At 52.5% G+C, this 70611-nt stretch overlaps 1 protein-coding gene and 2 long non-coding RNA genes across 4 annotated transcripts; 1 reads left to right on the top strand and 2 right to left on the bottom strand.

Annotated features, from left to right (window-relative positions):
* Window positions 1-16425: 16425 nt before the first annotated feature.
* LOC102023101 lies at window positions 16426-25896 on the bottom strand. The gene is made up of 11 exons (XM_013514706.1): window positions 25837-25896; window positions 25040-25249; window positions 24718-24942; window positions 24231-24664; window positions 23313-23464; window positions 23084-23155; window positions 20779-22987; window positions 20094-20529; window positions 18252-18355; window positions 17990-18130; window positions 16426-17418 (listed from the first exon to the last, which is right to left on the bottom strand). Exons 1-7 carry the CDS (start codon window positions 25894-25896, stop codon window positions 22188-22190), a joined length of 1953 nt encoding a protein of 650 aa, XP_013370160.1. The 3' UTR covers window positions 16426-17418; window positions 17990-18130; window positions 18252-18355; window positions 20094-20529; window positions 20779-22187.
* A 6435-nt stretch (window positions 25897-32331) lies between these two features.
* On the bottom strand, window positions 32332-35820 carry LOC106148719. 2 transcript variants are annotated; one of them, XR_001234375.1, is made up of 3 exons: window positions 35748-35820; window positions 34388-34484; window positions 32332-33829 (listed from the first exon to the last, which is right to left on the bottom strand). It is a non-coding gene; the product is annotated as an uncharacterized LOC106148719 (long non-coding RNA). The 2 variants fall into 2 exon arrangements; XR_001234378.1 differs by lacking the exon at window positions 32332-33829 and adding an exon at window positions 33940-34001.
* Window positions 35821-41584: 5764 nt separating this feature from the next.
* LOC106148718 lies at window positions 41585-55927 on the top strand. The gene is made up of 3 exons (XR_001234374.1): window positions 41585-41869; window positions 45663-45817; window positions 55766-55927. It is a non-coding gene; the product is annotated as an uncharacterized LOC106148718 (long non-coding RNA).
* The last annotated feature ends 14684 nt before the right edge of the window (window positions 55928-70611 follow it).

Raw genomic sequence — 70611 nt, 5'->3', positions numbered from 1 at the left:
ACTAGGCCTAAATAGGGCACAAATGCTGGGGGCCAAGGTGCTGCCAGACTGCGCAGGGGGCACTGCTAAAAATACCAGGACCAGAGGAAGTGTGGCCAGGAGGCAACCTGCACTCACACAAGGGGATTCTAACGCCAGAAACAGGACAGCATCTCAAACCCCCCACTGCAGCCAAACCATGTGTGTAATGACAGAGGGTGGTGCTCACGTGCATGTGAGGGGCAGGGAGAGGTTCAAACATGAAGTGAATTCTCTGTATAATGTGGCTTTCTCCAGGAGAGAGACCTGTATTGATAGTAACTTGAAAATCAGGAGTGGGATCCTAACAGGAAGTAGTTTTCCCCAAGGACCCTTGGGTAAGGACTTGGATCCTGGTTTCTGGTCTGCAGTCTGCCACCAGCTCTGGTTGTACAGGGTTGTGCCGTTCCACCCCATGGGGAGTGAGGTTACCAGTGCCCTGGCATGGTCCTGGTCCTAGCAGGAAGCAGGTGGCAAAAGTAAAAGTAGGATCATGCCGGGGGTCCAGAGGGACTGCCGACTGCTGCAGAAAGGGTCTGCAGCCTTGGCAGGGATAGCACAGCCCCTAGGACAGATACAGTGATGCTGCCGCCACCCCTGCCAGGAAGGACCAGATGAGCTTCCAGACCCTGGAACTAGAGGGTCAGGATGAGCAGGGCACCTTGACAGGAGTCAGGACACTTGGTCTACTGGAAAATAACTAAGCTAACTACCACCCTGGCTGTCGCTGGCCTGACCTCGTCCCCTAGGGCACAGCCAGGAGCCAAGGAGCAAGAGACCATGGTGCCACTCAAGGAGGAGACTGCACAGGTTCCAGGCAGAGTCGCAGGCTCCCCACAAGGGACAGGGGCCCAGGAATCTCCATTGCAAGGCCTGGGCGATGCTGGAAGCTACGACATTCGGAACCTTCTGTTCGGTTTGTCCCGAGCCGTGCAGCGAGGCCACATGGCGTGCGGGCGCTGTGCCTGCCCACGCGTGACACCTCCTTTGCTACTCTTCTCTTGTACTTCAGACCAACATGGAGAACAACGAGGATGACTCGGACCCCAGCACTACAGCACCACAACAGCCAACCCTGCAGGGGGCCGGCTAAGTCACTGGGGGACAGGTGGCGCGCAGCGTGTGGGTATGGTGGGCGGAGGGGATTTGTATCCCAGCCGAGACGGACACAGCACCTACCGAAACCCTGAATTGGGTGTTTCTGGGAGCTTGGTACTTAATATTTGGAGACCAGAGCTGAGCACGAGCAACCGAACCAGTGGGGAGACAAACGTTTTGGCCAAATTCGAGAATAAATATCAGTGCCCGGCCAAGGCTGAAACATCATCACCCTGCAGTCCTAGAAGAAGCCTCGGAAAAAGGAAATCTTAAAATGTTGTTCAAAATTGCTTGACTTCCAAATTTTCCACCAGCCAAATTTAATAGGGCAAGACAAGTAATACGTCAGAACCATCAGCCGCTGCCGTTTTCCCACTGCCGGGTTCACTGGGACATTAGACGTTCGCTCCAACTGGCTCCCGGTGACGTCATGAGCACACGACCCTCCCTGTGTAAAACGTGCCGCTCAGAAGAGGCTGTGAGCAGAAGCCTTCTGGATGACACTGTGCCCGGACACCCTCTGTCCCTCCACATCAGAAGCCAAAGCCGGTTCCCAAGGCAATCATTTCAGCAACTCGAAAACGATCGTCTCTGCAGTACATGCCCAGGACTGCCCGAAACAGTCCGATAAAAGAGGCGGCTCAAAAGTACTCAGTTTTATTGTCCCATGGTTCTGGAGGCCAGAAGTCTGAACCAAGCTGTCCGGGGACTTTCCTTGTCTCCCCCTCGCTGCTGGTGGGACCGCTGTCCTCGGTGCTCCTCCGGTTCATCGATCTCTGCTTCTGCGAGCACTGTCTTCTGAGGAGGACACAGCCATGGGAAGGGCTGCCCTACTGCCGTGAGCTCCACTGAGTACACCTACAAGGCTGCAATCGGCCCAAACGAGGTCTGAGGCGTCTGAAAGATTTCAAAACATCTCTCAGCAGAGGATACAATTCATCCTATACCAGTCCCCACAGGTCCAGAATAATGGACATTAATTAAAGCATTCTTTAATGTAGCTTCGTAGTATAACAAGCATAAATGTTGTTGTTCTTCTTTCTCCCCCACTCATTTTGATTCCTTATTATGTCTGGATCTTGGAGTTCATTTATCATGAGTGTCACTCTACTTGACTTAAGAGATTTTCCTTCAAGTAGAAATTCAAGTCAAGACGGAATAATGCGGAGCACACTTATCCTTCTGTTGGAAGCGACTAAAACACCAGACGAAACATATAAAACGGTTTTAAGCACCCTGGGCATTGAAGAACAAATGATGGTGACCCTGGAGAGAAGGGAGACCCGCAAGGTGCAGCCTCACTGGCCCCGCCTACACCGCAGAGAGTTTCCCTGAGCTGGTGCAGAGAGGAGGGCGGCAGGTAAACCAACTCTCAGGCCATTTCCCCACTCTTGTGATTATCTGAATGTTCTGAGTAATGGCTGCTAACCCAGAAAATCGGTGTTCTCACAATCATCATTAATGATTGATGTGCCATGAGACTCTTATAATAATCACAACACATTTATCCTCAGATAGACTTTCAGTGAGGAAATTTTTCATCACTAGCAGTTACACCTAAAGCACTTGCCTATATTTGCAAGTAAGGTTCTAGATATATTAATAATCTGAATGCCACACCTTGCTTATAATACCATGACTGGACTCATTTGACACTAAAGAGATTTACTCAGGTGTGACCACGGACCGTGAGCAAGTTCAGGGATGGAAGACGTGCAATTGAGCTCCTACCTACCTCTACTGCCAGTGCTGAAAACAAACCCTAATAGGAAAAAGTGGGTGAAATACCACAGCCAGAGGTCAAGTTCTCATCTTTCTGACCTGAAAAAAGATATGGTTAAAACTGAAAACGAAAGAAAGAAAAATATACACGTTTCCTTTAGAAATTACGGAGGAAACGACCAAAAATAAGTGAGAAAAGAAAACACTTGAAAAAGCCACTCCACCGTTGAGCTGCAGGCTGGGGCACAGAGGGGCGCGTCCGTGCTGCCTGTCACCCTGCGGCCTGGCCTCGCGAGTCCTGAGTGCTGGCCGAGTGGACTCAGGCGCAGGCGGGGCCGGAGGGCTCCTGAGCGCACGTGACTGGCTGCGTCTCCTGAGCTCCTTGGCCTCTCTCAGTTTGAGACTCTCACTTGGGCCTTTCTTCTCTGCGTCTCCATGGAAGAGAAATGAGACTCACCCTGGAGGAATCAGAAGCCACCACTCCCTGTGCAAGGAGGAAGTGCACGTATCACCCATGCAGCCGCTGCCCTCTCTCCCAGCCAATCCAAGGCCTTGCCAGGCTCCTGCGCTGGAGCCCAAATCACTTCTGGCTCAGGGCAGCCCAATTCACGAGTCACCATGTGCTCGAATAAACTCTTTGAGAATTTGATTGTGCCTCAGCTTACCTTTCAGCAGTGTGCTTTATTTTTATGAGAAATAGGACCTTTTTAAACACCTTCACAAGAAACGCGAGGTGTAACACTGAGTGTACCATCGAGCTTACCCGGACGGTGTGGACGTGTAGTTTCAGGCTGTGCTTTGTTCTCCCTGTGAGAGGACGTTAACTTTGTGATCAGCAGGAAACACCGCTTTGAAGGTGCGCTCTTCTCTCTGGTGACAGCACTCGATCTGTGGAATCTGAGCCTACGCAAGCACACTGCCTCAGCCTCCCAGTCCTGTCTCTCATCTATCAAGCAAGATGGTTGGGTGGATCACAGCTCTGCGGCCTTTTCTAGCCCTAAACACTGGGATCTGAGGAGGATTTTATGATCCATAGATGACAAAGTGCTGGAAGACATCTCCTGACGTCTCTCCCGCTCCCTGGGAAGAAGTGATTGGTTCCAATTCCTGCCCTTCACTCCCGGAACTGTCGGGAGCAATAAAATAACTTCGGATTAATAGAGGCTCCTGATCCAACAGGACTTTCCTATAACACTATTTACCATGAGGCCCAGGAAAATTGGAGGGATTAGGGTTACAGCTCTAATAATTTCCCTTTACAGATTTAACCTGAAATAACAGGCTCAAAGGACAAATAAAATTAGCAGTTTCCTGGATCATTCCTGGAGAAACGTAAGTATTAAACCCTGCTGCAAAGCAGAGCGATGTCGGTAGCTGCGTTCAGAAGGGACGCGAGCGGGAAGAGGCCGAGGTCACTCTGACCCCGATTAAGGGCTTGGCAGTTCCGGTCTCGCGGCTGGCCTGGCTCCAGCTGGGCAGCTTCGTGTCTGGAGCCATGGGTGTCACCGTGACAAATGTCCTTTCGGGTGCACGGCCTCCCGTATGGGACTCTGCAGGACCGAGACTAAGCAACAGAAACAAATTCCTGTTCGGAGCCCCAAGGGCAGCAGAGGGCATGACCTCAGTCGCATGCTTTACAGGAGTGGATCTGATATTCCCACAGCATCCGTCCCGGGTTTCGTGGGGGACAGAGACCGTCGGAGGTGTGGATGACTGCTATGTCGTCGCCCCTGAGATGAGCCTGTCCCAGCGGGGTCTCCCCCCCCTGTCCACGGAGGCTTCCACAGCGCACGGCACAGCCGCACCTCCCAGCCTGTAGTGTGGGTCCTGGTGTCCTCCCTGCACTTCCCAGGCGTCCGTCCTCCAGCTGTTCATGGTCGCTGGGTTCTCCAGGGTTCTTGGTGCTCCCCGAGATGCAGGCCTCCCCTGGTGTGGAGTGAGGCAGCTTCCGGGGTGCGAGGCTGTGCTGGGCCCCGGGAAGACAGCGCCGAGGGCCACCAAGGCCACACAGAGCTCGCCTGACAGAAAGAGGAGGCCCAGCCACCTGCACCTGCTCCTTCTGGGAGGTGATGGGCAGGAGCAGCAGGGCTGAGCTGTCCAAAGAGGAGTCCTCGCGCCCGGGCCTGACGAGCACAGCCCTGGCTGGCAGCTCAGTGAGAAGACACACGTGACTTTCCGAAGCCTCCTCAGGAAACAGGCAGTGACAGAGGCCTCTACCTCTCTCTCTCCCTCTCTCCCCACCAGGTCCCACTGTGTAACCCAGGTTGACATCAGACTCACAGCAATCCTCCTGCCTCAGCCTCCCCAGCGCTGGGATTATATTAACCAATCCCAACTAAAATTGTCATCCTGGATTCATCAATAAAATATTCACTCAATGCTCCTGCATGAGGGACCCAAACACTTGGAACTCTGTGAACATACTGAGGCCATCTCCCATTTTGTTTGTTTTGTGTATTTTTATACAGGGTCCTGCTAAGTTGGGACTTGTGATCCTCCTGCCTCAGCATCCTAAAGCCCTGGAGTTATTGGCACGCACCACCACACCCAGCTTGCTTTCCAGCAAATGTAAGGTGGGCTGGATGCAGACAGCTTCCAGGACGGGCCCTCTCTCACTGCTCTGGAGCCAGAAGTCCGGGACCAAGGTGCAGCCCAGCCTTGGGCTCGGAGGGGCTCATCGGTGACCCTGCCCTCAGGCTCCGGCCTCCTTGGCCAGCGGTGGCACCTTGGAAGCTCTTGCTCCTGCGTCCAGCCCACCCCGTCACAGCAGGACACTGCCCAGGGTCCTCTACTCAGCCAGGCCCACCCGGCCCTTCTCTCTGGGAGGAAAGTCCAGCGCCGCACCCTCCCCTGCCGCCTTCACCCCCTCCCTCAGCCCTGACCCTCGGACGCTTGCACAGAGGTGACCGAGGAGAGGTCCGCAGCACCCGCGCGGCACCTGCGGTCTCGTGCCCTTTTCATGGAAAGCAGCACTTGGCCTCGGCCTTCCATTCAAAACAGCTGCTGCACCCTGCAAACCCCAAAGCCCAGGAGGAGCGGAATCGCAGCCACGGGCGCGACCCTCAAGGGCCGCCCCGCCGAACATGGACTGTGCCCCTCACCCCCGGTCCTCTCCCAGCTGAGCTGCCCCTGCCCGCGCCACCCGGCCTCCCGCTCCCTTCTCCTTCTGCTCGGGCACCTCAGCTTCTTCCCCTCAGCAAGCCCTGATCTCAGCAAGCCCTGATCTCAGCCCTCGCCCTCATCCTGGAATCTGATTTCCTTGGCTCCTCTTAGGGACATCTCTCAGCCTGGAACCCTGACGTCTGCTATCAAGCCCTCCGCACCGTGCCCTCCTAGAAATCACTGACAACCGGTGAGGAAGAAAATGTTTAAGCCCAGGGCTGAAAAATATGCCTCAGCTGCGAATCCAAGCCCCCTCGGCCGCATCGCTTCTGGCAGAGGTATCAGAATGAACGGTCTGTATTCGTGTGTGACGTTCAGTCCAAAACTGCCAGCAAGACAAGAAAGCAGGAGGGAGTCCCAGGAGATGGGGAGCCGTGGCCGGGATCACAGCCAAACCTGGTGCCTAACTGGCTCTCACGGAGGGCATCCTGATTCCCGTGTGAGCACAGGCAGCCACGGTCACTTTTCTCCTCCAAAGAAAATCTGAAGCTGGGCGTGGTGCCGCCCACCTGTCACACCAGCACTGCTAAGTGCAACACCCCGGGCAACTTCGTGTCTTAGCGAGGCCCTGTCTCCAAACAAGCAAAGAGCCGAGGATGCAGCTCAGGGCAATCCACACAGTATCAGGGAGTGACGGGGGAGCAGAGAGGGAGGGGGGCGAGTTCTGAGGCTTCACCCTGCAGGACTCAGGACAGCGCAGAGGGCAGGACAGGAGTGATTCACACACGTGGCTTCCCAGGTTTTCAGCAGCCCCAGACCCACAAGCACGGAAAGTGTGAACCCAGCACGCAGCCTGCCCACCCCACCCCCGGGAAACTGCTCAGGCAGACTGAGACAGGCACCAGACAGCGCCTGGCGTCCAGACCGCGGTGGATTTCCCTGCACCGAGGGCTAAAGCAGGATGAGACGGTGAGCTGCCTCCACGAACAGAGGGCAGCGGGGAGAGCACAGAGCTCAGCCGCAGGAAGGCACCCACGTGCACCAGAAGCGCCACACCCCTGCTCAGAGCTCAGCGAGAGCCGCACCGCTGGGACCCAGAGCCCAGAGACAGATGGACGGGCCCAAGGACAGACGCCGATGCGGACTGGAGGAGTTCCTGTCCAGAGAGGCTGAGGCGGGTGTTAGGAGAAGGCCGTGAGGTAGAGGCCAGGCCTCCTGTTTCACCCATTCACTCACGCATAATCACGGTCCGTGATTTCCACGTTGCCAATCCAATCAGAGTAGCATGCAGCGCGGCTCCAAACAGAGGACTCAGAGCCATCACCCTTCCCTCAGCGGGGTCCCCAGGATCCCCGAGTCCGGCTGCCGCTGTTAGAGCTGCTTCCTGCGCAGGAGAAGCTGAGTCCTGCAAAGTTCCCTGAGCACCCCATGGCTACCCTCGGGCTGCCCTCCTGTGGGCGGCCTGGCCCGTCCTCTCTCTGCGCAGGAGGAGCAGGGGTCTTGTTCAGGAGGAAGGTTCTCCACTCTTGAGCCAGAGTCCCACGGCCAGGCGGCTGAACACGGAGACCCGTGTGTGGGAGGCGTTGCCGCTTTGGGCTCATGCAACCTGAAAGGTGCGCGGCGGCGGCTCGCAGGAGCACAGCTGCGGTGCTGTCAGATGGGGAGGAGGTCGGATTTAGTTTTCACTTTTTTTGACTTAAGGTTTCAAATGAATTTCAGATGACTCAGTTTCAGATTGATTCCACCCATGCTGTGAATCAATTACTAATGATTTCAGAGTAGGCAGGATATTTGGAGATCATCGAACTTCCCCCAAACATCCAGCTTTTAGAAAAAAATCTTCCTTCAGAGTTGATATTTAAAACTTATCCTGAAACCAGTTTGTTTTTTTTTTTTACTCTGGGTTCAAGCAGTGCAGCTAATGCTCTCTCGCCAGGGACATGCATCTCTGGCGTTTGAGCCACGCTTGGAGTGACTGATACCTGAGAATAAGGAGCTACACAGGCCAGAGTCTGTGTTCTCAGACATTTCGGCAGGGAAGGAACAGTGTTTGCTGGAAGACTCACCACACTTCTACTCAACGACAGAGCCCAGGAAAACAACGTCCGGTGAGGCCAGCGAAGTGCAGACTCCGTTTCCCCTGGAACACACTTGAGTTGGGATCCATTAAGGGACGTGCCCGGCTGCACACACTCAAGGGCTTTGGGCAGCCAGGACACGGGACGGCGAGCCGGAGAACTCGGGCGAGACCAGGCTCGCCGGGCCCAGCCACAGAGCGGCTCAGAGCTTCGCCCAGGCTGCCAAAGGCGAGAACGTCCTCAGGCTCCGCCAATGGCCTTTCCACTAACGTGAAAAACAGGTGCTGTCGAGGGAAGCCTCTCGCATTCGGGGTCATCCTCGTGACTTCCAACCCAAAAGGCCACAGAGGATGGGACTGCTGAGTGGCAGCCAGCTCGGCCTTGCAGGAGGAAATCGTCACGTGTGGGGCCTCGTCACACGTCGCAGCAGTGTGTGGTACAAACACAGCACTTGTGAACGGCTGAATGTTCAACTTTATGAGCGCCATGGCACACAAAGGTGTTTTACAGAGGAACGGCTGGTTTGATGTATACGGTGGTGAACATCACCCCACTCTCTTCCGTATGCATAACAAATGAAAGTGCGCAGCTGAGGGGACCGTGGGTCCTGGCCCACGCTTCCCTGCCTTTCCTCAGACACTGCTTCAGCTGCGGACAGGGAGAATTTCATTTGCCCTTCAGGTGAATGATTCCGTCACGGAAATGAGAAAGAAACTAAACAGTGCCCATGAGATTACTCCTGCCTGCTGGCCAGGTGCTCGGGGCCATGGCATGGGTCCCCCTGGCCCCATGCTCTCCCCCGTGAAGGCCAGGCCCTTGGCTGGCATCGTCCCGGCTCTGCCATTATCCCCAGCATGGGAGCAGGCACAAGGAAGCCACCCAAAGTGTATCTGCTGAATGCGATGGGTGGTATGGGGGAGGCCAGCTTCTCGGAAGCTGTAGGAAGTGGACACCGACCTTGCCTCTCTGGGTAAAAGGAACCTGCCCTAGTGCTGTTGTACAGAGGGGCACCTTCGTCCCCTCTTCTGTCATCGCCTCTGTTCTGCTGACTTAATCCATTTTCGACCCAACACTGGATCCACTTAGAGAGGAGGCAAGCCCCCTTCCCAGACAGCCTCACCTGTGGTGATCCTCCCAGGAATCCCATGGAAGCGATTGCTTCGACCCCAAGCTGCCTACACTGCCCAGGACTCAGCCGCCAGAAGGCTGCACCGGCATTGTACCAGGCCGCTCGGCGGTTTGATGAACTTCAGCCCGCAGCAGTGGTCCCGAGCCCAGGTGGCTCGTCTGCCCTGCCCCGTGGACTCGGGGAAGCGGAGCGCCTGTGAGAAGGTGCCAGGCAGCAGGGCTGCTGGCCAGGGGCCTGTGGTCAGAGGGTGAAATCGCCCCGGTGCCCCTGCCTTGTCTGGGAAAGAGGCAGCAGCACGCCTCTGGAGCCAGGCTCCACGCGTGCGCTCACACTGTGACACCAGGTGGCTCACCTGAGTGCGCTTGCCTCCTACCCCTGATGCGGACGCAGCACTGCCTGCATGCAGGATCGGGCCGCTGCATTCGCGGACTAGTGTGAGCAGAGCCCTCGCTCGGCGCTCCCTGTGAGCCATGGCTTTGGCCTTGTCGTCTAACAGAAGGAGACTTCAGAGCCGCCGTAAGATGGCTAGGGCTTCCCCAGGCCTTGATAGTGTTTAGTCTGAAATAATGTGTCTCCTTGCAAAGACGCCGTCATTTGTCTGTGTGTCTTTCATTTCCCTGGATTCCCCATTTACTGTCAGCCTCCATCCGAGATGTGACAGCAGCGGAACGCCTCTGATCACCACACTGGGGACTTCCATCTCGGCCCCATCATGACCAGAGCTTGTCTTTTATTAACTACAACATGTGAGCCCCCAGGGAGGTCAAAGGTGTGGGGAAATGCATGCGTGTGTGCATGTGTGCATGTGCATGTGTGCGTGTGGTGAGTCCAGGGAGCAGAACTGCTGTAACGCCCTTCTGCTGTCTTGAGATTCTTTTGAAGTAACGACCCCGCCTTTCCATTCTGCTGCGGACCCTGCTGCTCATGTCACAGGCCCTGCAGGACGGGACCGTCGCTGGCTGCAGGAGCTGTGCCTTTCACAGCAGGAGGCCGGGTCGGGAGAAGCTCCTAGTGCATGGGTGATTCAGCTGCTACACTGACATCTCCCAGGTCTTCTGCTCAGGAGAACCCAGCCAGAGAGCTGGGAGCCACAGAACCCGTGCAGCCGCCAGGCTTGCGCGGTGGGGCTGAAGCCCTCAGGCGTGTGGACTCACTGCCCCCACGTGCAACTCGCTGATGTCCACTCGGGGCTCAGGGACCCTTTGGGAGGCTGCACCCGGAAGTACGGACTTGGATTTCTTGCCTTCAGCCCAGGTCCCCAGTTCTGTCTCCCCCTGAAGCTCTTCACGTGGGTTCCATACTATTTTCTACAACATGAGATAAAAACCAGCGTTTTAGCTGTTTGACTTTTACTGGGTGATTAGCCCGGGCGTGATAAGGAGGGAGGCGCGTAAAGCATTATTTTATTTGAAAGCCAGAAGCACATAATGTTTATTAATAAAGAGCCTAGTTTACATAGATTTTATTATTATTGAGCATAAAATGGTTTATATTACAAGCAGGGGTGAAATTACTAACTAATTAGCCTGTGAAGATCACGTTTAATGGAATATATAAATCTAGGGTGTTGCGTTTTTTGCAAACCTTAAGGGTCTTATTCATCAAGCATGTACATACGCAGCTTCTGTGCTGAAGCAGGGGACTGGGACGTACAGTCCAAGGTCAAATGATGAATTTTGTGTTTCCTAGATTCCAAATTCTCAGCGCTCGAAATTCCTTAACTCTTATAGAACTTGGTTTCAGTACACAGTGGTTTGTGAGAACCATGAATTCAACTAAAAATGATGGTAATGGAGAAAAACAAAAGTGAGGAATTTATAGGCCAGATTACACACACACTCTCTCTCTGTCTCTCAACTTCCTCCTCTCCTTCCCCCATAGCTTAAGACCCACTTTACTTTTCTGAAGGGACTTAGCTTCTATTACCTCAGACGCTGCACAGTCTTCGTAAACACACCATCCTCGCCTATTTCAGTTAAATTTTGTAATAGCACCATAAAGCGTGTCAGACATTGAAATAAACCATCAGTCACCAGAAGCACAAGTCGTATGGGAAAATTACTAGAAACCATGTCTTGGGGGGAAAAGGGAAAAACTTCAAGAATTTGGGGAAACAATCCTAAATGTTTACTTAAAATGCACGCTTCTCACTGAGAGTAGGGACTTTGGTTCGAAGCAGGCCCGCCGTGGGGGGCAGGCTCCTCGCTCTCCCTGAGGTTGCGGGAGTGCAGGCCTGGCCCCCACCCGCTCCGCAGCCCTGGCGGCCTCGCCTGCAGGAGGCCCACAGCCTGGCATGTACCACTCGCACAGAGGTTCTCGTGTGAAAGGCAGAGCACAGGCTGAGGGTGCAGGGCGCAGCCGGCTGCAGAGGGCCGCCACCCGCCCACGGGGGTCCTCTCCACCCAGGGCCTGGCTGCTGCTCTGGGGGCTGAGCAGTGGTGCCTCCATGCATTTGTCCCTTCTCGGCCGGCCGAGCAATCCGAAGTGAAAGAGGAAGGCAGCCTGGCCGCTCGGCCAGCTCCGGGCTGTTCCGGCTGCTCTGTGACCCCTCAGCCACCAAAGAGCGCAGACGTGCCTGCCGATGAACCTCATTCACGCTGCAGCGCTGGTCTGGGAAAGGCCTTTCCCTGCAATGGCAGGACTCTCTGCAAACCGGCTTACCGAACACGGGATGCGCTCCAGGGAGTCTGGAGCTGCACACCCTTGCTGGCCGGCTCCTCCTATCCGCAGATGAACACTGCCCCCTGCTGTCCAGAGTACCCACCTTCGCTGCGAGCGCAGGGTAGGGTGGGAGCCACCACTGTCACCCAGGAATGAATTTTGACTCCTTCAGTCCTTAGCTGTCAGTTCTGAAGAGTTATAGCTGCAAAGAATCTCTACTGCATGGAAAGATGACTTGCTTTGGTTTGTTATTGTTACTCAGTCATTTTTACGAACCATCATCACCAGCAAAGTCCCACTGAGACGAAAGACCAAGAAGAGACAATGACAGCAGCCCTGGCCCGGCCACCAAGCGTGGACAGGTGCGAGACGGCTCTGCAGAGGGTCTGGAGCCAGCACCACTCAGGGGAGCGGGGTGCTCCGTGCTCGGCCCCTCACGCCACGGCGGGCGCTCCCCTGGCTCTGAGCAGCACCTGCCCTACCCTGCCCTGCCCTGCCCTGCCCTGCCCTGCCCTGCCCTGCCCTGCCCCTCATCTGGCATCCAGAACCAGGGCTGGAGATGGCTCTGAGGAGGCAGGCGTCCACACAGCACAGAGCAGGGACGTCTTCCCCTCCGCCTCCTGGGCACACAGGCCCTCAGGGAGGAAATCCTCCCAGGAGAAGCGCAGGCCCGGCCTTCAGGGAGCCTCCTGAAGCTCTTTCCATGGGGAGCATTTGGGAGTTGAAGGGACCCCGGAAGGCATGGCTTGGAGTCACCGGACACCCCAGGAGCCGACCAGAATGACCCCATTCTGTGCAACCCCGTATTCACAGTGCGGTTGTGCATATCGAGCAGATGTCTCCCCATGACCCCAGAGTCCAGGGCTACACTCTGCCCTCACTGCACGGCTAAGGAAACGCCGTCGGGGGTCCACTGTGCACCAGCACCTATGTGTCCTTTGGTTCACGAGTGCTCTAACACCGGCCTAGCGATGCGATTTCTGGAGGCAGGAATTGAAATGGAAAAGGTCGAGTAACTTACACTCCGCAGCGAACGTCTCTTCCTTGTGCCCCTCCTACTGCGCACCTCTGCGCCTGCGCCTGCGCCTGCGCCTGCGCCTGTGTTTATGGCGGCGTCTGTGTCTGTCGGTATCGACGTGCCACGCTGAGTAACACAAAGGTTCCGTTAACTGTGCCCTGACTCACCGACGGATTCCCAGTAGGAGCTGGCACAGGCCGGAGGGCACCACCGCGCTTTGCATAAAGAATTCAGTATTTTGTTCTGAATCAGGGTCCCTTCAGATTAGGGGACATACCACAGTCCTTCTGTACCCTTGGGTTCACTGAGGTCGACTGTGATCTGAAAATACAGCATGGAAAGCTTCAGGAGCACACAGTTCCTGAGTTCCGCACCACATGCCATTGGGGCAGTGGACGTGTGCTTGTGCCACCCTGCTCCATCCTGCCAGGCAGCTGTCACGTCTTGCCCCCTGCATCCACCCAGGGCATCATCACCCCTCATGCCCCTTGGCTCTGGGAGCACCTGCATCAGGAACAGCACCAGGGGCCTGTGCTGCGTCCCCCCAACTTCACTCTTCTGCAGGTGGTACTGTCTCGTCTCACATGGTGCAGAGGAGCAGGAGTACAGTACTGTGAGAGGCTGGAAGATGGAGACCACATTCATGGGCTTTTATTAAAATACAGTGTTCTACTTTCCTATTTTATTAGTAGTCGTTGTCGCTAATCTCTTACTGTGGCTGACTTACAAGGTAAGCTTTGCCGTAGGTGATTATGTGCAAGAGAAGTCAACGCAGTAAGTACCTCTAGGCTTGATGCTATCCAGGTTCCCAGCCACATGGCCCATCTCGGAGTGGGCCAGATGAAGGAGAGACACCACCCACTGTCCCCGTACCCAGTGTGTCACGGAGGATCCCCTCGGGAGCTGGGCGCTGAGAGATCCTGGCTATATACTTCCTTCTTTGGAAACTAGTCCTACACAAAGTGCTGTCATCGCCTAAAAGTCTTGACATTATTAATAACAATAATAGCTGAACTTTATTGCCACTTATTATGTGCCGAGCTACACGCAAGCTGGCATTTTCTGTGAAATGCTGTTGAATGATCTCCACGACCCTGGGCCTGCAGAGATCATCATCTCCACTTCATGGATGAAGAAGACAGAGAAGCCAAATCATCCTCTCACAGTCACTCGGTAGACCGATGCAGAGCTGAGCCTTGTGCCCAAATATTTTCTTGGTTCCTGTATTATAAAGTGCTGTGTGTTTATTTAAACACAAAAAAGCTCACTATCATAAAAGAAAAACACACAGTACAATTTCCTCCGACTCACTGAGCAGAAGACTCGTACTGGGATGTTTGTGGTTTAGTGTGGGGGAGCAGAGAGGACCACACGCAGGGCTCCCAGAAGCCCACTGTCAGCACCCTGCCCAAGCAAGGGCACATCCTGAAGACGACCAGAAATGTTGCTCACTCCAGAGCTGACCCCAGACTCCTCAAAAGACGCCAAGGGGCCACTAGGACTGTCACTGCTTCTGTGGCGGAGACTGTGCCCCGGTGTGCCTGCATGCCAGTCTGAGCATCCAGCCAGCTGTGCGGCTCTCGGAAGAAGGGCTGTGCTGTCCTGTTGCTGCTAAGCATGCAGGCATCCCTGGCTGATTAAGCACAGGCCAGAGCCCAGGTGGAAGTTAAGAAGCAGAAGCCCAAGGTCCAGGCAGAGGCTACCCAGCCAGGGGCACCTGCCCGACAGACCTGGGCCCCTCATGCCTCCCCTCTGCCCCACTGGCTCAGCACTTCTGCTTTGTGGCAGCTGGTTAGTAAAGAAAGAGACAGTTTCTCTGAGAGGCCTCTGTCCTCCTAAGCCTACACCCCTGGAGTGAGACTTTCAGTATTGCAGGGAATGGACTTCTCCAAGAGCGTTCACACGAACCGGCGTTCTCAGCGGTTTGCATAAGAATTTGGAAGTGAAGTCCCCGATTTTCAGGGGATCGCTTGCCTTTAAAAGTAACGGACAGACACCCAGGCTGGCAGCTTCGTCCTGCACAGCCTGCTGCCAGCTCGGCCACCACAGCCCAGGCCACGCCTTTCCCCAACCCTGGTGGCACTGCTGAGGCCACATGCTGCTGGCCTGGAGCTGAGGTCAGAGGACACGCTGCCCCCACGCAAGAGAAGAACCCCAGTGGCTTTAGAAGCTGCAGAAATGCCCCCATGATGCCGGCATCTCCACTCCAACCCAAGGAGGGGCTGTAGAGCTCAGTACAGGGCCGGTTGTGTCTGTCCCAAGTGCATGCGCTAAAGCCCTAACTGTGGTGCAGCTGCACTGGGAGACTGGTTTCCGGAGCCAACGAGGCCGAACATGGTCATCAAGTACTGACCACATCGGCCCCACAGGACGAGTGTCCTCTGAGGAAGAGGAAGAGATGTCAGCCACAAACACATGCACACACGCATACCATACGCATGCACACATGCACACAAGCACACAAGCGCACGCACATGGCCGTGCAGGACACAGTGAGGAGGTCCTATCTGCATGCTGGGCAGAAAGACTCAGGAGAACCCCAACCCACCAACCCCTGATCTTGGTCTCCAGCTTCCAGAACTGAGGGGAAGCAAATTCCTGCTCTGGGGCCAGGCATTCTGTTGTGACCGGTAGACCAGACCGACACCCTCTAAACCCACAGCCTGACCCCATGAGCAGCACCCGGCTTTTCCCAGTTCTCATCTTGTTCCCATTTCTCTGCACATGGAGCTGAAGGTCTCAGTCTCCCCACCTCCCCTCGCTGCTTCAGCACCCCGACCTGTCAGGACCAGAAGACTTGGGTGTCTGAGAGCCAGGTGGGCGTCACCGCCACCACCACAGGCCCCTGCCACGGCCCGAGACGTGGGGAAGTGCCGGCCCCAGCCCTGTACCCTGAGAGGGCTCTGGGGACCCAAGCGTTCAGTGTGCGGCCACCCAGCCCTCCCTGGGTGCCTGTCTGCTGCTGCTCCATCGCAGCTCTGCTGTCCCAGCTGCGTCTCCAGCGGGCCTGGCTCCGCCCAGCCTGTGTCCCATTCCGAACCAGTCACCACAGCCGTGACGCCTGCGCAGAGCACCCCAGTGAGCCCTTCGTCCTTGTGCAGCCAACCTCCCTCCAAGCGAACCCTTCTAACCAAAGGCTTTTACCCAGGCAGCGCAGTTCCCGCTTCACCTTACTGCAGCGGCACTTTGTACTTTCTCCCAAGATGCTTTCCCCGTGCGGGACAGCTTTCTGTTTCCACCCAGCTTCCTCGGTCCTTTCCCACTGCCTCCAGAAAGCGGCTGGCGTCACCATCCACCCACATCCCCAGAGAGGCGCTGAGGGACAGAGGACAGCACCTCAGGGCCAGGGCTGGACCGAGACTTCCACACCTGGAACACAGAGGAACCAGCAGAAAGCTGAGCACAATGCCCCCTCTGCACCCGCAGCACAAATACAAGCACAACTCCCCCAGCCTCTCTGCGGGGCCCTTGGCTGATTTCTAACCCAACTGCACTGGTTCAAGCAAAAATCAGCCAAGGTCAGGGCAGTGAAATGCGTGTTGCATGCTGATCAGAGACCTTGGACAGGAGTCACAAGCATGGACTCCAAGCCAGAGGACTGAAATCACCCTGTAATTATTTTATTTTTGACTATAGCAAGTCTCAATCAAATTGCTATCCTGGGTTCAAAGCACTGTTTTCTGAAAACATTTAAAAGCCACTGTATACTTATGTATAAAATGTACATATTAAATATAAACGATTCTGCAACGTGGGTCAGATTTACAAGGCATAACAATGTCTTCTCTAAACTCAACCAAGCCAGAAACGGCCTTCATCATACTTATAGTCACGTGTGGAGAAAAGCCTGTTCTCCTCTGCCCAAGCCAGCAGGCAGTCACCAGTGTCCTGAGCTTTATGCAAAGCAGGCGAATTCTCCAGGCGGTGGTGAGTCACCCTTGGCATCTTGTCCTGCTAGAAGCTCCCTTGCTCCAGAACAGCAACGATGACACCAGGGCTCCCGGGACGTGGGGACACCGTGCTGGGCCCAACTTGAACAGGACTGGACTTCTTAAAGAAGGCACTACTGTGGGCCTCTCCCTGCAGGGAGGCAAGTGAGGCTCTGCTCTCGGGCTGGCTGTGCAGATTCGCGCCAGCACGGCCAGGCTGCAGGGCTGGCCAGCCGGGAAACAGCGCTCGCCAGGCCTCTGTGAGGAGGTCAGTACCAGAGGGATCAGCGGGGCAGCCATCACTTGTTGCTGTGTTGGAAAACACTTGTTTGGTCACCAGGCAGCACACTAGCTCTGGGAATCAGCTACAGTTGTCCCACCCGGAGCTCAGTCACTGCAGACCAGCAAGGTGAGCAGGACAATGGAGTCCCACGGGGAAACGGCGACGGAGGGCAGGACTGCCTTGGGACAAGGGGTCCTTGGCCGGCACTTTCCTCCATTTCCAGCAGGACAACTGAAGGTGAGGGGTGTCCCAGACTCTGCCACTCCAGGGTCCCCCTCAGTTCCTATCTCCCCCCACCCACGCTCCCACTGGCTGTGGGTTCCGGTCCAGGCTGATGGCCTCCTGAGTCCTGTTTGGCTGGTGTTGGCACAAGCGATAACCTGCTTCGAATAACAAAGTTTATTTTTAAAAAAGCCCTCATAAAGCTCCTTAGACATCAAATGACTCTTACAAGCAACACTTTGATGAATTAAGTGCAAATGAATCGGGAACATGTGGATCACATTTCCCTGGAAATACCCATGGGTTTCAATATTCAGGGGGAAAGTGCTCGGAAAGCAGACCCTGAATTTTCCTGAACATAGCAGCTGAAAAACAATCTCCTCCCCCGGGTCCGAGGGCATGATAAGCCCGTGTGCACACGCGTGTCACTGGGGCACAGAGGCCGCCGCAGCAGGCCTCCAGGGTCGCAGCCACGGCGACCACGTGCGGAGGGCGGCAAGGCCTGGGGCTTTCACGTTCACACTCACGCAGCATTGTTTCTGTTTGGCTTTTGCAGGAGAGGAGGAGGTGGCGACGGTTTCTACTCGCACCCTGCCCCCCACCACTTCACTCCCCTTGCCGAAATCCTCGGAGGAAGCTACTGTGCTGTGTGTGACAGAGAAACCCGTCTCCTCGGCAGACCTTGGAGCCCGTCCAGGCCCCGCGCCCAGGCCAGAGCTCCGCACTCACCATTTGCATTTCATTGCCAGGCTGAGCTGGAGAAGTCGGCTGGAGAAGTCAGCAGTCAGCTGAAAGTAGCAGCAAGAAGTCCCCACTTTCCAGCACGGAGCTGGCACTGCCAGCAATCCACAGCCAAATCTGACTTACAATCTATACAAGAAAAGAACATCCGCGTGAATACAGGAGCCGCTCCTCTCCCGTCTGGGAACCCCTCGCGGAACCCCGAACCGCGCTGAAGGTCTTTCCGGGCCACTGACTACCCTGCCTTTACCTTGCCGCTTCCTGTCCTGGGGACCAGATTTCCGTCAACTCTCATCCACAACTGTTAACTTGGAAAACTGAAGAAAGCAACTTTGGAGACCTGTGACCAAGAATCTAAAGAGGAAAAAGAAGCGGAGTCAGGAAGAGCAGCCTAACGTTCGAAAACATAACACCTTCAGCAGTTTGGACGCGCTGAGAGCAGCCCGGGTCAGGAAGGAAAATCCGCGAGGCCCGAGGGCCTGACCCGGTCCTGACTCCGCATGCTGCCCGGGGAGCTGTAGGAAGTCTCGTCCCGTGTCCAAACCTGTCGGCTAGGACTCTAAGGAGAACTAGTGGTTTGAGCTGGAGCGCCTTCCTGAACACACATGTGCTTTCACGGACTGCCACCCAGGCCTCCACAGGGACGTCCTCCAGCGCCTCCGTGCAAAGTCAACAGCTCCCTGTCCTGCGCCGCAGCCTTCCTTAAGGACTACAGGCGGAGCCACCACTTCCCACACCGGGTCTCAGAGGGCGCAGAAGCCGCGGTCTAATCGCTGCCTGCCCAGTTCCCACCGGCCCTGCGCACCCAAGCCCGCCCTGCCCCGGGAGGCAGCCGTGGCCCACGCCGCTGGCAGAGCTCTACAGTGAGCCCTGGAGAGCGCACCCGGCCGCCCAGAGCGCCCGTGTCCAGGAAGGGGCTCTGGGCTCAGAGCGGGGAGAGAATTTATTCTCCTCAGGGAACCTTCCTCACGTGCTCTCCTGCGAGGACTGCGTCCCCCTTCGGGCTGTGCGTGCTGAGGACAGCCAGGGAGGCCCGTCCACCTGCGGTTCTTTCCTCTTCCCAGCTCGTCCCTGCCCTCCAGGAAGCCTCACTCACACACTTCCCCCAGGGCAGGCCTCCTTCCCCATCGGGCCGCCCTGGCCCTCCTCACGGCGGCCTAACGCGTGTGCCCTGGCCGTCTTGCCAGGTGAGATGCGCTTAGGAATCTCTGCTCGCTGTGGCAGGTGCTTAGCAGCGACTGAATGGACCACGTGGATGTGAGTGGACAGGAAGGAAACCACGGTCCGGGTCTCAGGGATGATCCCACAGACGGCTGGCGGCCAGCGTCTCCTCGCTACGATCCGTGCACTTGTACCAGACTGTGGCTCAGCTGGACTGGTTATTTCAGGCAACCTGAACACCAGTCTCAGTCTGTTTTCTGTTGCTAATAACACACCACAGCCAGGGGAGGTGTAAAGAAGGGCTTTGTTTGGGGGCGTGGCTCTGGGCCGAGGGTGGGGGGCGTACTGGTGAGGGCCGAAGAGGCCTGCAGGTGCACCCTAGATGACCCTGCACCCTGACCACTACCCACCCGAAGGCGGGAATCTAATCCCCTCCTAAGGCCCCACTCGCCCCATCTCCTGACATCCCACAGTGGGACCGAATTTCAGCACAATTTGTAACGGGGCAAACTGAGCTCAAGCCCTGGCAACTGCATGTGCTGCTCGAATCACTCGGGAAGCTCTTCCAGGAGGAAGAGGAAGCATCAACCCCACGGGAGGGCGGACAGCCTGCATCACCCTTGGGCTCTGGATGCGGGCAGGGCCAGCACAGCACTGTTCCCTGCACACTGGCTCCGCCACCTCTGGGGAGAAGGAGGGGCAGACGCCGTGTGGCTCCCTGCGGACATCAAGGGACACTTCCAACCATCTCTGCAGCTTCCGGCTCATAGTCACAAGTCCAGCGCCTCTCCGGTTAGGTCTCCCCGTTTCCACAGGGCAGGTCCCCAAAGTCAGAAGGGAAACGTAGTTTCCAGCTGCACTGACGGGCACTGACTTTTTTGTCCCTTTTCCCCAAAACCTGGTCCTGAGATGCCTTTAACCTCATCCTCACCTGCAAGTGGACAGGAGAACCCAGCAGGAGCAACAGCAGCAAACCCAGGGCGGGCAGAGGCCGGGCCACAGGAGTGGGTAGCCAGGGCCAGATGGTCACAGCCACCGTCCTCGTCCTGTTCTCTCCTCACAGCGCTGCAACTCTGAATCAAAGCGAGGACCCTACTCACCACTCCGTGTGCTCCGCACCCTAGTCAGGAACCCAGGCTTACGGGAATGAAGGACAGCGTCACCCTACCGCCGCCTGCCGTCTCTCCCGTAGTCCTTGCTGTGTGGGAAATATCTTTCCAGGATAACGGAGCATTGCTCAGCCGTAAAGAAGGATAAACTTGAGTCACTTGTAGGAAAATGGATGCGCTTGAGACCATCGTGTCAAGTGAAATAAATCCGACGCAGAAGCTTAAGTATCACATGGGTTTTTGTTAATATGAGAAACCCTGGGTATGAATAGTTTCAAAATACAAAATAAAAGCTAGACAGTAGGAAACAGGGAGATGGGTCTTTTGCTACCAGGAAGAGGGCCGGGAGGGGGAGGGCGGGAGGGATGTGAGAAGCATAAAGCTGTGCTGTGTACATGGAACAGCTCCCCAGGAGGAATGCGATCGTTCCATACTACAAACATGGACTCACAAGTTTTTAAAAATATATCCCACATGTAACAGCAAAAACATTACAGCTATGCTTACCAGACATACGCAGAACCTTCGTGAAGAATCTTGGTTGTTTCCTAAAGAACACAGTGAGAGAGTAATTGGACGAGGGGATTTCTGCCCAGTAAATCGAGTAACGCAGTGCAATTCCGAGTAGAATCCCAAGGAGCTTCCCTTAGGAATGTAAAGCACTGGTAAAGTAGCTCTACCACTTATTAAATATTACGAAGTAAATATAAAGACAATATCGTAAAGACAGGGAGCTCAACAGAGCACAGTGACAGAAACAGACCTCAGAACACACAGGAACCAAGTGTATGTTGGTGGCATTTCAACTCAGTGGGCCGCAGTGGATTGTCCCGTAAGTGGCTTAAGATGATTGAATAAACATTCAGAAAGTGCTTTCAGCCAGCAGCACACTGTGAAGCATCCCCAGGCCCCTTGGTAAGTGGAAGCTCCAGCTTCTCCTCCACTCCACGCTGCACCCACCGTCCCCAGCCACCAGGGGACCCTGTGACCTTAAAGCCTGGGACCGGGACCCGACCCTGCTCATCAGGGTGCAGGGGCACCGTGCGCAGCTTCTCTTTGCCTCTGCCCATCTGCCAAATCGCCCAGATAACGCACACAGGCCACCTGCTTCCCCAGAGCGCAGGGCAGAGGCGCGCTGTTAGGCTAACGCGGTCAGTGACTTTGGAAGCGAGGCCTGCATGGAATCCAGGCCGGTCACTGAATCAAAGGCTTGGGGCGTCCATCGATCTTCAGAACCCAGCGTGAGGGGCGCAGCTTTTCTATTTGCGACTTGAAACAGTGCCCAGAAGCACAGAGGGCACGGCCTGATGGGAGGAGATGCCCCGGCAGCCCGTCTGGCGGTGTCCATTCAGCATCTGGCCGAGGAGTCGCGGCCATTAGGCCCGGGTCGCGGAGCCCATTATCATGGGCGCATTGTCTGATGCCGCACGGGTAGAAGGACACGGCAGGTCACTGCGGCGTCTCTGCTGGCCCGGAGCTCACCCCGCGCCCACTGCAGGCGGGGTGGACAGAGCCCAGAGGAGCTCACCGGTTCGGCTACCAGTTCAGGCAGAAAACGCACAGAGTACCAGGGCGTAGGTGATTAATTCTGCTCCTTGCCTGGAAGGTGAAGAGCTTTTTATTATGTCAATTATAAATGTCCTGGAGGGAAAGTTTATCTCCCGCTCACCACTGAGCGGCAGGCTGTCTGAATCAGGGTTTTTTTATGTTTATTAGTCCAGTGGGGCCAATTGGGCTCTCACAGCTCCGAAGTGCTGACGTTTATCGATTGCTTCCAAGTACACCCAGTGGCAGGGCGCCCAGGCGGTCACCAAACAAGCAGGAGGAGGCTGTGTGACCCCGTGGGAACTCTCCCGCCCTGATCCCTCTGCCACATCCTCCTGCTCTCCCTCCTCACCCGGCTTTCCTTGCCGTGGTTATTGACAAAGGGACCCCGCACCTCCCCCCCAGAGGAACGAGCTCCCACCTAATAGGGGTGGCCTCCTGCCTGGCTCCCTTGGGTGGGCTGCCAGTCGTTCTCTGGGTGTCTGCAGTGCACTTGGAGTAAAGTGCACACCCTCACTCATGAGGGTGGGCCACGTCCAATCAGGTGAAGCAGCACCAACTCCCACACCACGCTGAGCTCCCAGAGCAGGTGGGAATGGCCCGCACACAGCCTGCAGATGTGGACGGCAGAGTGGGTGGCAGGGAGACCCCCACACATACACACTGCACCCCAAGGCCTGTGTTGTGCGGTAGCCTCCCTTGGTCCATAGTGAGCAGCTGGGAAGCTGTCCAGGTGGGGCTCTGGCCACAGAAAGACCCAAGAGGATGTGAGGAGGGACTGCCTGGTTGGGGAAGCCCACGTCCTCTGCCAGTCCTGGTGGTTGGAGGAACCGTGGCTCACGTTGGGAAGAAGCTGAGAAGAAAGTTTTGTCCTCCGTGTGCAGACACACAGCGATGGGGCGGGGCCAGGGCCTTGCTGCCTGGCGCTTACACGCTGAGGAGGTGCCGGAAATAACACGAGACAGCACATGCAAATGGGCGGCAGAGGCAGCCCCGCCCACCGTCCCGTTAGTGACCGGCGCCTGTGCCTGAGTCACAGTGTCAGATGTGAATTCACTACAGGAAGACACGCTGCCATTAATCGTCCTCAGAATCCTCCCTTGCTTCACACGCTCGTCCCACCGTCCGGGTCGCTCTCCGGAGCAGGTCTGGAGTCTGCTCTGCACTGTCTCTACAAGGCGTGACCAGAAATACAGAGCACGCCCACGCCAAGCGCCACCCTCCCGAAAAGTAGCTCAGAAAAACGGGACTCGGCGTCCTCACCCACCTTCTTCATCAACTCTGATACTGGGTGACTCCTGCCTCTCCCCCAAGTCAGAACGACCAGAAAGGGAACTGTCTGCACCAATTCGGGGCATCAAGCCAGGCAGCACAGCTGAGGGCCCTGTCCCCTCTGTCCCACCTGTCCCCACGGTCATCACCCGTCCCCCTCCGTCCCCTCTGTCCCCTCCGTCCCCTCCATCCCCGCCCATCCCCTCCGTCCCCTCCGTCCTCACCTGTCTCCTCTGTCCTCTGCGCTTCCCCTGGAGGAGCAGGAAGAAGCAGGCGGAACCTGAAAAACTGCCCCAAGCGCCGGCACTCTGCTCTGTGAGCTCTGCGGTCCGGCAGGGCCCTGGGACGCCGCTCCGTCTGCCCAGCCTCCTGGGAGCTGCGTGGTCACGTGGCTAGGTCCTGAGCACTGGGAGACAGACAGGGAGGGACCCACGGAGTGCCTGGGCCCTGCCCCAAAGGGAGGCTGCATGCCTGTCCCTCCCTGTCTCGCCCCATGGGGGATGGGAAGGCGGGCCGTGAGACTGGACGGAGGGACCAGGGTAGCACCAGGGCTGAGGCTGCAGATGGCACCTCGCACGCGCGCGGACACACACACACACCACCTGCCCAGGCTGCTTCGAAGAAAAGGAGACATTCATCCCAGCACCCTTGGCAGACGCGTCCCAGGAAGTCCCTAATCCTGGGAGGGCCCTGCGCCTGGACACGCCCCACCCTCCCATCCTGGAGGTGTGGCCGTAGAGGCAGGAGGAGACCACAGACTAGAAATCTTGTCACTGCATCCCGTGGCTTAGATACAGGGAATTACAGAGTCCACATCCCTCTCTTGCTGCTTTTTAGCTACCAGTAATTAAAAATCAGCTGGGCGTGGCGGCGCATGCCCACAGTCCCGCTCTGAGAGGCTGAGGCAGCAGGATCACAAGTTCAAGTCTAGCCTGAGCAACTTAGCAATTTAGTGGAACCCTGTCTCAAAAGAAAGCACCTTCAAAAGGAGGCAGGCTGAGCCTGTAGATCAGTGTGAAGGCTGTGGGTTCAATCCCAAGTACCGCAAAAAATCATCAAAGCACACACACAATACTAACTGCATTTACCTACTACTTCTTTTTAATAACAGCATCAACAATTTTAAGGACAGAAAATTCTACTCTGGATCTGGAAACCTCTGCAAAAGACATTTCCGAGCATCGCGGCTGTGGAAGCCATCAGAGAGTGACGGCTGAGGAGAGGGCCGCAGTTTTACCACCGCCCGCAGCTGCCGAAGCATCAGCCGCCCCGGGGGAGGAGAGGCAGGAGGAAAGGTCACCGTGCTTGGGGAAAGGCAAGGACCGCGGGCCTTGGAGCTCGGGCAGGTGGGGTGCAGCGAGTGTCGTGCCCCAACCTCCCCGGCCCTGTGTGGCTTCATCACTTCCTGTGCAGTCCGCTCGGAGCCTGTGTTTGCGGGGTCAGCGCTGCCGAAGCCCTTGCTGCTCCCGCATTCAGACTTGCTCAGCTTCCCCCTCCGGCCACTGCTTTCTCCGGGGGAAGCCACGGAGGGCAGCGGACTCGCAGTCAGAGCGTGTCCTTGACCTCCTCGCGCACTCTGTGACCTTGGACTGATCACTTACGTCTTTAGGCCTGAGTTTCCTATATTACTGTAAAATACACGTCAGGGCTGCAGACGGTGGGCACAAAACCGTACAGCGTCACCCGACACTGCGCCTCGATGGCAGCGCTGCCACCGCGCCACGTGTCACAGCGAAGCCAGCCTGCCGGGCTTGGGCCCGCCTTGTCACCCACCGTGTGACCCCAGTGTAGCTCAACCTCTGGTGCCTCCACTGCCCATCCGAAGCGACCAATGACAAAGCTGTCACAAGCCGGCTGCGATAATCGAGTGCACAGAAGACGCAGCGCACTCTCAGCGCCGCTCTGGGAACAGCAGGGGTAACACGGGCTTCCGTGGGGTAATAATTCAAACCCACGAGATGCCAGGTCCTGCCTCCCGGAAGTGCTCCTGCCCTGCCGTGTCCTCATCCAGCCGGACCTGATGCCCTGGAGGAAGAGCTCCCCGCTCGCTGCGGCTCACACTGCGGGAAGGCGGAGGACGGGGCGGGGCTTCGGCAGTCCATGCGGAGAGGAAGCCCTGGCCTCGCCACGCGGGGCAGATGCTGGACACCCGCGAGGTGCTCTGTGAGGGCAGAGGATGAGCCAGCCCATGTGAGGAGGGCTGGGGAAGCGTTCAAAGTTTAAGGTTTTCAGAAGTACTTAAATAAAATATAAAGTTTTAAGTAAGTTTAAAATATAAACTATTTATACTTTAAAGCACATATATATAAAGTGTATATAATTGTATAAATTAAATAAATTGAAATTATAAAGTATTAAAATAATAGTCAGATTTTATTCTCTTGTGATGCTAGCTGCGCTAAAGCCTCAGGAGAAGTGTGGTTGAGAATTCAGGACGGGATGGGGACCGCGTCACCCAGTCGTGGCCCTGAACTTCTGGCGCCCAGCCGGCCGACCTCAGGAGCGCCGCTTCACAACCTGAGCCTCGGTTTCCTCACCTGCTCCCCGGGGCACCTGCACAGCAGCGCTTAGGACCCCTGCAGCTTCTCACATCTCAGACCCTGTGTCTAACCTCTTGACCAAAGGTTAGCAGGTGAGCAGCACTGTCCAGTCCTCATCTTCATTTTACCAGGCAAACTCCAAACATTAATCTGAATATTTTGCAGCGGTCTACATGTGAAGGGGTACTGTATCAGTCAGCTATGCTACAGTGACAAACAGTCCCAAAGTGGCTGTCAACAGGCCCGTGTGAGCACTGCTGCTGTCCATCCCGGGTCAGCAGTGGCTCTGCTCCCTGTTCTCCCTGGCCAGGGCCCAGGAGGCACAGCTGTGGGAGGAAAGGAGACTTCTCAACCTCGAGCCAGCACTGCCGGCTCCCACATGGAAGGGCACAGCTGTTCCCACCTGTGTTTTGTTTATTTATAGGCCAAATCGAGTCATGCGCCTCTCTTGGCCTCAAGCAGGGGCTGGGTACTCAATCCTCCTACCAAGACCAGCATGATGGGAAACAGAGGACGTGGGGGCAGGAGTGCAGAGGGCCTGAGTGGAGCCCACTTGCCCCTGAGGAAGGGGGAAACCCTGGCTCGGGAGGGGAGAGGTCCACACAGGGTGTGCCGCGGGGTAGCACTGGCGGGAAAACTCTCAAGGAGGAAGAGGTCTCCCTCTGCCGCTTGGGAGAGGAAAATCCCCGGGAGGGGCGGCATGGAGGAGCGCACGGGGCAGCCGGGGAGCTCCCTGCAGCTCGGGGAGGCTGAGCTCCTGCCTGCTCGGAAGCAGGGTGTGGGTGCGGGGCCCCAGCGCAAGCAGAAGGCAGAAGATGAACCAACGTGTTCCTGTCATGTCCAGGAAAGGGCGGCGTCCCGCAGCCTCCCACGGTAGCTGACCGGAAGGAAGAGGCAAACACACAGCACAGCACTGCAAGCCGAACCCTGACCACCGGGCTCCAGAGCCCAGCCCGGCCACTCAGCGCAGCGCTGGCAGCTTGGGCCCCTTGGCACACGTGTGGCAGCTTTGGGCCCCTTGGCACACGTGTGGCAGCTGGATGGCGCGTGGCACTGCAGCTCTGCAGCTGGTGGCGGTAGCAACTGGCAGGAGCGAACTGTCCAGATGGGCACTAAATTCTCTTTAATGTCCCTAATATGTCAAAAGAGAGTAATCCTGTGTCAAAGCAGCTTAGGAGAACTTTTACTCAGGAGCATATAGAAATTCCTTATTGGTGAGAGAGCCGAGGCTTTATGCTAGCTTCGGTAGTGCGTCCTGGTCCCCAAGGTTGGCTTGGGGGGCTCCTCCACATGGGAATACCTTCTGGCTACAGGGACTTTGGGGCTCTCTCACTTATTTCCTTTCACAGGTTGGGGTTCTCCAGTCTGTTGATGGCTGGCCCAGGCCCGGCCCTGCAGGCGCAAAATTTGAATGGGGGGCCCAAGGGAAAACAGCCTTTTATTCTGCAATTCTATGACCCTCCCAGGGCCAGTGACACTCAGGTGGTAATTGTAAAATTTTAACATCAGGAGTAAAGTAGTAACTCTGTTGTGTAGGGGAACAGAACAGAGAAAAACATTTTCAGATACAGAACGGCCAAGACAACATCCAAAAGATGCATATTTAAAATTTGCTATAAATCCGTGAGAAAAGGAAACCAAAACCCACTTTAAAGCGCACTTAGGATGTGAGTTTGCAGTTTCTGGAGCGGGCTCAGATGAGCTGAGTAACTGGGAAATGATTGGCCTCATTAGCAACCAGGGAAGGCGGGAGATTGCCCCCCCCAAATGTTGGGGAAACACACCCCTACTTCACACACTGCTGTGAAGTGCAAAGCAGTTGAGCCCCTTTGGGGGACAATTTCTAAGGATCTGTAAATTAAAAACGCAGACGCTCTGTGACCCAGCCCCCACCCGCGGAGAAAATTCCCAAAGGTGCCGACATTCCGTGAGGCATGACTGCTCGAGGCAGGTGTCCGGTCTAGGAGATTAGCACCCCAGAAAGCTGTTAGGAGTGTGCAGGAGGGGGTGCATCCCAATCCAGAGCTGTGAGTCCAGTGGGGGCGGGGCCCCAGGGGCCCCAGGTAACCGGCCGCTCTGCTGACCCTGGTGCCCACTGAGCTGCACGGTGCTCTGCATCTGTCCTTACACCATAACAGGAGAAAAATGGGAAGCGCCTAAATGCTCACACGGCTGGTGCATATTTTACCAAATCAACCAGCAGTTTACAAGAGTGGGGTAGATGCGTGCTGATTCAAAATATATCCATGTAAATGTGCAGTATATATTTATGCTTTTGAAAAGGTATAGAAAATCCCATGTTTCCAAGCACACATATTTCTACATACATCTTTCTACATGTTAAGTATGTGCACGTGTGTGTGGCATTCAGCAAAGCATGCTGGGACATAGACAGCAGCTGGCAGTGGGAGATTCTGGGGTCGGGATGGTGGTCAGCCAAGACCAGCCTTTTCTTCATCATCTGATTTTTCTTGGACAGTAACTCACACAGGTACTATCGTGAGACCTTTCTCCTTTTAAATCGTAGAAAAGCACACCACTGGGGCAGAGGGGCCTGACTTCCAGAGCAACTGTGTCACCTGGCGTGAGTCCCAACCTCCTTGGCCAGCCCATTCCTAACCTACAGCAGGGCGGGGCTCCGTCCAGCCAACACAAAGCTCTGTCATTCTGCTCTACCATGCTGGGTTCTTGCCAGTCTTTGCAATATGAAAATCCAGTCGCTGAGTAAACCTGGGCAAAGAAATAAATGAAGCGTGTACAACTGTGTGCTTCAAGGAACTAGTTAATAACATCGCTTTGCCCGTGCAGGAACTAGCTAACAGCCAGCTCCTCGTGCTATCTTAGACAAAGGGCCTGAATGGGGGTCCCTGTCTTTAAATACCGCAGTGGCTGTGGCAATGAGAAGCTGTTTATTTTCAAAGAGCTCTAATTGAAGTCTATGTCCAGGCTGGTGGTTTTAGTAGCATGGTGAAGCCATTCTCTGCAGGTTGTACTGGTGACTAGACGGAGGGCTAGCCAGTGTCAGGTCACCGGGTGGCAGTGCCCGGCGCCCTGCGCTCCTCCTCTCACAGGAATCCCATCACTGTGTCTCTCCCCTGAAAAGCACCAAGAAAGGGAAGCAGCTTGCGTCAGCTGTGTATCTGGACTGCTTTTACAAAGAGACAAAGAAATTCGAATAAACCGTAATTCCTGAGGGGGTTGACATAAGAACCTTGATTAACAGAAATTTCTACTAAAAGGCAAAGCTAATTAAAAACTTCAGGCAACTTTTCCCCAGGAGAGAGAAGGTCCTCTCTCTTGAGCAAATGCAGTGTTCAGACACAGCAGAGAAGCAGGAGGAGCTGTGGAGACCGCCTCGGCCCTACCGTGCCGGAAGCTCTTCAGCGGGAGTGGGGCAGCGGAGGCCAGTTTCCCGTCCCGTGGTCAGGCTCCTTCCCGAGTGACCAGAGTGAGCATCGAAGCCTGCTGCGCCCGGTTTGCTAGGAAATTGTTTTTGAAAACCAAAGCTAAATACTTTCCATTGTATGCCTTTTTTTTTTTTTTTTTTTTTTTTTGGTTTTTCTCCGGTACCGGGAACCGAACTCACGACCTTGCGCTTGCCAGGCAGGCGCTTTGCCACTGAGCTAAATCCCCAGCCCCCTCCATTGTATGCCTTTAATGACATTTTAAAGACAATTCATAGGGAGACATTTTTATAAATATTAATATTATAAATATTAATACATCTACATTGTATTAAAATTTAATAATTCTGCATATGGAGTAGTTGTCTATTAATCATTAAGAAGGAGGGCTGGAGATATAGCTCAGTGGTAAGTACTTACCAAGCATGCAGGAAGCCAGGGGCTCAGTACCTCACACTGTAAAAAATAATAAATAAACAGGTAAGTAAATGATAAAAATAGCTAGACGATAGACTAAACAGGCAAGTAGATAATAATGATGACAAAGATAGGTAGACAGACAAAATAGATAACTAGATGATAAACAGGTAGGTAGAGAGATTGATGATACACGATAGCAGATCCATGCGTTTGATGCATGAGGAGTGTGAAAGCCGTAGGCATGAGAGGCCATCCCGCCTCAGCCAGACCACAGAGCGGACGCCATCTCCTGAGGACAAGCCTGGCGAAGGCCGTGGTGACATCGTGCAGGACCCAGAGGCCCTGTTCCCTGTCACCTGCAAGGCACATGGGAGAACCAAGCTCAGGCAAGGGTGTCCGTGCCTCTCCCACAGGCCGCTCAGCAGGGAGTGGGCAGGGCTGCTCTGGTGGGACAGCCGGACTCCTCCATGCCCTCCAGCTGCCCTCCTGCCCTCGCCCGGCTGCCGTGGAAGCCCTGTGAGGAGCGGGACTCGGAGTCCTGTGGGGCAGAGCCACCCCGGTGCTGACAGGAAACGCCCGCCGTTTCTGAAGCCGGGGACTTGTCTTCCTGGGCTGTGGGCCGGACAGCAGCACCCTGTGGCAACAGGAACTCATTCTGAGACACGTTCTCCTCTGAGAAAGGACTGGGCTGGGTATTTATTTAGCAAATGCTGCCTCACACACGGGACACTGGGACAGTAGACGGGTCACAGGACCCTTGGCAAACTCTGTAACGCAGAGTCGCCCACACCAGGAGCCACGGACCTCAGGGGTTGAGAGGTGGCGGGCTGGGACCTGCTCGTGCAGCGGTGAGAGGGCTGGGCAGGGAGGAGACCGTCCATACTCTCTGCTTGGTTCTGCTGTAAACCTCAAAGTGCGCTCCGAAATAAAGCCTAAGCTGGGCGTGGAGGTGCACGCCTGTCATGTCAGCACTCGGGAGGCTGAGGAAGGAGGATCACAAATTTGAGGCCAGCCTGGGCTACATCGCAAGACCTATCTCAAAAAAAAAAAAAAATTAAATAATAAAATCCACTTGAAAATAATACTAAAATGGTTTTTATTTCAGACACTGTATCTGAAGCCACAGCCCCGTGACACTTGTCCCTTGTCCTCACCTTCTCTTACCTTGGGGCACATGGCCTCCCGCTCTCTCTGGGCATCTCTGTCCTCTCTCTGCAGAGCACAGGCCTCACCCCACCGCAGTACAGACCTCTCCTCTTGTTGGCCAGTTTAGCATTGCTGTCTTGCCACCCCCCCGCCCGCAAAGGAAGACAGACCACCCAGGAGGGCTCCATGGAGTCCACCTTAAATGCCGCATGGCCAGTGTGCTGGGAGTGTGACAGAGTGGCGTAACGTGTGCAAACTTGAATTTTAAACTGAAGTCCCTGCAACACTGAGGGGCATTAGGACAGGGCACTGCGACAATACTGACAGAGTTTCCCGGTATAGAGCATTTTGAAATAACACGTGTCCACCACAAGCCAACATTTGTAAAGACACCGAACCTACAGGGGCAAGGGAAACCACACGCGGAATTTAGCCATCACCTGGCCTCACCACGGGAGTCTCTGAGCACAAATGCTGCTGCCCTCCCTTGACCGCCCAAGAGGGACAAATCTGAACTGGTCAGGCTCACATCTCTCCACCAAAGGAAGAGGACTGTTGTTAGACTTTCATAATTTTGCTTCTGCAATATAATTCATGTATCAGGAATATCCAGATAATCACACCCTACTATGGTAATTGTAGCTTCTATATGGAGTTCAATATTTCCTTTTCTACTTAAAATGTGAAGTATTTTGCAAAAACAGATAATGTACAATGCAGCGCTTTTCAACACGCGTGGCCCTGAACTTAAACATCAGCCTGATGGTTAATGATGCGTCTGCTAAGTGTGCAGATTGTAAAGCAAGTGCTTTCTATTGTTCAATAATACATCCTATTTAATTGCTCTATTATTGAATAAAAATCCCTAAAGAATTTTCACTTCCAGCAATGTATCCTGACCTCCCTTTGGTGTCTAGACAATAATGATTTACTGAAATATGTGGGGAGTAACATAAGAAGAAACCTTAAAACATATATGATATCTGAGGTTACTGGGGTGGGGAGAGGAGAGAAAACAAAGTATTGTTGTGCATGGTACAAGTCTCCAGATAAAATCATTTCAATAGACGTGGGACGTAATGATCAGAAATCCAGACGTGAAAGAGTTACAGTTGGTCAAGATGCAATGCTTGTATAAAATCAAAATAGTTTTCTATAAATTTTCAAGGTAAAGTGACAATCTTTTAGGAAACAAAAAGATCCTTGGGGGATCAGAGTCTTCCAACAGGTCACCATGGTTTCCAATAGTATTCATCAATAAGCTGACAGGGTTTGTTCTTCAGGTTGGCTGGGAGGCCGGGCCCGGAAGCCCTCGGAGATGCGTCCGCACGAGCCCCTCAGGGTGTAACTGCCCTGAGTCAGCGGCCTCTGCTTGAAGCCCTCTGCTCACCACCCTTCTCCGTTCACACAGCAGGCCCTGGTGAACGCTTACCCACCAGTATTAACAAATGGGTGCACTGAAAAGTCATATTCTTTCCCACACCAGCAGGAAGGTTGGAGAATGGCATTCATCTTGCTAGGGTATGGATGGATGTGCCCCTCCAAGTTCCTGTGTTGGAATTCAAGTCCCATGGCGATGGCGTTGGGGTGGGGGTGCTGGGAGGTGCTTATCATGAAGGCTCTGCCCTCAGGGACAGGATCCATGCCCACATAAAGAGGGTTCAGAGCACTGCCTAGTCCTTCCCACCTTTGGGCGCCATCTTGGACCCGCCACCACAGTGGCCTTGGTTGTGTCAGACTCTGGCGGCTTAAACTCTGTTAGGTATAAATTGCCCCGGCTAAGGTATTATGTTCCAGCACCGAGAGTGAACAAGGACAATTAATTTAGGCATGGCCTCACTTTTAAATCTTTAGATAAGGAAGGCGAGGACAGCAGGTAGGAAGTGTGCCAGGGACCTGGTATGTGGGGCAATCCTGGAAGACAGTGCTCGAGGTGTGGGCGCGGTGGCAGTCCCAGCTGTGTCCTCACAGTCCAGGCTGCACTAGCCTCTGCTTGGCGCACAGCGGCTGTGAGACTGGCACGAGAACAGAGGAGTAGGTCTGTGCTCCCGACGGGAAGGTCTGAAGGGCTTGCTCAGCAAGCTCTTTCACGGTGGCCCTGAAGTCAGGGCTGTTTTCCAGGCTCTGTACAAACCCGAAATGCTGCAGTCAGCTGTGGTCCTGCTGTCCAGGGACACCCGTCCGTGGTGGATGTGTGCGATTCCCTGTCGGCTGGGGCTCCGCCCTGTGCCAGTCTCTTTCGAGTCTCAGCATCGCAGCTGGACTGTTGACAGCTCGCTCACATCCACTGTGCAAAACGGGCCAGTGCAGCTCGGCGTCAGGTGCTCACTCATCTCCCTCGAAGGAGGAGCAGGTGAGTGTTCACCCGAGTCCTTAAAAGCGTGAAGCACGATCTCAAATACCCAGAGTGGGAGGGAGCTGGGGAGCCTGCTTGGCCCCGTCTCCCCAAGGGGAAAATGAGGCTTGCAAAGCCGACTTCAGAGTCCAACAGCACAGCCAGGGCTGGAAACCCAGGCCCACCACTGGATCTGCGCGGTAGCATTCCTTGTTGCTTCTAATACTGGTTTTCAACATTCAGCATCTTATTATTTAGCAATTCAGCTCATAAATTCACCTGGATCCTTGGTACCCTCTTCCCTTCAAACACAGCACACCTTTGTTCCTCCTGGTGAATATGATCGTCGGCCCCAACACTGCTAGGTATTCCTGCACCAGCCCTGCACACTGAAGGTTAATGACCCAAGGTCGAGATTCTGTTCTTCCTTTTGCATCTTGGGAGGGGAGAACAGAGCCTTTTGGCTCTTTAGGCTTCTCAGGCAAATTCAGGCTCACACGACGAGCAATCTGGCCACCTGACTCACCGCTGCGTGCTAACTAGAGGAGGGATCCAATACACCCACCTCCCACCAGCAGCACCTGGCTCCTGCCTGCGACACGGGAGAAACGCACAGAACCACAGCTCCCACCACCCTCAGTCCAGCCCGTGCAGCCTGAGCCCAGGCCCTCAGAGTGGGGACCAAGCGCGAGGTCACGGTGCGAGCGGATGGAGAGCCACGTCCTCTGCATCCTTCTGCGACGTGTCGGAGACTCTGGACAAGCAGTGGCCAGTTTGTCTCTGGCTGCGATGGTGACGTGGGCATGGGCAAGGTGGGTGAGGCTTCGCATTCTACCAGTACGGACGGAGGCAACACCAAGGTGTGGAGCACCTCTCACTTCAGTCACGGCGGTCAACTGCAGGAGAATGGGACCAGGACCAGGACACGACCTGCATAGGGCCGCGCACAGCACACCCCTTCCTTCACGAGGCTCATTACTGAGGGCAGCACTGTTACTACCTTCAAGGAGGCTCCACATAAAACTGTCAGCAGCATCCAGTGACTCGGAATAGGGGCCGGTGCATTAGCTGCCAATTTAAATTAATTTTGCTTCTTGAACCATGAAAAATAGTTCTTTGAACAAGAATTCATGATAAATACACATGTGTAAAAGGCCTTTAATCATAATTATTTTAAATGCATAAAACACAGTTTAAGACTCTCAGCCTCATTAATTTCTTATGGCATCAAAGAATAAAAACGAACAGTAAATGAGAAAAGTATAAGTCATAATTTAAATGTTATGCATGGTCATTTAGCTCATTAAGTGAGAGTATTCTTGGTAAACTCTGGGCAGAAGAGCATTTCTGACCGCCCAATCACAGTCAGCAATGCTGCAGTTTTCTTGGCACGAATCAGTGTTTTGCATCACTTAAATTTTAAAAGAATACTACGTAGAGTTAAAACCACAGACCTGGAACTTCGGGAAGCATCGTAGCACCTTAGGCTTCCTCTCCCAGTGCACTTGATTCTCTGTTGTCTGTCAGGTTCCCACAGAGCAGGGACACGGCCTGCGGGGCACACAGAGGATGGAGTACACCGAGTGCACACAGCCAGACCCAGGGGCCCAATCCTCCCGCACCCCGTGCTCTGAGCCACTGCAGGTGTCCCTCAGCACGCCCACCCCTCTGCTCTCTGAGTACCAGGTTGTCCTCAGCGAGGTGGGTCAAGGTGACAACGCTCAGGCACTCAGACAGTTCGCGTCCCTGGGGCCCGCAACAGTAGGGTTAGCGGAGCTGCCAGGCTGCAGCCCCGATGCGCATCAATCTCTGCTTCGTGTGCATGTGGTCCACTTCCACTCCGGCTCCCTGGTTCAGACCGGGAAGCACACAGCTGCCAGACCTGTGGCCGCACACACTGTCCGAACACTCAGCCGTGTCCCCAGTGGGCAGGGCTGCCCTGGCTCTGCTCTGTGACAGCAGCTGCAGCCCACCTGAGACTGCCAACGTGCCCCATCCTCTACAGTCCGTTTTTGAAGGAGCCAGAAGCTGACGAGTTCAGTGTTGGGGGTCGTTATGCCTGAAGGCTTAGGTCTGAAGACTGGCACCCACTGTCCCTGTCTCCCCAGACACAAAGTGCTTTTGATGCCTAACCTCAGTTGTGACAGGGGTTGGTACCAAGCTTTCACTCGGCCCCCCCTCTGAGAGCACTCACCCCTCAAGCCAGGGAATCAGCAGGCGCATCTCACTAACCACCAAGCACGGACGCTCCCACTACAACTTGGGAACTGGACGATGACCACGAGGTGGTGGGTCCTGGACCAGGGCTCCACTTAGTGCAGCCCCCACAGGAGCCCCACCCAACAGGATGGCCCTGGCAGCCCCGCAGCTCCCAGGTGTGGATCCGGCCTTGGACCCCGCACCCAGATCTGACTCGTGCCCAGAGCACCGTTACCTGGGTGCCTGGCCATGGGGCCCCCTTGGGGAAAACACAGGTGGCTGAGTCACTGCCACATTCACTCGCCACGGTGCCTGGCAGGCCCTGCTCGTAGAGACCCAGCCTGTCCTTTGGCCGTGGCCTCCAGCACACACCCAGACACCAGCAAGGGTGTCTGGGTTGGGGCTCAATGCTTGCCCTTAGCCGGCTTGATTTCTTTCAGCTCTATGGACTATGAAACTCCCTGTTGATGGTCCCTCTGTCTCACACACCCCATCCACCATGTCCACAGCTCTGGGGCCACATCCCCTGACAGAGATCATGGCCTCTGCACCACACCTCTTTTCTGATACGTAAACCCCCACCTGGCCAGTGCCCTGGGGATCCCCTCCACTTACCGCAGCAGGGAGTGCAGCCACCCAGTCCCACGTCCCGAGACACAGCCTCTCCACGACGCTGGCCCCCTCCACGCCTCTGCGCTCTCTGGTCAGCTGAGAGTCCTGGAGGATTAGTAAACCAGGACTCTGTAGCCTCAGGGGGTCTGTACGTGCTCGCTCTATCGAACTCTGTCAGGGTGGGGCAGTTCTGAAGGAGGTGACCCTTGAGCAGACAATGAACTGCTGTGGACTCACCAAAGAAAGACACTGAAAGGCTTAGATTAGTCACCATTTTGAGAGATATCGCAATGTCAGAAGAGTGCTTCAGGGGCATACGAAGAGGCTCCCAACTCCCACCTCCTCCAAGTGAGACAGAAAAACCTGAAAGACCATTCTTGGCCACAGTTCCAAGGAAAGCAGAGCTCGGGAAAAGACTGCGTCCTCAGCTCTGGGAAGTCTGTGATGCTCAGGTCAGGCCCTGGCTGGACACTGTGTCCACTGCCACTTGTTCTAGGCTGGCCCTGCCCCTCCCCCCCGGGGGACACAGTGTAGAGGCCTGGACTTTGCATTTCCCCACCACCTCCTCCCGGCAGCGCCACCCCGGGTGAGGCTGGCCCTACTAAGTAAGGGAGGAAAGTGACCTAGCACAGGAGCACCCCATGCGAGAGCACAAAGGCAGTGGCCAGCGCCCGGCATGGGGAGTTGGAGACCACGCGGGGGTCCTGCCCACGAACCTCCAGTCTAACTCTATGGAGCGCCTTTTAGGAATTACGCATAACTCCGAGTAAAATTCAATATCAAAACTCAGTGTCTGTCATTCAGTGCCCCTGGCCTTAGAGGCACCCGAGAGAGGAAAAGAGGCCCTGTAAGCTGCGAGGAGACCTCATTCCCCTCCAGTGAGCCTGGGGCAGGGGAGGCCTCAGCGAGCCTATAAACTGAGTCACAAGTCCTGCTTTCCCAGCAGAGCGAGCTTGGAATGCGCCCTGTGACTCTCCAGGCTTGACCCACTTCCATTAAAGAGGATGCCCAGTGAGTGTGGGGTTACACAAAGAAGTTACAGAGTTTCTAATAAATGCCTCAAACTGCCCAGAAAATCTAGTTCTCAGGATATTTTTTTCCTTGCGGCTGAAAATAAACATGTCCATTGCTTTATAGTTTCCTGAAATGATGACATTCTGGTATAACTGCAAATTCTTGCGACAGGCAGATGATTCTCCCCAAGTATGGGGCACTGTGAAGGCCTGAGGAATGGCTCGGAGGCCTCTAGCAGTGGACACGGGTCCTACATAGATCATCGCAGGGACCTCTTCGCTCAGGAGCAGGATTTGGGTCCAAGTTTTGCCATCAGATTATGACTGAGACATCTCCTCGGTCTAAAAGGTGCCCTCCACATTCTTGAGTGGAAAGACTGGCGGTAAAACCTTCACCCAGCCCTGCTGTCCTTACTGTTCAAGTAAACAGAAAACTGACTGAAATATTCTCCACTATCTCCCTGTCAGTTATTCAGAGAATGAATATTTATTTCTTAAATACAAATTGCCAAGCCCAGCTTGATAAAAGACTGTTAATATCTGGTCAAGTAAGGACTTAAGACTAGAACTACAGAGTTATAGAAGAGTTATTTAGTAGGCAGAGGACTCTGAGGTTCCCCAGTTTACTGGGCAATTACACAGTGTGGTTATTCTTCCCAGTTACAAGGCAGGCCTGATATGCCTCCCAGGAAGACGGCCTGACGTGTTCGCTTTCCTCATCCGGGAGACCCAACACCTGACACCCACCTCTTAAAGAGGAGAGGGTCACTTTGGTTCACAGCTGTAGAGGTTCCAGTCCATGGTCAGCTGCTCCAAGGCAGGGTGGCGGGGTGGTAGGGCAGCAGGGCGGCAGGGCGGCAGGGCAGCAGGGCGGCAGGGCGGAGGGGCCTGGAGGAGGAGATCTGCTCAGGGCATGGGGGACAGGAAGCAGAGAGAGAAGGGAGGAGCTGGGATGGGAGACACCGCCCCCAGGCCACACCCCCAGTGATCACCTCTTCCCACCAGGCCCCACCCCCTGCAGCAAGTCAGCTCTGTGCCCCGATAATCCAGTCCCCTTCCCACACCCTCCCTGTGAGCACGTGAGGCTTTGGGGGCACCTAGACATAGACCCTAACAAGCACAAACAAAGCAGTAAACAAGCCATCTCCAGAAGTGCAAAGGGGGAAACAGGAAGCAAGGTGGGGTTAACAAAGGCGCTCTGGAGAGGATTCTGGGAGTGCAGTTTCCCCTGCTCCACGTGCGCATCCATGATCCACTCTGTCCCTACCTCTTGAGTCAAACGTTGCTGGGCCTGGATCTGCTGCACCTTAGAGAACAAAACCGGACCTTGAAGAGGAAGGTCGGGGACACACAGGCAGGCACCCTGGGAAGCCCCTGGCCCAAGGCGACGGGCACACAGGGAAGAAGGTGGGCACTGGGCTCAGGGAATGCACTGCCTCCAGGACGCTAGGGCTGGGACTGCCTGCCACGCTCAGTGTGGGGTGGTCTCAGTCCCCAGCAAGCCCAGCAGCACTCTGCATGCCCCCAACCCTGGGAGAGCAGAGGCTCCTCGCTCCCCCACCTGCAGGGCAGCCGCCACCTTAGTGTGCAGTCACCCAGGTGCAAGCGCTGCGCAAAGCAAGGGAAGTCCCACCCGTGAGGCTCCCTGGGGTGTGGACTCCACGGCTGAGCAGGGTGTGAGGGGAGCTCTAGGAGCACACGGGGCAAGGAAAGCCCGATTGGACAGAGACTGATCTATAGAGCTGATGCTGGGCGGACCTCATCCGGTCCTCCAGGGAGCGCGGGTGCTGGAGGGGCCACCCTAGGAGGGATGAGGGATTCAGTCCTCGGGGCACTGGCGTGGCCACCCTAGGAGGGATGAGGCAGGGTGGCTGCACCTCCACACGCCTGCCTGCTCCCTTGGGAACCACCTGGCTTCAGGAGGACATTAGTAAAGAACTCTGTTAGCCTCCCCGCTGCCCGGGGGATGTGCATCTCCTTCCCGAAGGAGCCACGGGCAGCAACCTCTCCGCAGCCCGCCCAGTGCCCCTCACACTGTGTGCGTCGTGTAACGTGCTCTGGGAGATGTTGCGCTAGGAGTCTGGGGGTCTGTTCTCTGCCAAAAGTTGAAAGGTGGAAATAGAAGGGTGAGTCGCAGTCTCCCTCCCTCCTGGACCAGCCCATCTCCTTCCTCTCAACTCCTCAGCCCCACGGCACTTCTGCTGACCCTGACGGCTCCCTACGGTGACCCGGACCCTACGCGTTTGAAACCCGGCTCTGGGCACGGCTGCTGCACTTGTCTATTTGGACTCACAGCTGGTCAGGGTAATGCTGAGGGCACCAAACTGTCTGGTGCCAAGCGTTCTCTGCTGCCAGCCAAAGTAGCAGCAGCTTGGCCGTCCCTGGTCACTAAGACGCATGGTCCTGTCATGGGGGTGGCTGCCTCCTGCCCCACTGGCCCCTGGTGTGAGAGTCAGGAGACTCTGCATCTCTCCTGGAGCTGCTCTTCCTCTTGGGAACGAGAGCCATGTCCCACAGAGCCTGGAATCAGAGGGACCGAGCAGATTTCCCCAGGCATCCCTTGGCACCCCTGCGTTGCCAACCTTTGACTTCTGGGCCTGTGGCCGCTCTTCTCGACGGTGGGTCCTTGGTGAGGGCTCAGCGCTGGTCTCTGCCCACGGCAGGCTGGGGGTTCTGCACCGCCAGCAGCTCACCAGCCTTGGTAGTGATGGGCATTCTGAGCCCGTGCATAGCACCCATCTCTGCCACGAGGGGTTCTCCATTCACAGGCGTGGTGGTCCCAGGGCCGATGGCGGCTGGTGGGCCTTCCTCTCCACTTGGTTGCTTTTCGTGCAGATGCTCACGTGCACCTCCAGGGTGTCTTCACACTCACACCCACGGGTCCTCCCTGAGTCTCTTGCCGTCAACAACCCAGGGTTTCTCCTTCCGAACGTCAGGCCAACCAGCCAGACCTCGGCCGTTGCCTATGCTACGTGCTTGTTCAGAGCTTCACACTACACCCACATATACACGAAGCTTCACGCTTCGCACGTACACACAGCTTCACCCTCCACACCAGGCGCGAGCAGGCTCCCTTTTTACTGGTGGGAGGACGCGTGGTGATGACGTCTCCTTTGCACTGGGGGACATCGCCCAGACCGCCGAGGCCCTACAACCTCTCCCAACCCGGGGGCCCCTGCACTGTCTCGAGGCATTGCTTCCACCCCTGGAGCCTTCTACTTACTGGGCACGTCTGTCTGCCCCAATCCAATCCACACGAATCACCGTATACTGAAACAACGAACCAACATGACCTGGAGGGTCCAGGTGGTGCACATCTCTTCAGATCTGCATGGCTGACAGTGGAGAGATAACCGTAACCAGAGGCAGAGCTTTACCACCTTTGGTCCCCAGCTGTGAAGTGCTCCTGGCTGCCTCTCCCTGGAAGGAGACAGAACTGAGGGCTTGTGGCGCAGTGGACCTGAGCCGGGGCTCCTTTCTCCTCTGGTGCCCACTCTGGGAGGGGCCAGGCCTCTACCTCCACGTGCAGCCCGTAGCCTGTGCCCAGCAGCCCTCAGAACATCTGGCTCTGCTTCCCCTCACTGGGCCATTCATTACCGTGTAGAACAGCGTCCATGGTCCTCCGGGTTCCTTCCTCCAGCAGGTCTGGCCTCTCTCGGTTGACAGCAGCCATGTCTGAAACCTGTCCCAGCTCTCTGAGCCTGACAAGCCTGAGCAGTCCCTGCTGGGCTGTCCTCTGGACCCTCAGCTGTCATCGTGGTTTCTCTGGACGGCGTGGAGTAAGCAAGGTCCCTGCTGACTGCTCACTGCACCCAGAGGTCCACAGGCTTCTCACTCCCCATGTCACTTTGACGTGTTCCTCACTGTAATTGTGCACTTTGTGTCCTATCAGCAGTGCCACCTCAGGGCCCTCCTGGAGCAGTGCCACCCACGCCAGTCCTGGACCAGAGCAGATAGCACCACCCAGCCCAGCAGCCTCCACCAGCACTTCTCTGACCACGTGAGAAGCAAGCGTCGCCAAGCCCTTATCCCCCATGCAGCTGGCTGGCAGCGTCTCCAGCCTCGGGAGAATGCCCACTCCAGCCTGCCCACGGTGCCGCGTCTTTTCATCCACCTCCAGCTCTCTGCCATCACAAGTCTCGTATTTCATTTCACATTGCCTGGGCCGCCGTCATGTTCCTAGAGTAAACTCAGCCCTGTGTTACCGCCATTTCCCGGGGCCTGCCACGGTACAAATCCAAAGTACCAGGAAAGTGTCCAAAGCCATAAATCCTCCCCGCTCAGCATGCAGCACACACAGGCACCCGTCCCACTTGGACGCTCTGACTCCTGCCCACCCTGCCAGCTGCTCGTGAAGCTGTCGCAGGACAGTTTCCCTCCCTCTGCCTGCCCAGCCCTGCTCCACTGCACACTGCACCCAAGGAGCTCGGGCATGTGGCAGGCGGTGCGTCTCCACAGGGGTGTAGTGTGTCATGTCCTGTCGTGTCGGGGAGAGTCTCTGTGCGCATCATAGTCAAGTGGGGGACACTAGCCTCTGACGGCCCAGGGAGTGCAGACAAATCCGGACAGTCACGACATCTGAGTGCGTCACTGCACATGTCCCAGTTCCAAGCCTGAGGGTCCCACTCCTGCCTAATCAGGGCCCTAACCTCACGTAGACAACTCCTCAGGGCTGAAGATCTAACTTCTTGGTGTTCTAATGCCTTTGTATTAAGTCTGAGGTCCAGTCCTTGGCTTTCGCTGCTCTCTGTTTTCAGAAGAGAGCTCTGGCGTGTTGTCAAGGAGCTCTGCCTGGCTGTCACCACCTCTAACGTGTCTTGCTCCGCTGTGTTAATGGCCCCAGCAACAGCAACCTGGCTCCCGAGTCCCCGAGCACACAACTCTCGAATACCCGGGGTCGTCCTTCTCAGTCTTCGCTGGCCCACATACACCATGCCTCTTCGCCACTGGGGAAAGATGAGAACTGGACCAACCCTGCATGCCAGGGCTGTCCGTGCTCCACCTGCCGCCACACTGGAGTCCTCGCTGCCGGTCAGCAGCACAGCTCAGCTCTGAACTCCTCGCTGTGTTTCTTGGGAAACAAACTCAGTGTCCACTGCAGGCTCAGGAACGGTAGGGGCAAGGAAGCAACAGCGGACAGAGGGAGACTGGCGCTGCATGACACCCTCAGACTCACCCCGTGAGCAAGGGCTTCATCAGGCAGTCCTTGGACTGGGGATCTCCGAGGGGTGTGCCTCCTGAAAGGCAGCTTGCTGGCCAGGGGAGGGTCCTGGGGAGAAAGCTGTGGTTGCCAGCATCTGACTCTGCCCAGAACGGAGGAAGCAAGGGGCTCTGGGATGAGAGCACTTTACGTGCGCCGCAGCATCCATTATGGCAGCAGAGGGATTTGTAGGCAGAGAAGAGTTAAAACTCACAGCCCAGGTAACTAGGCACGCTGGGGACGCGTGGTATTTATTTAAGCAAAATCCTGAGAGTGTTTAATGGCACTCACCTGAATCCAAGCCTCAGGATTTCCCACCTATCTAATAAAGGGCCGGTTCATGGCCCGCTGAGGCTCACGCTCGCCCTTTCCTGACTTCCCTGTTCCGCTCCGTTTGCTTTTCCCTTCAGCGTGTTCCTGAGTATTTCTACAGACCTGGTCTTCGGGGCACAACTGAAATATCAGATGTCATCACATGCTTTTCTTTCTTTCAGGGTCTCTGAACTCAGAGCTTGAGCTGTAGTGGTTTTTTCACCTGAAATCTATAGATATTATTTCAGATTTCATTTGTAAGAAACCTTATTGGCAGCAATTCACCTGATTGATTTTAGAGCTGCGGAGTCACCCACAGGACATTGGTTTGGCCCTAAACTTTGTCTCACCCCTTGCCTGTGAGGCCGTACTGGGCAGGAACTTTGTCTCAAGTCTTGTCTGAAACAATAGGCTGCCTCAGCCCTGTTTATCAATTATTATTTACAGTAGGGACCCAGAACCTTAAAAGAGGTGTCACTGAGCCCAGGTTCCAATGGCTACGGCATTTGGTTGAGATTTGCGTTTCTTTGGTTTTTAAAACATTTGCACATATGTCTGCTCTGCGCTGAGAACACTTGAACTTGGTGGAGCCCTTTCATATTTTCCTTATGTGGTAGCAACCTGGTTATCTCGGATATTAACATGAGGTCTAACTGGATTTTGAGATCACAGGACCGAGCCCATCACTGCGTTTCTGAGACAGTGCTTCCTATGACACCAGCTTAAAAACACCTGCTCTTTCACCAAACTGATGGCACACTTTTAATCATGTTTACTGTCCTGAAGTCAGTGTGTCTTCACGCTGCTGTCTCCCGGGTGAACTTTCTGGGACGGTCCCAGCCGCCGACCCAAAGTCAGGGCCTTAAAACAAGACAAGTTTATGCATGACCCAGCTCAGATATTCAGGTCTCAGAACCCCGACATGGGTCTCACTGGACTAATGCCAGCGGTTGGTGGGGCTGTGGTCCTTGGTGGCAGAATCTGTTTCCGGTCTCTCCCAGGCTCCAGAGCTGCCCTGGGCCTTCCTCTTCCTTCTCCAGAGCTGGGAACCGCAGGCTGAGCTCTCCACCCCCCAACCTCTCTAGCCGCAGGCTGTCTCCCTGGTCTGCAGCACAAAACCTCTGTGCTGATGGTGGCCCAACGGACCAGCAAGGACGACCTTGATATTTTAAGGTCAGCCGACCGGCAACCTTAACCACGTAGCAGTTTACCCCCAGCGTCACTTGGGCAGCTTGTTTGTTTACATACTGACTGTCCCCAGCATCGGTCCGGCAGGTGTCATTTGTGAAAAAATGGTCACTTTTATATTGCTCGTTATCTTATAAAAATTAACCAAAAAATACAATTAACCCGCTCATCGTTTCCAGGGATTAGGACAAAGACACGTTCGGGAGGGAGCATTCACCTGCTTCAGACACACAAGATGACATGATTTGCAATCCTTGGCTCTAACCCTAGAGTTAATGGCATCTTACATTAAATAAACAAAACAGTGTGTGCATAATCAATTTTAATGTTTGTATTTTTAAGTATATAAAATATACAAGTATATTCATTTTTCCGAGGACATAATTTTGCCCTGTAACCCTGAGTGACAGTGCCACCACTACTAAATGCAACATTGGAATTCTAAGCATTGTGTGTTGGATTCCCTGGAGAAGCTGCATCTCTGCATTGAGGAATAACAGCCAAACACGAAGAGCAACTCGAACTCAAGCTGGTGGGCAGGGCTCATTTGAGCAATGAGACGGGGAGAGCAAGCTCACAACAAGAAGCCAGCAGCTTATCACCCCTTCGTGTGCTAGGGCTAGGCTGAGTGGGGCCGGCAGGGTAAGCTTTGCCTGCTGGTCCACAGGGAACATCTCCCACCCTGCTGCTCCCCTACCCTGCCGGGCGCTGTGCAGTCCCAGCTGAGCTGCTGACCCGTGTGCCCGCCAAAGGGACCCAAAAGGACAAGAAAGACAAAATCTGGGGAAAGGAAAGTTTGACTTCGAGATGGTAGCAGGGCGTATTCTATGACTGCATGGAGTAGAATTCTAAGTCGATACTAAAAGAGCGACCAAAATCATCTTAGCAATTCGGAAACTTAAAGGCACTCTTAAATAAACATTAAATAAATCCTAAAGATGAAATAAAAAGAGAAATTAGGAACTGTTTAGGTAATGAAACCTATGAGGTACAGCAAGTTCTTTACAAAATTAAGTTTATGAACTTAAATTATTTGCCTTTACAGGAAAAAAAGCTAAAAATTAAAGAATAAATCCTCCTGAAAATTAGAAAAATGAATACTCAGTAGCCCAAAGAAGCTAGGAAGCAAGCATTAATAATAACAGATGAAATTAAAAAATAAAACACCATAAAATGCGAAGAATAAGTGTACCATAAATAGCTCACTCTCTAAAAAGACAGGATTTAAAAATAAAAGATTCAAAAGCCTGATTAAAGGTAAAGGAGAGAGTGTGCATGATAACCACAGATGTAAGGAAGCTGAAAAATCATGAGAGTTCCATGCGCAAATTCATGGAAAACAACTTTGAAAATCCAGAGGAAATGGATGACTTCCTCAATGAATATAAATCACCAAGATTGATCTAAAGAAGTGGACGCTTCCATTGCCGCAGGGGAGGCCAGCATTGGTCAAAAGTCAACCTGGTGGTGGGGCTTAATACAATCTTTCAACAGTTACAGTTGCAAAATTGTTTAAAAAAATGTTGGACTATAGAAAAAGATGGAAAACTCTTGAAGTTATTTCATATAGCAAAAATCATACCAAGATGTATGAAAAACATCAGTACACCAAAAAAGAAAAAAACTCTAGATAAATCTCACTATGAACATAGACATAATACTAAACCAAACATCTGCAAAAATGCAATCAAAATGCCAAAGGAGTGGCGTTGTATGACCAAGGAGGGCTTGTGGAAGGTAGCTTAATAATAAGAAATTTATCAACATAATTCTTTATGTAAACACATTAGGTGAGAACAAGTCACTGAAGATATTCATAATACCAAAATTTAATATCTCTGTAAACCTCTAAGAATAATAGCAATACAAGAAAACAACTGACAACACCAACTGCATGCAAAAAATCCTATTTTTCCGAAGTAGCAAAATGCTGCAATCATCTTGAAGTTAGAAATTTAGCGAATATTCCTAGTTTCTTCATTATTTGTTTCCAATTTTGGGAAAGAATAAAATTGGCAGTACTTACACTGGAAAAGAAGATACATAACTATGTCTTTTCTATTGGTAATAGAAATGCACTCCCAGGAAACACATAAAAATTTCAAGTTAAAAACAAACAAACAAAAACTTTTGATGTTAACAAAATCGGCAAGGTAGCTGGACGTAAAATAACTATCTAAATGTCAATATATTTGTTCCACTTAGGTTCCTAAAAATGCCAAATGAGAAGATATTGTGTTTATAGTAGCAAAAGCAGGAAAGTACCTGGAATGAATGTTTCCGGGAAAGATGGAGAGGATCATACCACTATCAAAGACAAAAAAGGAGATCAAGCAAGTGGAAAGACATCCGACTTATGGGTGAGAATTCTTAATTTCATACAAGCATCAATTATATAAATGTAATGTCTTTCTCATTAGAATTTCAAGAAGATAATGTTTTAAAGGGATGGGAGGAAGGTTAGATATTTTTATAGTAAAATATATTTGAAGGACTGTGTGAAAAGGATAGAAGTGCAAGACATCTAAGAGACAGTAGAGAATCAATGGATATAGAAAAATAACTGCATGAGAGACGGTATTCACAGGGGTGTATGTGTAATATACAAAGGTTTACAATTTGATTTTAAAAGATAAAAATCTAATAAATAAACATGAATATGAATAGGTATTTTTAAGTAAATGCAATTATTGAACAAATATATTGTTTAAACACATCCAAACTGCCAACCAGCAATTGTACTTACAGTTGGGAAAATTAAAGTAACAATGAAATTTTTCTTTCTATGAGTGGCAAAAATTAAAGAGAATCTATACAATTCTATTTGCTCAGAAACACCAGAAAGAGGCCCTCACACATACTGTTAAATATAAATGTGATGTGTTGTAGTCCTTTTGGAAAGTAATACAGCAACTCCTGCACAAATCTAAAGCACATAGAATAGTCTCTGATCCTGTAATCTCAACTTCTTGGAATCTATCCTAGAGATATAAAAGCACCACCAGTAAGCGAAGACATCTGTATAATAATGTTTATTCAAGAATTTTACATAGTAAAAAAAGATGGAGACAAAATGGTTAAATTATGGCCAGATTCACAAGATGGAATATTAAGTAGCCATTAAAAGGGGTAAACAGGAAGTGCTCCTGTGTATCAGTTAGTGTGTGGAGAGGTCCATGAAAGTCTGCTTGTAAAAATCCTGCTTTATTTTTGTGTATTCATGTATACGTCTGTATATAATTGTATGAAAACAGGGGACATTATAAAATACATAGTAGCATAGGTCAGTAGGACAGGGGAAAAAGGACAAAAAGGAATGCAGAACTCAGCAAAAAGAGAAAAAAAAGTTAGACTTGACTTTAAGAATGAAACATGATCAAATTCTACAGTATGTAGGTTAAAAAGCTGTGGATGCATACACAAAATTTTTAAAATGGGCAAATGGAAACACCAGCTCTTGGACTGTGATTGAAAAACCATGCGACTGAATTAAGACCCGGGGGAACAATAGCGTCATAAAGCTACAATCCTGTCTCTATGGCAACTCACAAAGTATCTTCGCAGAGCTGTTCTCACAGCTCCCACACGTACAATCAAAACAAATATGCCAAACACTAAAATTTAAAGAGAATTGGTCATTTTATGTGTTGTATTAACACGTTTAATAGTGTCATTGTACATAATGTGAAATTTATGTTAAATCCATATAATATTATGCAGTCAAGGCCATCTATTTTTGTTTACTTTGATGACTGTGGTTTCTAAAGGCCTAATGGTTAAAGAAAAATTTTTGATGCAATAGTACAAAGTGATGATAGTACAAATAAATATTCCTCATTCAAATGCATGCATGCATATATGTGTGTACACTTGTGTATGTGTACATATTTGCACACACTATATACTATTGTGTATACTACATTTGTATACACTATCACCTTTTAAAAGTCACAATACTTATATAAATTAATTTCTATAATGGTACTAAAAGAATTAGCTATGCTGCCCCCTGTGAAAATAATAATATATAGGTAAATAATGTAGCTTCCATTATGGCTTTTGTCATTGTCCTCCATGCAATTTTATCTGTTAAAAGAAAATCCACCTGGAATTTTGTTGAAAAGAAACAACCTAAAAGTTGTGGAAGATGGAATTTTGGAAAAAGTATAATTGTTGGTGTATTCCATGAGTCAAATTTCACAAATACTGGAAATTGAAGTTGCAAAGCAATTACACAACAAAGTCTCACAAAGTAGTAGGTCTTCTGGTGCATTTAGAAATAACTGATTAGACTTTGGAGTCTATTGAAGATTCTCCCTCACCAAGGATCTCCCTCCTATCCAGCTGGATCCAGCACTCCCTCTAATGCAATATAACAACCATTGGTGTATTCCTACCATCTTGTTTAGTGAAGCTCTGTATCATTTCTAAGTTTTTTTTTATATTTTTTCTCTCTTTAATGGTTTGATCAATCTTGCATTTTTACATCTGGTAATCTGAGCAACCTCATTGAAGATAACAATATATAACACAACAACCACTATTAATTCCTATCATTTTGTTCTGAAACCCTGCATCACTTTTTATTGTTTTAGTGTCATTTTATCTTTGTCTATGTTGTTATTTTGATATTATTTTTAAAATTCTCTTTAAAATAAAATAAATAATTTTTTTAAAAAAATGCATCTTCTTTCTCCAAGCTGCTATCCCACTCCCTGGACAGGGCCCTTGGCCCTCCCCTCAGCGCCTGCACTGCAGGCCCCCACTCCAGTGGTGTCAGCTGTGTTCGTCCCACTCGCCCCCTGTGAGCTCCTGGAGGGCTCCGGCAGCCCCATCGAGTCTGCACGTACCTGGTCTCCTCTGCCCACCGCTGTACCCTCTCCCTCGTCCCGCTGTGCTCGAGCCTGCTTTAACCTGCCACCTTCTCACTTCCGGTGTTTCCGCAGAACTGACCGCCTTCCCCTCTGGTGAATTCTCATGTGCAGAGTGCCTCTGCCCAACTTGGAGCTGTGCCTCTTCCTTTGCAAACGCACTGCTGCCAACTGCTCTCAGTGCACCTCATGCACACACTTCGCGCCCAAAGCAAGACCCACACGCAAACCACCGGGACAATTCTTCCCTCGTTTTAGTGTCAAGCATAAGTAGTTTAACTAGCCATGCTCGATAATTAAAAGGCATTTTTTCCTTCTAAACTCTCACTGTACTATCAACCATGTTATGAAATTTATAATTTCTTATTTGTACAAACGGATGGCTCGGGGGGCACATGCTCAAACAATGACGTCAAATGCTCCTGAAACTCCTCAGTGGTCGGCGGACCGGGATGCGCTGCCGAGCGCCCCGCGCTTCTCCCAGACCCAGCTCCCATCTCAGCTGCCACCCTCACCGGCACGGCTCCCTGCTCGTGTCTCTGTAGCCAAAGCTCCCTTACAAACGTAGCGAGCTGTTGGGGATGAAAATAATGCATGAGACCAAGAAGTCACAAAGTAGGTGAGATGCAAGTAAAGGATAAATAATCCCAAATGCAATTCTTCTTTGTCCTCAACAGAAATCCTGGAGAGTTAGTTTCACATTGCCTGACTGGAGAGCCTATAAAAAGAAAACCTAAGATATATGCGACTATTATCATGAGTAAAAGATCATAATAAAGTTACCAAAAACAAACTGAGAACCATGTGGAGAGCAGCGCGTTTGAAGTTCGGTGCGTGCGCTCACGCAGACACTTGGCTCTGTGACTCTGCCACAAATCTTACTCCTTCTCTAAACAGACAATTAAAACGCCAAAGCAAGTTTTGATATAAACATTTTCACTTTAAAAAAATAGCAGAGTCCAGGACTGGGGTCAGTGCGCAGCACACGTGAGGGAGAGCCAGGTCCAGGCGGTCTGGGAATCCCTCCCCAACACATGGCCTCCACCTCAAGCCAAGCCCCGGAGCAGTGCCCCGCGGATCTGCTGTAGGCTGACAGAAAACTCCTGTGCTGCATTACACTTTAGCTTCTTTCCACTGCTATTATTTTAACAGATACTCGTTATAGGCATGCTTTGCTCTGTTATTATTTTTTTCCCCCCGCACAGGTTAGTTCAAAGTGTAGAGCCAAAGCTTTACAGAAAGCACTGATATAACAAGGGAGACCTGGGTCTCTAATTATCCCAGTGGACAACCACTTTTCCGTACAGCGACGTCCAAATGAGCCAGCACCCAGCGAACTCTGACTTGCCTTAGGTGGATAGAAACAGGCCAAGTTTCATCATTGAAAATACAGATGTCCTGAGAAACTGCGGAGATCTGGAAGGCCAGCAGTGGGTGTTACGCTTATCAGCACTATCTGTTGGAGAACAGATGCTGAAAAATTGAATGCTGGCACATTTTTAATAAATTTCTAGTGCTCTTAGGGGAAGTGGGTGAGTTTTATTCATAATAGCGGGCTGCGTATTTGTAGGATAGGAGAATTAGCATTCCTAACAAACTACAAAAAGTTTAAAAATAAGCAATCATTGTGGCCAAAGCAAGTATTCCTCACGAGAGGGGAGAAAGGAGGATGGGGGTGGCACCCAGGGACCAAAGACTCCAAACTGACCAGTAGCAGCGCGTTCCCTCTTCTCTGTGGCAGAAACCGTAGCCTTCAGTGACTGCCCAGGGCCAGGCCTTTGCTCCTGGGCTCTTCCTAGCAGACAGCTCCACCTTTCTCAGTCAGCTGAGCACAACCACGGGGCCGCTGTTGGAGCCCATCTACGATCAGCCACCTGGCTGTCCCCCAGATGCTGTGCTCTTGGGGGGCCGTGATACACAGGCACTCTGGAGTCAGCCAGCGAGGTCCCACCCTGGCTCCAACAAGCAAAGCCCCAAGGTCGTCACTTAGTGTCCGTGGAGCGTGGATGTTTGCAGAGAAAAGAGAGCAATAATTTTCACCTGACGACTGCGCAATGCCCCGCCCAGAGCCTGGCACACAGGCGCTCAGAGTTGGTAGTTGCTGGAGTTGTTTCCAGCCTGGCACCGGATGGAGAAGGGGTCCTGCGACCAGTAATGATGTCCATCGTCTCCAACCCAATGAGGCCAGATTGAGTCAACAGCGGAACACAAGCACCAAGAGAAGAGTTGTGCGTGGTTTACCTCAGCCACCCAGCTGGCTTCCTTCTCCCAGCACAGCACTCTCTGTCTGTCCACCCTGTCTCGCTCAGCGGCATCTCACCAGCACAGGCCTTCTGAGCAGCTTACAGCGACGTCCTGCGGGTCCTCCTTCACATCCTACATGGCACTAACGTCACCCAAGCACATTTCCACTGACTTGTTTATCAACAGCATTCTCATCTGGAAAGCAAGCTGCCTGGCACACGGTGGGTTCTCAATAAATATGTACTGAGTGGGTAACTTTCTCAAGAGTACGCTGCCGCCCACCAGGGAGTGGCCAGAGACACGAGAAGGCTGGCACGTCTTGCACGTGCCCTGCTGGGTCTCCTTCAGGAGGAGGGATGTCCGGGGCTGGCCTGCAGCTGAAAGTGACAAAGCAGAGTCTGAGGAATGTTGTTCCGCTGGGCGTATTCTCTACATCACACTGTCGTTCGTATCTTTAGGTTACTGTCGTCTCTTCTGATTTCAAGTTCCTAGGAAAAAGCAACCATATCTATAGAATTTCCCCTCACCACTCCCTTTAGTCGGTGTTGAGGGCTGGTAGTTTTTGCTACGTGGAAACAGTGTCTCCTAGAAGTGGTGCACGGTGCCTTGGAAAATACCATCTGTCTCCCAGGGACTCAGGATGTTAGCAGATCCCACAGAGCAGGGAGGAGGCGAACTTAGAGCTTCCAGTGATACAAACGGCCACAGCACTCGCACCACCAGGTTTGCCACGCCGCAGCAGAGCATGAGAATATTACTGTGACTTTAGATTTTAAACAGGATTAGAAGTAATATTTTACTTTTCTATGACTTACTTAAAAATCTTGTATAAGTTTGTCATGGAGACAATATTAATGAATAATACCAGGATAATTCAAGAGAAAGCGGGATTTTAGCTCTATTTAGAGTAGTTGCTCCAAATTACTATTTTCCCATGTATCATTAAATAGTGAACTCAATAATACTGATAGCCATCCAAATATACACACTGGGTGGACTTATCTCCAACTGAAGCATATTTCCCAGCAAGCAGAACGGTAGTTGCAGTTAAAATGTGTGAACTGCGTTTACAACGTGCATCTTACACCCTGAAGTTGGCTTTATTGGATTACAGTTAAGAGACAATTGACCCGGATGATGAATGCACAGGGTTTTAACTTCAAGCAATCAACTCGAGGTCACTTCTCAAAGTTGATGCCCAGATTTTAATGGATAATTGAAGATTACAAACCACACGCATAAGCTGATTAATTGTGATTGACACAGCTCCTGCTGCTAAAATTGGGATCGATGGCAAAGTACTTGTGTCACGGAGCTCATTCAGGCAGTGGTTTCCTTTTGTTAAGCACTATCTTCTTCCAAAGTGAGGAATCTCGATCAGCCCACAGCAAAACGTCCACACTGGCTCAGAAAACAGCCCCTTAGCACCAGCTGTTTTCAAAGGAAGCTGCGTAACACTCCGGGAGCCGATGCCTCTGCCCGCCTCGGCCAACTCTGAACTGTGAGAGCTAAATGCTACAACACTCTCTCGCCTGCGCTCCTTGGCAAGCAGTCACCAAGAAGGAGAGCAGAAAGAAGGCTAACAAAGCAAAAAGGAATCCTACCATTTATATCATTAAACCACAAACCCCGGCCTCAGCTACAGCACGTCATTGACATGTAATACATATGCTCACAGCTATGCAATCATTTCTAATGAGAAATAACTGAATAGTTACAAGATATACTTTCAATTTCATTTTCAACCTATGCTCATTAGCAGTAGTGGAGGCTAAATCTTACTTAAGTAGAAATGAATTTCAGTGTGCAAGATGAATGGATCAATTTATACAGAGGGTGAGATTCCCTGAGATAAACATATACTTATCCTAAGCAAGTAAAAGCTACATATCACCCTGTCTGTGGAGGAATACCTGAAATTTCATGCTTTTGAGAGCCTTAATTCTTTTTTTATGTACAAAAAAAGTCACACACTCAAAATGCTATTTTAAAATCAAAGAAATCTGCTCTGAATCTCATTTTACTATTTAATAGAGCAGCTGAAAAATGACTTAAAGATGTGGCCATATGGTGCGAAAATCCAGAATCCAGGAAAGAATGAGATACTGTAAACACGTAAGAAGCAATAACAGGAGTCGAGTCAGAGCGCGTTAATGAGAAGCCGGTGATGGTGCCGGTCTTTTATTGATTACATTTGAGGACACTGACTCACTAGTGTTTTCCAAAACACGAATTCTGCATCTCGAGTGTTGGAGGAATGCGGCAAAGTCACTTCCTCAGCCTGGAATGGTTTGCACAGAAAGATGCCGCGGAATAAATTACCACGGCTTCAGCGCAGCTCAATTAACTGAATGGAGCAGAGAAGTTCCAATCTGGTAGCCACGGAACCTGGCAGCATTTTTGCCTAAAGCATGCACGAGCGGATCGTGGAGCGTTTCAGCAGCCCGATGCTCAGAGGCCGGCCACAGGAGGGCCAGGAGGAGCGCCAAGAAACTTGCGTCCCCCCAGTGTCCCACAGGAAGCTGGCGTCACTTCCTGTCTGTCTTCTGAGGAATTCTGGTGTCCCTGTCCTCACTGAAGATCAGTTGATCCTTCTGTTCCCCGCAAGTCCCCTTCTGGTCCCCTTTTTTAACTGGACCTGCTGTCATGTACCCAAACCTCAAATCGGCTGATAAATGATCAAATTACCCACCCCTGGAAGAGAGCTGTCTGATTCCAACCCTACCCCACGGCTTGGAGTCAGCTATTTGTACGTTAATTCATTCAACAAAGATTTCCTGAGCATTGGAATTACAAAGGAGCATTGGAATTACAAAGGAGCATAGAACGGTCTCTGTTCTCGAAGAGCTCGTCGTCTAGTGCAAAACACCGTTGTGGACAGAATTTATAATGAAGGAGGTCAACACTTCGACCGAGGTGTGGAAATTGTCCAGGGAGGGCCTGGCTGGGGTGGCAGGGGACCCACACCTGTGTCCTTGGGGCGATTTTTCAGTCGAACTGGGCAGCAGAAACGTGGGTGTGTAAAGGCCCTGGGGACCTTTCCCTCACTGCCTTCCAAGGGTGTGGCGACTCCACACCCTCCTTCCACCCGGGTCCAGCATAGATGACAGAGACCAGGGAGGACTTCTTTGGGGCAGCTTCCCCAGGTCCCTGCAGCGTCTGGGGACAAGGCGCTGGTACAGGATGGAGGTGCTACCACCTCCGGCTCTGCCTTCGCACTCACTCTGCCCGCTGCCCCAGCCCACGGTCCCTGTGGCTGGGGACCTGGGAATCACAGCCTCGATACCGAAAGCCCCGCAGGCCCCAGCAACACAGCGAGTGCTGAGAGCACACGGGTGTGGACTCCACAGGAGAGAGGGCCAACAGCCTGGGACCCTGGTCCCCAGGCCGGCACGTCCTGCGTTCCCCTGCGGGCGCCTGGCCTCGGCCCAGCACTGCACCCTCCTGCACAACACTAAGATGAAAACAAAGGGCGCATTCATCACATTTTTTCAACAACTGGTTTCTTTCCTAAGTTTGAAAGAAAAACTTGGCAATCATCAAGCTGAGTTTTTATTTTTATATATTTTCTTCTTAGTGTCAAAATAAACTGGAAAAGGAAAAAAAAAAATAGCCCAGTGGTAAGAAAAAGAAAATACACAAAGCCCTTCAGAGCTCAGTGGGCCACACACTGCCACTGAGCCGGTGCTGCGCCAGGCATCACGTCCGGCTCTCAAGGCCCCCGCCCGGAGCAGCGCGTCCTCTCTGTAGGATGCGGCGACTTAGGGAAACCCCGACAGGCTCCCCGTGCTCACCCAGCTGAACATTTACTTTAATCACAGTGACATTTCCCAGGCGGTGTCATCCAGAAAACCTCATCTGAAAGAGGCGTATGAAAGAATTCGGTTGTGCATTCCAGGGAAATTGAACACAGGTGTCCCCACTCCAAGATGCTTTGGTTTATGAAAATGCAGCACTCCGCAGCCTGAGCACCTCCCCGGGGAGCTGATACCCAGAAAGTGCCCTGGGCGACTGCACTACCCACCGCACCACCCTTGCATTCTTGGGGTCAATTCCAGATGCTCCGCCACTTCCCAGACTCTTCCTCTCTCATCAGGGAAGGTGAGAGACTTTGAAGCAAGGAGCTTTCTGCAAGGCCTCTGACCTCCACTGCCCACAGGACTTGGCACCCAGTCTGTACTGAAAAGCCTACCCAGGACCACACCTCAGAAGCTGGGTAGCAGTGACGTGAGCGCAGAGGGAGGTTGGTGTGGCGGAGCTCGGCTATGGCCCCAGAGGACTCCTCAGAGGATACCGCAACACTGCCACTCAGGAGCTGGAGAGCGCGGCAGATGTGGGAGCAGGGGCAGATTCGAGGGACACGAAACACCCAGGACGCGTGCTCGCCTGGGTACCACGTGCTCAAGAAAGTGTACCCCACTGTGTCCTTACAACCATGTCACCCACATTTGCTGTGCGCCGACCCCGTGCCCGCCCCAGAAACGAAGGCTAAGCCCCTGACACCCAGCCCACACCGATGCACACCACAATTTGCCCCTGTGAGTGTGGGCGCATCTCACGCTCACGGCACCCCAAGTGAGATGCCACCGCCCTGCAGCACCTCGCCCCTGCTCTTCCCCTGCGTTTGCCACACTTCAAATGAGCTTCCAGTTCCCACCATCCCAGGCTTGACACCCCCACTTCTCACTAAGAGCCCTGCTTCTCCATTCGTCACCAGAGGCAGGCAAGGACCCGAACAGAGGCAGAGGGTCATTCTGGGGGAGCTCTAGCCCCCGCCTCAGAGACCTGCATTGGACACAACAAGGGGAGAGGTCCAGACAGGACGTGGTCCTGCAGCCACAGATGTCCGACCCCAGGAAGGAAGCTTCCCTGAGCTCGGCTCCTGCCCCACCCTGGGGGAGCAGGGCCGGCCCCAGAGCGAGGTCACCAGGGCTGGGACAGGTGACGCGGGCTTGACCACTTGGCATTCAGGGACCAAGCAGGTTTGCTAAAGCTGCAACATGTACGGTTACAAGCACCACCTTTAAGAAACGTGATCACCTACTCAGATAACAACGGTTTGCGATTTATCATTTTAAAGAAAATGTAAAGCAAATTTATCTTTCTAGAATGGTTGGTAGCTCCTGGTTAGTAATTTAACGTTTGAGGTGCAGCTTCCCACTCAGATATACTTGTGCTTTGTCTTTTTACCAGATTTATTTTTAAGACAAGACTTCTGGTCAGCTCCATTTCATATGACCGTGGTGAAGAAAGAGATAATTCAGCATATTTATAATTGCATGATGACTCAGTTCACAGGGACGGAGCTCCCTGCAGCACAGAGGCTCTTGTGGATGGGGAATACTACGAATTAAATGGAGAAAGAGACCTGGGAATATAGCTCAGTGACACTGCGCCTGCCTGGCAAGCACAAGGCTGTGAGTTCAATTCCTGGTAAAAAAAAAAACAAAAACAAAAACAAACAAACAAACAAAAAGAATTATAAATGCAAGATCTCACACTGGCTGGGTCCTGGTGCATATTTTGCAACCTCCTTCTCCTCCACTCCCTGGGCACCCTCAGCTCTGCTCACCTCACCCCTGCTGAGTGTCCACAGGTGATAGGAGGGTTCCTGGAAGCAGCTGCTGCCACATGGGAGCTGGAAGAATTGAGCGACACGCAGAAGAGACTGCAAACCACACAAATACCCTATGAAATCCCATTACCCTCAGGCAACTTCCCCTTTATCTGGTCCAAAAATGTGCACAGCCACTCCCAGAACCAGCCACGTCTCTCGGGGGGCCCAGGCAAAGGGGAAGCATCAGTCTCATCTTGAAACGTGTTCAGAACTTCGCAGCTGCGGTGTCATGGCCCCGGCCAGACCTGCTTCCACTGCTCCAGCTGCTGCTCGCCAGTGAGGAAGGGGGACAAGCAGAGGCGGGAGGTGCAGTCCATTCCACAAAATGTGCCTAGAATGCCGCCCTTCGCAAGCCTCACCAGCATCTTTCTGGGGGCTCTGAACACATCATTTGGGACTTGGAAAGTCTTTGACGAGAGTGAAGATGCTGCAAGCCTAAGGACCATTAGGGGGATGGTCAGTTGAAAGGTAAGAGGTACTGGACAATCTGACGGTCTCTCCAGGATGAAGTTTTATCCTCAGGGACTCTACAGTCCAGTTAGCAACCAAATAAGAGAAACTGGCACAGCCCTGCCATTACTCACATGCAGAGGCGGACAGTCTAATTGCATAAAACGTGAGACTGGGAACTCAAAAAAGAAACAACCAGCGAGTCCACATGGTAGGCTGGCTGGGTGCTCTGGGGTGCCGGTGCACACTCCAGCGCCACGCCTGCCAGTCAGGGCAGCTCTCCTCCTGGACTGCAACCCGCAGGGCCAGTCTGGGCCCTGCAGCCCGCTCGGCTCGGGCTGGAGGGGCGCACGATTCCAGCAACCTCCCCAGGAATGCGCACAAACGTGTGGCTCCACCCAGGGCACCCCGCTGGGAGGAGCCAGTGTGGGCTCTGCCGTCACCCTGACCCCCAGGCCAGGCAAGCAGGGCAGAACCCACAGGGAGGAGAGGCCAGTGGGTCTCCAGCTGCAGCCAGAGCCACAGGCAGCAGCTCAGCCTGGGGTGACTGCAAAACACAGAGCAGGGGGACACCGAAGAGGGGCGAGGAGGGCAGGGCCAGGGAGGGGCCGGGGCTGGACAGAGGGGCCAGGCCCCGAGCAGCCACAGGACTGCATAGGGCCCAGGCTGGCCAGAGCTCCAGAGCCGCCGGCCCGGGGAGGGGCGCTGTTCAGGGTTGGAGCGGGAGGGAGGGAGGGAGGGGCGCCTGGGGGACCCACGGGGGAGAGGGGTCCTGCTTTCCAGTCACGCTCCAGAGGCTGCCAAATGCGTGTCTGACGGTGCTTGACCCCAAGGCCGTGCCAGTGAGATGAACATGGCGGAGCCGAAGTTCACTCAGGCTTTCTCGCTTGGACCGTACTGATTATCTTCCTTCTGTTCTAAAACACAGGAGTGAGGCTGGGCGTGGTAGCACATGCCTGTCATCCCAGCACTCCGGCACTCAGGAGGCTGAGGCAGGAGATGGCTGTGAGTTTGAGGCCAGGCTCGACATAGTGAGACCTGCTCCTGGTGCAGGCAGGGTTTCCTCAGTGAGGCAAATGGGCTAGGGGGAGGTGCAGAAGGTGGGGGTGGGCACCCCTGCCGGTCCCAGGGTCAGAGAGCAGAGGAGGGAGGGTACATGCAGCTGAGAGACCAAAGGCTGGTGTCACACAGCATGAAAAATGTAGAAGAAGCCAGGTGCAGTGGCACACACCTGTAACCTCAGTTCCTTGGGAGGCTGAGGCAGGAGGATCACAAGTTTGAGGCCAGCGTGGGCAACTTAGAGAAACTGGTCCCCCAAAGGGGAAAGAAACTCACCCATTTAGTTCTGTTTTTCACATTTTAGCTCATCTCACTTCATCTGCGACTAGGGACAAAAGAGCCTAGCAGAGCTGTCCAACGCCGCGCTTTCCAAGGGGTCTCCTCCTGCCTTTCTGTGGGAGAGCGCGGTCCTCTTACCCGTGACCCTCGGGCCGGGAGCCGCACACACGCTCACCTGGCGCCATGGCTCTCCGGCCTGAGCACAGTCCCAGCTGGGCCGTGCAAACAGCCGAGTCCAGGAGCCTCTCAGAGTGGCCGCGGGCACCCTGTCCTGGGACCCGCAGGCTCCCGGTGCAGACAGAGCCCAAGAGCGCTGACAGGGAACCACACTGCGTGTCCAGCCCACAGACGACAGGGCCCCCGGGGGCCTCCCCTGGAGCGGTCCTTGCCGGCCACAGAGCTGCTTCCCAGACAACACAGACCCTGCCGCTGGCGCACCCACCCTCCGGCAAAACCACAGCCCTTGCAGCCGGCTGAACTTCCTAAGGCACCGAGCATGGCCCACGGGAGGCGGGCAGCAGGATCGCGGAGAAGGGAGGGGAGCTGGAGGCGTGGTGAGAGGTGTGTGCTGACAGCAGTCACCCGTGCTCTGAAGTGGAAAGCTGGACCAAAGGCCAAACGCGATCGACCGTTTTAAGCTGCTAACTAAGCTTCACCTGCACACAGCACCAGAGTCCATTGTAGCAGATTTCAAAAGGAAACACAAGTGCTCGCATGCTGTGTGCATTCGTGGCTATTAGAAATCCACCAGCATTGATTTAGAGACTATGAATGGAGTGAACGTCTTATTCAGACGTTTGAGTTTTGCTTTTTCCTGACTTTTGGGAACAAATACATTTTGTTGTTTTTTAACTGTGGTAAAATATACATAGTGTGAAATTTATCCTTTTGCAGACTTTTACCTGTGCAACTCGGTTTCATCAGGTACGTTCATATTGCGGCCCAACCTGCTCATCCTTCTCCAGAGCTTTTTCATCCTCAAACAGTCAAATAAGCCCCATGCACTGGCTCATATCTATAATCCCAGCCACTTAGAGGCTGAGGCAGGAGGATTGAAAGTTATGGCCATCCTCGGCAGCTTAGTGAGACCCTATCTCAAATTTTTCAAGAGGAGCCGGAGGGGTAGCTGGGTAGAGGGCGTACCTCATAGGCACGAGGCCTGGATTCAACCCTGAGTACTGCAAAATAAACCAACAAACAAACACGGAAATGGTGCGTCTCTCCAGTAGCTGTCTGGTTCCGAATGAGCTGAGCCCGAAGCCCACACTGATGGGAACCTGAGAAGTAACAGGTTACTGGCAAAGGAATCAGCCCTCCTACAGCCCGGACTCGACCCTCAGTGTCACGGGCTTTACCCGCTCATCTGTCGATTCCCAACACCGAAGCAAAGTTCTGGAATCGGCCTGGACTCGGGCTGCTAAGGGTGTGGTTCATCCTTACACTGCAGCACACGAACACACACTCACTTTCACACTACCGTGCATAGACATCCACTGCCGAGGCTGTGTCCAGCTGCCCCCCCCGGGGGTCATGGGGTCACAGGTGGGCTTTTCAGAGGTGGGGTGTGGGATGCTGGGATCAAGAGTGTGTGAGGCCTAATTAAGCCCACTGATTGGTTTGGCAGAGTTCTGGGTGTGGGTAATGGGAAAGCCTAGCTGGTGTGAGTGCTACCAGCCCGAAGGGCCTGTAACCTGGATAGAATAAAAGGGACAGAAAGAGGGCTGCTAGCATCGCTCGCTGCTGCTGCTTCTTTGCTACTTTATGACTTTGCTGCTCTGCTGCTTCTGCCCACCATGGTCTGTTTCTCCTCTGCCATCCCACCCCACCTTGGAGCCAGCTGACTATGAAGGCAAACCTCTGCAGACTGTGAGCTGAATAAACCTGTCCTCCTTTTACTGTGGTTTTGGGTATTTTGTCTCAGCAGCGACAGAAGTAACTAAGACAGCTTCTCATCTTCACACCACAGCTCACAAACATCCCCAAACACCCCAGGCACACAGGCATCGTTTCCCCACTTTGTGCGTACAGGACTGAGGACCTGGGATGGGTCTGTGCCTGCCAGCCTGGAGCACGGCTCTCTCTGCCGGCCTCAGCTCTGCACAGCAGACCCTGGCTCCCGGGGACTGAGACGCTGGCCTGGCGTCTCCACGCAGCACACGCCTAGCCATGGTCTCCCATCATCCGTGTCTTCTATGGGCCGGGAGGAGGAGGCTCCCACACATCGCCTGCATGGAGCAGAGTAAATGCACTGAGGCTGGACGGACCAAGATAAGTTAAAAATATCAGGCTAGGTCATTGGTCCTACAGAAAGGTAGAGCTCAACCTCTTATCTGTTTATTTTTAATTTCTTGAGATGAACTTACATGTACTCTTTTTATAGAAGCTTATAATCTTTCTATCTAAAGAAAATTAGTAGAAAATACATTTCTCTGTTTTTGTGGATAGAAAGTACTAAAGCAACATAAATGCTAAACATTCACATAAAATTGTCAGAATCAACAGATAGCTTCTTTTGTTTCATAAAAAGGATGCATGTATGAATTTATTTCAAATGCAGTGGTGCCTCAGTCCACGCACTTAATTCTTTTTCACAGTTCTGGTTACAAACCAGGAAACTTGATTCAGTTCTCGTTCAGTTCAATTTCCAGCCAGAATCATGGGAAGAATTAAGTGCGTGAAGCGAGGCGCTGCCATGCTGATTCTTCCACCAATATCTTTCTCTTGCTAAATAGCAGATCCAACTTGCCGCTTAAATTCCAAGAAGGACCAGCACTCCCTTGATCCGCCCCCAACACCCGAGGCCATCTCCCTGGGCAAATGTTGAGGATGTTTCCGAGTGTTTTCTGGGACTAGGAGCAGGTCACCCTAAAAGCAGCAATCCTTGACACCTTTTATTTGCTTGATGTTAGTACTTAATTTTTGAAGTACATGTTTTAAAAGAATAGTTACTCAAAACAAGCGAGAGTTGAACACAGAACCTGGGAATACAGAGTTGGGAATACAGAGTCAGGAAAACGCAAGCACGTCCCTGCTCAGTTTCCCCTCGAGAACCGCCGGTTCGGCAGCCTTGCCGTAAGGACCTGCTACCGAGTTTGAGCAAGGACTGAGAGCGTCCGGGTGGTCACAGGCCATCGATGCACTTACTGTAACAAAACGCTTGCAATTCACAGGAGCTCCCGAGCTCTGTGTACCTTCCTCTCTTCATTGGCTGAAACAAAACTTTGAAACAACTGATGTTTTCCCTTAGAATTTCGATGAAGCCATAGAGCAGACCATGTGCAAATGCTTCCCGAACTGGGCAGAGCCCCAGTGCTTTCCTGGATAGCAGCTCCTGCGTTCCTGGGTGTCAATCCACCTGGTGCTCTCTCGAAGGCCCCAGTTCACCAAGCCTCTGCACCATGAGGAGACTCATGAGGATTGTGGTTCCTGAGGAGGCCGTAAACCAGGCAGTAAGAGTCTTCGGAGGCATCGGAGTTTCTCACTCTTCAAATGCTCTGCGTCACAGCCTCTCGGTGCCCGCTCCGTGGGGAGAGGCGTCAGTTGCACAGCATGGCACTGGTGCCTGCTTTCCCACAGACAGGTGCTGCGACTCCGGAGACCCTGCAGCACGTCCCGGCCGCACAGACAGCTCGGTCACTCTAGAGCATCCTCGGCAAGCCAAGTGAGACTATCCTGCAGGAGTTCCCTGCCCTGGGTGTGATTTTACAATAATACAGATGCTCCTCACCGCCAACGCCAGGATTTGCCAAAGGGCACTGTTTTAAATAAAAGAGATATTAAGAGATACTAAGCTACAAGTCAAAGTTTCATCTACTTTAGAACTACCTGAGGGATATTTGTTCAAGAAGTCAGGAGAACCCAGGCTCTCCACAGCCCGTGGGGAAAAGAAAGCGCCCTGGAAGGCCTGGCAGTGGCCGTGGGGCTCGGCCCTCACCCACAGCCAGGCCCGGAGCTCGGACAGGAGCAGGCGCCCATGCACCCACGCCTCGGCCCCAAACACACCAGCACTGAATCAGGTTAATCCCAGAGGGACAGGATCCGCGGCCGCCCGTGAGTTAGAGGAACGACCAGCCTGGGCACTGGGGAGGACAGAGAGACGCGGGCGGCTTGCGATGGTGCCAGTTCGGTACCTCACGCCCTTCTCTCACTGAAGGCGCCTGCGGAGGCGCCTCTTTCCTGCATATTCTCTCTCTTTCTCTCTCTCTCTCCCCAACTTCTCTCTCCCTGTCTCTCATTCCTTAGAGATAGGGTCTTTCTAAGTAGTCCAGGCTGCTTTGAACTCACAACATAGTAGGCAATCCTTCTGCCTCAGCCTCCCCAGTGCTGGATTAATGGTGTGCAGCACCACTCCTGGACACATGCCCTGCTCCCCAAGAGACCGGGCTGCCACTGCCGAGCAGACCGTTACCGTACAGCTGGGGGCCAGCGTCCCGCTTTTCGATGCCTTGGGGCTGGTGTAGCTCACGTTACAGAAACAGCTGAGCTCTAATTATAGTTTACGTGATGAGCTGGACAACTTGGTTAAATTAGCATTGGTATAAAAAGCTGAGGCTTGCAGTTTCCTGGTCTTGGGGGAACCTTACATGTCTAAAGCAAAGTTGACCAGGGATTGATGGAAGTGGAGGCCCAGCCTGGTCTCCAACCTGCACCCCTCCTTAGCACAGATCCAGCTCCCTTCCTCTGCCGCCGCTGCTCCTGCTGCTTTCAGGGCCACGTCAGTGCCCACCCAGAGGTGCTTTGGGTCTCCGTCCCCGGAGCACCGCGCTCCAGGGCCGCCGCCCCGCCCATGTACTCTCAGACTAGATGTTGCGCAGAAAATCCGCGCGGAAACCACATCTCATCCTTTCCCACACATGGATATAATGAAGCATTTCAGCTCCCAGGGCCGGCCCCTTCCTACTGGGAATTCTGCAGGAATGAATCAGATTACAGTATTTCCCTGTAATGCTGATTTCATAAAAATTAAATTTCCTAGCAGTCAGTGCATCTCTCTCTCTCTCATAATGTTATGCACCAATCGCTGACTCTAAATATCTTTGGGAATTATATCGGTTTTACCATTTGAGTCCAGCTGGGACTTTTTTTTTGCCCATGCTATTCATTACCGGAAAACATCCAGGAATGGTTTTTCTCTCCCGTCCCCCTCAATGATGTTAGGAGTTGCACCACTCCCTGAGGGCTGCTGCACGCGCCCTGCCTGGGCTTGAACCTGGCAGTGTCTCTCCAGGCGAAGCTGGCTCTCTGGGCTCCGCTGACAGTGCACCCACACCCTGGGTAACACCGCCACAACTGGTGGTGGAGACACAGCCCCGGTCTGCCGCACGTCCTCTTGGGCCTGGCGGCACCACGCCAGGAACACCAACACACACTTCGCAGTCACATGTTCACTGCGAAGTCACCACTCAGGGAGCAAGTCACTTTCAAAAGATGTCCCTTCACCTGGCCCCAGGGCTCCCAGCCCAGGCTGACGCTACTCCTCTGGAGTCCGCCCAGCAAGTCCAAGGCATCTTTTACCACTATGTATCCAACTACCCTCCCCTTTTTAGTAGGATTTCCACAGTCGATCATTCCCGCCAGTAAACGCATGTGCTGCCCAAAACGAACCCGTAAACGCATGTGCTGCCAGGCACTTGCACGGTCACCCCAGCGTCCTGGAATAAAAGGAACCGTTTTCACAGTCCCTCCAACAGCGTACTTTAAGGTCAGTTACCTACTGGGGAAACGAAGCTAAACATCAGACATAAGTTTGAAAATTCCTTTTAATCAGACGTCACCAGCACGGGCGACCTGTGTTTCCGCGCGCGCTCGCTGTGCAGGCCTCGCAGTCTGCGGCGCTTTGCTACGCAGCCGCGCGGCTTGGTTGCAGTGCTATGTCTCCATCAGCACACAGCGGGGACAGTCACCGAACCTGAGCGGTCTCTGGCCTCGTCCGGACCGGGGCCCCTCGGAGGGGTTAGGAGGCCACAACCCAGTTCTCTCGGGGGAGGAGGGAGAGCAAGAAAGCAGCAGAAGAAAATTTCTCTTTCTGTCCAAATTCTTGCTTTTCCAACTTCCTCCGTTTAGTCCTTCCAAGCCCAAACCAATATGGTCATCCAATTATACAGAATCAAATCCTGTGTTTAAATCCGGCAGTCCCGTTGACCTTATTTAAATGCTGAACTTGATTTTTTTAATGTTAATTTAAACCTACTAAGAAGGTATTTTAAACGAGAGAGATAATTAATCCCAGAAAATCAGGTTTCTAGTTAAATGTCAGAGAATTAAAATCTTTCCACTTTTTGCTCTAAGATTAGAAACCTGAGGTGCAAACGCATTTCTCAGTTCGTGGCTCCCTCGTCCTGCCGCCCGCAGCCTGGCGCTACTCAGAGGCAGGAGGGACTCCTGCTGCAGGGCTGGGACTCCAGCGACCCCAGCATGGCGGTAACAACAACGCTCTAAAGCAAGCTGGGAACAAGGCAGAAATCTCCACTCTGACTGCACTTTCCATGCACTCTTTAATGAAAAATACATCATGCTGAATACTGGGTTTTACTCCTAAGTCCTTTTTATCGAAAAGAAAAAGAAACTGGGACTCAGTTGCTTTATTTCACAGGGAACTATAACGGGCCTGACATTCGTGACTATTGCAAGAGCTCTCTGGTGTGGAAACCCTGTATCTGTCATATATTGTATGGCTGGTGATTCAGACATGTGAGCCCTTATGGTGAACTGATATAGATGCAAACCCTTTTGCCAGATTGTTTAAGCAGAAAAAAAAAGCCAAATGCACTTAATTAACATCTGATGTGTAGCTCTGCAAACACAAACGCAGCATTTGTGTTTGAGCACTGACAGTAATGACTGTGAACTATGCTATTAATGTCTGGTTTAAAGATGCTTGTGGTAGGACCACGTCTGGAATAACACACATAAAAACTGCATCAGACAAAACAATAGTGAAGAGCCCAGTAGGAAAATGGAAAAGCCATGCTCAGAAGAAACACATGTTATTTTTTTCCCTGTAGATCTAAATTATTCTCAAAAATAGTTCCAGACACTATCGCTTTCAATCAGTCAGAGGTGAAAAGATCTCTGTACTCCTCCCCACAGAATGAGTTTCATCTCAGGAGGGCAGAAGTGGCTGCGGGGTGGCCTCGGAACTCTGCTCCCTGTGTCCAGGGCCTCTCCACGGGCGGCTGGGATTGGCATCGCCAGGAGGCGGCCAGGCGTGTTTGGGGGTGTCTCGGAATTTTGCATCTGAAGAACTAACTTCACACTTGTGGGCTACATTGCAGTTTGGATACATAGATTCTCCTCCAGCAATTCAGCTCCCCCATTCAACACTTCTTTCCCTGAAAACCTGCTGGGCACCAGAACTTCGCAGGTTGCTGGACATACAGACAAAAAGACTAAGGTGAGGTGAAGCCGGTCTTTGCTTCACAGCAAGGCGCTGGACTCAGAACTCGGGTCGGTGACTCTGCTGGAAGCACTCAGCCACCGTCACACCTTGGCACCGAAAACTTTTGAAAAAACGAGGCTGACACTGGACACTCGCTGAGAGTCTGCAGGCGAACAGAACCGCAAGGGGGGAAGAGAGCAGGGCCACATCAGGTGGCTGGCATGAACACAGAGTGAAGGGGACCGGGCGAGGGGCAGGCTGCTCCCCCACGCTCCACCTCCGGGACCCGCTCTGTGCCTTGGCAGTGATGCTCCCCACTCCCGGCTGAGACCCGATCTCACTTTGTGGGCCACCACTTTGCAGACAACCAAAATGGGTCTACGTGAGGACACACAATGAAGCCCGCCTGAGGGGACCCTCGGGGTCCTGCCTGCCCCGGGGCTTCCCCTGCTGGGCAGAGCCTTTCCTGAACTTGTGCACCACTCATCCGTCCCATACTTGGCAGCATGCGGAGACTTTTGTTTCCTTCACACCAGGAAGAATTCCTGCCAGGCATAAGAAAATAATAAAAATAGGCTCCTTAAAAAAAGACTCACTTTAAAATTAGGAAATACTTTCAAACACCAGGTAAAATGTCCAAGGTGACGTAAAGCAATTCTCCAGTGTCCAGAAAAGCGCCTGACGACATGATCTTATTTACAGTGGGAAGATGAGGACAAGCAGCCCTCGGTGAGCCGTCCAGGAAAACTAAGCAGAAATGCCTGGCTTTGCGACATCCCAAGCCCTCCGGCTACAGCTCCTAAGGCACCCTATGCAGACACAGTCCAGAGTTTTCCCTGCATTTTTAAACAACGATGCATAAATTCAGGCCATTCACACGATATATCAGACAGCAATGTTTAAATTACCCCTCAAGTGTTTAGAGTGTTAAAATACATAAGTACAAAGTATTTATTTACAGACCTGAAAGTGTCAACTATCACTGCTCTGCCCTTATTCATGTTCCCCGCGAGCGGGCCAGATACAAACTCTTAGGAGGAGTTTGGCTGAAACAGCTTTGTGTTTGGCACTGATCAGGGCTGTTAGCCATCCCTGAGCTCACCTTTCCCCCTCAAAACATAAACCTGTGCACTGAAAGGTCCCACTTCCCCTCGGGGGCTGCGCAAATGAACCTGTCATGAGGCTGTTGGCACCAGTCATTTCTGTTTCATTTTTTCAGGAAAAGAAATAAGCATAGCAAAAATGTATTAAGAATTCTCTGTTTTGGTGGAAACGACAGAAAGCTATGATAGGAAATACTGGCATAACAAAAAAAGGTTAGAAAAAATATATAATTATATCTAATATATATGAATATATAATTTATACATATAAATATATAATATAAAAATATATATTGTCATTTAAAAGGCTAGAAAAATATGGGTAAGGCCATTTTAAAAGGGAGAAACACTATTACTGGCAACTAAATTCATTGAAAAATTAGATGAATAACATCTCTATCCTAATCACAGAGATGCTATAAAATCTATGTCAATGGATGCTACTTCAAAAGATAAAAACAGATAAAAAATTCTAGTTAAAATTTCTAGATAAAAAATTTTAAGGAAGAATATGTACAATTAAAGTAACCTAAGGTTTCAGTGAAGAGAATTAAACTCTAGTTACTACCTAGTTTATAAAAAAATCAGAAACCAGTCATCGCTCCTTAAAGCACGTTATGTCCCTGCTACAAGCGCTGCTGTACCCCTCCTCACAGAGGGAGGCCCCGCTCAGCAGCTCAGCAGCTCAGCAGCTCACGGTTCCCGTGCTCCTCCACAAACGCAGTGTCTACCCTTTCTCACATGCGGTGAGAAAGGGCCCTTGGGCAAAGCATGCTGCCCTCTCCTTCTTATCACCAATCTTCCTTCGCACCGAGCCGGATGAACACATGAGACCAGGCTTTGTATAGATCTACCAGCATCAAGCCTGCAGGAAGACAGTGACATGACCACAAGATTCACCAAGAGAAGCTATGAAAATGAGCTGGAAGCTTCAGCATTTAAAGATGCTTTTCTTACATGTGTCTGTTACAAATAAAACACATTTTGCAGTGCTGCGCTCACATCACCTCTACCATGGAGCGCTTCCCCGAGGCTGCTGTGCACCCCACTGCCAAGCCTTCGCCCCGTGGCCAGTGTCTTGCTCCTCAGTGTCTGCCCTGACACCACCTTCACCGTGAGCCCCTACTTCGAGCATCTCACAGAGCCAGGACTCAGCCCACCCGAACTCTCACTGCCCTCCTCTGTCCATTTCCATGTTGGCTGCAGCACGTACTGGTTCCTTCCATGTGGTGTAATTCACCCGGTTTTATTCACTTACCTACAAACCTTGCTATTCATCGTCCCGCCTCTGTTTTCTCCAAATGTGATCTAAAGGTTTGGCAAGGATAGAAATTCCATCTGTCCGCTGATGACCTCTCCCAGCAGGTTATTTAATGAAGCTTTGGTGCATCTGGTCATTAACTATAAATTCTTTCTATAGCAGGTTAAATTTTCCACATCTAAAAGTTCTTCAAAAACCCCATGCTTCAGGGTGAGACATAGTTTCATTAATCAAACAATCATCTTTAAACACTTTCGTGACAGCTTTAGCATCTTCTTGGTATTTGCAGATTTTGTTAAAATTCTCCACTTAAATTAAAGATCTCCATGTGGAATAAAATTAGACAAAAAATTCAGAAATCCCCTTGAGTTGTCCACTTCAGATCAAACAATATAATGTGGGTGATGATGGAGTAGAGACAGAGATTATTCCAACCTCAGATAATCTGTGGATGAGACCGAGAAGCAACATTTCCTCCGGCTTTAACAATTACCCATCAAGTTTGTCCTTGGTAGACTAAGCACGAATGTATTAGTATTTGGCCTTTAACTCAGATGTTAAAGGTCTCCTAAATATCAGCCCATTTACTCTGATAGCAGGACAAAAACAAGAATTAAATTATTCAAGTGTTTGCTTAACCTAACACGAAAGCCAGTTACTTTGTTCTCAAAGCCGACGTACCTCCTCGGAGCTCTAGTCCCAGCACCTGACTGTCATCCCAGCCCACCTGGCCCAGAACCAGCTACATTTGTGGTGTAATCCCTCTCATCTTTAGCGAGGCTCAAATTAGAAACCAGGAAGTACGTTTCTGAAAATTTAGTCATAAAAATTACACCGCTCCTTTTGTGAGGCAAATCACTGGAGAATATGTCAAGCCGGCAGAACATGATCAGTTTCTTGTATTCTCTGTAACACAATACTGAATGAAAGTCATCTAAATAACATTTTTATAAATCTCCCCTTTAGTGGGAAGAAAAAGTGACCCATTAGGACTGATTGACATTATTTCGGCTTCAGAATATTAAGAGCCAGACTCTATCCAGATTCCATTCTCTATGAAGGAAGCAGCTCCCCAAGACGACACAGCCACTGGCAGCAGGCTGGCCCTGGCTGCGCTGCTTGAGGAGGTGAGGCTCTGACTCGCTTAGGAGCAGAATTCTGGGCTTGTCCTAGTGGCCTGTGTGCTCATGATATGGAGGCTTGGGATGGGAGAAAGGTTCCTTAGGCGCCTTTATCTCCTGCTCCCTGAAGACCTGGCATTTTAGCAACTGCGAAGGTTGACCACAGTGTGATGTACTGTAGTTCAATTTTTGAACCTTACAGAAGATACTTGACAATGAAAGCATGGAGGCTCAAATAAAAGATGCTAGGATGGTGGGGTGCAGGTAGCAGGAAAAGCTATGTCTTTCCCTAAATTCCTCTGGATGGGGCAGAGAAAGAACACAGAGTGGCAGTGGGGACAGAAGGGGCCCCTGAGGAGGGACCTGCCTTACCTGGTGCTTGTGCTACCTGTCCTAGAAGCCGTCCCCGCACCCCATATCCAGCTGTAAGCACCAACTGGGCCACATGGATGCTCCACTCCTGAGGCACCTTCCACCTCAAAAGCACTGCACCCGGGCCCACCCTCAGGGTCACACTGAGACCTTGCTCCTGGAATCCCGATATCATTCTGGGGCCCCATCAAAATGTGACGGTGCTTCTAGGTTTGCTGTGAGCTCAGGAGGGCCGGGGTGTGAGTCCGACCTGAGGGAGTCGCCCTGAGTCTCTCATCAGGGGTCACCTAATGCCATTATCACCCTGGGAACTGTGGAGCCCATTTTCAGGCAGAGGCGGCGCCCAGGCAGGCTGAGGAGCACAGAGCTTCCTCCTTCTCTGAGGAGGACTGGCTTCTCGGGCAGGTGGGTCAGCAAGGAGAAGCACAGCCCAGCAGGATCCAGCAGGACCAGACACTCAGCAAAGCCTATGTGGTGAGAAGTGCCAACAACACCAGATTAAAATCAGGCCCAGTACAATAAGACAAGCACAAAATTATGTTGTGGTGGTGGCTTAATTACTTTTTCATTGCTGAAACAAAATACCTGACACCCACAAGTTAAAGGAGAAAGGTTTATTTCAGCTCACAGTGTGTAGAGGTTCAGCGTTGGTTGCTCCAAGACAGGGCAGCGTGGCAGAGAGGCATCGCGGAGGACTAGTTCGTGGCAGGCAGGCATAAGGCAGCAGCAGCAGCAGCAGCAGCAGCAGCAGCAGCAACAGCAGCAACAGCAGCAGCCTTCTTTCTCTCCCTTTTTATCCCATCCAGGCCACAAGCCTATTGGTTGGTACCACCCACACCCAGGGTGGGGCTCCCTTCATCCACATCCAGGACTATGCTAAGCCATTTAGTTCCACACACCCTTAATCCCAGCATCATGAACACCCTAGATCCAGCTGCCCTGGAAAAACCCCGTCTATGAGCCTGTGAGGCTTTGGGGGGACCTCTAGACACAAGCCATAACAAGTGGTGAAATGTACCCAACATAAAATGTATCACTGTGGTCAAAGTGACACACTCTAATTACACACTTCACAGACACAGGGTGACATTGTTTTGCACTCTTTACCACAAAAGTATTGTGTATACAAATTATAAAAATTAAAGTTTGAGCACAATTAATTTTTTCTTCAAGTGGGTCTCATAATAAAACTGCCCTTGGGTATGGAAGCTTGAGTCCCTAACCCACAACAAAACTGACTTCATGAGGAAAGTGCATCCCAAAGGCGAACAAAATTGGTGTCTTTAATTTTTTTTTTTTTTGAAACAGGGTCTTGCCATGCAATTCAGGCTGACCTTGAACTCACTCTGTAGCTCAGGCTGTGCTCAAACTCATGGCTGTCCTCCTGCCTCAGCCTCCT

This window comes from Chinchilla lanigera, unplaced genomic scaffold, assembly GCF_000276665.1.
Source record: "Chinchilla lanigera isolate Chin_1 unplaced genomic scaffold, ChiLan1.0 scaffold00002, whole genome shotgun sequence".
In the NCBI taxonomy this organism is placed as follows: Eukaryota; Metazoa; Chordata; class Mammalia; order Rodentia; family Chinchillidae; genus Chinchilla; species Chinchilla lanigera.
Note: the sequence above shows the minus strand (reverse complement) of the source record. Positions and strands in the feature narration are given on the sequence as shown.

Excerpts from the sequence above, each read along its gene's own strand:
- LOC102023101 (XM_013514706.1), bottom strand. The coding sequence starts at position 25,896 with ATGGACAGCAGCAGTGCTCACACGGGCCTGTTGACAGCCACTTTGGGA. Across the intron at positions 24,943-25,039 it reads CAGGACCTGGCATCTCGTGG|CCGGCTTGTGACAGCTTTGT; the intron begins GTTTGAATTATT and ends CGATTATCGCAG. Across the intron at positions 24,665-24,717 it reads GCCCTGACGTGTATTTTACA|AGTGCGCGAGGAGGTCAAGG; the intron begins GTAATATAGGAA and ends CCAAGGTCACAG.